Source organism: Paramormyrops kingsleyae, chromosome 19 (genome assembly GCF_048594095.1).
Source record: "Paramormyrops kingsleyae isolate MSU_618 chromosome 19, PKINGS_0.4, whole genome shotgun sequence".
NCBI classification, from domain to species: domain Eukaryota; kingdom Metazoa; phylum Chordata; class Actinopteri; order Osteoglossiformes; family Mormyridae; genus Paramormyrops; species Paramormyrops kingsleyae.
The window spans coordinates 12004248-12076336 of record NC_132815.1 but is presented as its reverse complement, the minus strand read 5'-3'; the positions used below and the strand labels follow the sequence as shown (position 1 = coordinate 12076336).

General features: G+C 45.7%; 1 protein-coding gene and 1 long non-coding RNA gene across 4 annotated transcripts in view; both read right to left on the bottom strand.

Annotated features, from left to right (window-relative positions):
* LOC111841352 (uncharacterized) overlaps positions 1 to 7761 on the bottom strand; it is a 16329-nt gene extending 8568 nt beyond the window's left edge. For both annotated transcript variants that reach the window (XR_002837647.2, XR_002837648.2), the window contains exon 1: positions 7582 to 7761. This is a non-coding gene — a long non-coding RNA (uncharacterized lncRNA). The remainder of the gene's footprint in view (positions 1 to 7581) is intronic.
* A 32638-nt stretch (positions 7762 to 40399) lies between these two features.
* Positions 40400 to 49459, bottom strand: tbx18 (T-box transcription factor 18). 2 transcript variants are annotated; one of them, XM_023806861.2, is made up of 8 exons: positions 48998 to 49459; positions 48045 to 48225; positions 47381 to 47482; positions 46621 to 46792; positions 45840 to 46007; positions 44979 to 45043; positions 42790 to 42884; positions 40400 to 42397 (listed from the first exon to the last, which is right to left on the bottom strand). In XM_023806861.2, the coding sequence occupies exons 1-8, from the start codon at positions 49221 to 49223 to the stop codon at positions 41697 to 41699; spliced, it is 1710 nt and encodes a 569-aa protein (XP_023662629.1). In that variant the 5' UTR covers positions 49224 to 49459; the 3' UTR covers positions 40400 to 41696. The 2 variants fall into 2 exon arrangements, with proteins under 2 accessions (XP_023662629.1, XP_023662630.1); XM_023806862.2 differs by having other exon boundaries at positions 48045 to 48222.
* Between the last annotated feature and the right edge of the window lie 22630 nt (positions 49460 to 72089).

Sequence of the window (72089 nt, the reverse complement as noted above, 5' to 3'; positions counted from 1 at the left end):
CCAGCTTTGACGGGCAGCCAGGAGAAACCGACGCTGTCGTCACGGGACGCAGCGGCAATGTGACGCTCTTTCAACGCAGCGTGTGGTAACGGTGTGTGCCAAGGGCCCCATGCCCAATAAATGAGCCCAAGGGAGAGGCCGCCCAGGTTGGCTGGGGCCCATCAGGCCACGAGTCGGGCTGGCACCGTCACGAGTGTGTGTATGTGTGTGTGCGTGTGGGGGGGGTGAATTCACAGCAACCACGCCCAGACCGTTGGCCGCTTGGCAGGCCAGGCCTATGTCACAGTCCACTGAGCACACAAAATCCACAAGTGGTCAGGAGCATTTTACAGACGCTGGTTAAACGAGGACCACATATTGCCATGGGGCTCTGGAGGTACAGCTGGAAGACCACCCAGATCCCTGAATGCCATGCACCTTAACGCGAAAACCATTAAGCAGCTTAATACTTTCATATAATCGCATTTCCACCACAGATCACATCTTTTAGGAGGTAACTGAGGATGCCGATCCAATCCATGACGCCTCCTAATGACTGCTGTGTAGGCAGCAAGGCTAACACTTAGCTGATCCAGTCTAAAGATAACTGCTAGTTAAGGGCATTAGCAAGGAATAACAAACTCAATGGAGAAGGTAGTTTCTCCATAGCGTTGTCACACTTTGATTGGGTGATGATATGTTACTGGGTGCTTCCTGTCACGGTTGCATCATTCAGTACTAAGGAGCCAGTGAAGAGCATGAGAGATGGTGAGAAGGTTCCTCAACAACCACTGCTGATGCAATGATTTAGATACACTCACTTTCAGACATACACTGCCACCCTAAATTTTTCTAGACATTACCCGGAGGGGATGTGTGTCTGAATGCAAATGTCCGAATCCGTCGTACCGGATATTAAATGGACATTACCCTGCTAGCTCCCTAGTACAAAGTCCGGGTAATTTCCGATTGACCCCCATGTGTGAACAGAGCTGGGATAATTCTGGAAAATTCACAGAGAGTGAGTGGGCGTGTCAATGACATTTCTCTCATGTGATTGGCGCAAAAACGGAAGAATGCAAACATCTGAGGGCAGAGAAGAAGGGTCATTTACTCGAAGATGACCCCAACAAACATGGCTAGCTGGAGAGACGGAATGATTCAGAAACAACCGGCTGTAGTGCTGTGATTTCCACAGCGTACTTCATGTCCTGCCTCCTGCTTGCTTTACCGCTACTCCTCATCTACTCCAACTGGAGTATTTCTAGTAGGTGTGAAGCAATCTGACATGGATAATCTCCAGTTGTGTGCCACATGTGAGAAAGGACAACATGGGAAAATGTCCAGACCTGATTCTCCAAACAATGTCTGGAGCTCATGTGTGAAAAAGGCTTAAGACAAGACATCAAGGTCACACTCACACTGCCTGCAGATGAATTGAGTTTGAATGAATCGTGCTTTACTGACAACAAATAATGTTGTGTAGCTTTACATCTGGTCCTCAGCTGATGGTGATGACTCATTCATTAGTGACATACCTGAGCGTAGCATCAAGCAAGACAACCACTCTACTGGACTACTATTCTTTCAAAGATAAACAATTCATTATCGTTCATGAAGTGCCTCTTTACTTTATCATTGTGTAAAACACAACTGGCATCATCTGCAAATAGGAATAATGTCATGTATTTCCCGCTCTCCGGTGCATTAAAGTCTCATGTTTCATTCAGGCACGTTTAGTGATTCACTTTAATGATCCGCGCTCTAGCTCCTTTCCAGCCTTGCACCTGTCAGGGACTGACACAGCTGCTCAGAAAAAAAGATTTGCCCTGGCAAGCAGACTTTCCCCTCTGTGTTTTCAACAAAGGTGCTATAAAAAATCGACAACGACTCAATGCCAAAATCTGGCCAAATCAGATGGACAGGGGGATTATTTATGCCGGATATAAAACACCAGCCGTTTTTTGCAAGGCAGGAAGGCCTGTTGCAGAGGAACGTTAGCTATTGTTCGAGTTCTCTAAGCCCCTCCCTGGAGGTGTGGCGATTCCCACAGATGTTCCTGATTGGCAGGACTGCTCTTCAGCAGCTCTGGATTTGATGAGTTTGGTGAGGTGACATCTGATTGGTGTCTGAGCCACGTGTGCTCACCTTGACAAGAATTACCCATTATCATGTAGTGAGGGCGAAATGTAAAGGGCATACATTCACATTTAATGTTCTGTGTTGTTAATTGGATCCCCTTTTCTGGTGTTTGAGCTTCAGAAACATATAAGATCTTACCAATAACAGGTGGACAGAAGTCTAGCACCTCTGCTAATCCCAGATGATAATTTTAAAGTTACAAGTTACATCAAAAATTTAGGTTGTCTGCTGGGCACATTAAGGGCAATATTAATTTCTTGAAATAACATCAAGACCACGCAACAGAGGCACAGGGCAAGTAAATAAACATGAGAAACCCTAATGTGATAGCGGGTGAAATATGCATAACTCACAAGCATATGAGTCATCGAATGTCTCCGCGGTTACAGAAAATTAAACTTGCATGCACTGTGGACAGTTGGGTTTTCTGAAACCAAGGAAGCTTGTTTTGGAGCACGAGTCGGCGCTGGCTGTGGACTTGGTCCGGCTCAAAGTCGGCCGCGATCGGGTCACTTAGGTGAGCGGGCGGAGGAAGCGCTCCATTTCCGTGGAAACAGAAGGCCCCCTGCGTCCAAAGCCAATGGCATTTTCCCCCCAAAGCTTCACACAACTTTCATTTTGATGTGGTTTTACGAAAAACACTGAGATTATTTTATTGCCCCGGGATTCCAGGAAATGTTCCTCTTACTTCCTCGGATCAGTGGGATAAAAGTAGATCAGCCCGTGAAGAATCCCCTGTGCCGTCTTACGTTACACTTCCTGAGCAAAAATGTTTACCTAAAAATTCTCGGTTCCTGTGGCTTTATTTTTAGCTCTAGCAAAAGGGTTTATCTTTCACCGCTTTGAGGTTCCACGGCAAGTTAATTACAGATTCACACTTTGAATCTCCGCTGCGACACTCGATCGGATGCAAACATGACCGCACTCCACAGGGTCCGGGAGGCAGCTGTGTGGAAGCTGGACCTGGGTCGAGGTGATGGCCCCGCAGAAGACAAGATCTTTCATGGGACACATTCGGGCCTGTGCCTTTGAGTACCTGGTTATTGCATGTGGCAGGATCGCATCTTTCATGACTTGTCTACTGTATATACTGCAGCAGTCTGGGGAGACCAGCATGGCCTTGATTCATGACCTACATGCTGGAATGATTATGATGCCTTACACGGTGAATTGAAAGTTCTTAATATTTTAATGACTGTGATTTATGTTTGCACTGTAAAAATAACAGTTCATGTCTCTCACACTGTAATAACTGTGAATCACATCTTTCACAGAATTATAGTTGTGGCTCATGTCCTTGACACAGTAATGTCTGTGATTCATGTCCTTCACACTATAATGACTGTTACTCATGCCTTTCACACTGTTATGATTGTTCATGTCTTTCACAATATAACGACTGTGATCCACGTCCTTCACACTATAACGATTGTAATTCATGTCTTTCACAGTTGACTGTTCATGTTCTTCACACTACAATGACTGTGACTCATGCCTTTCCCACTATTACGTCTGTCCATGTCCTTCACCGTGTAATGCAGGGGTGGGGAACCTGATCCATGGAGGGCCGGTGCGGGTGCGTGTTTTTGGAATGACCTCTCAATCAGCCAATAATAAAGCAACTCCAGTCCTGGGGACCTACTATTATTGGCTGATTGACAGGTTGTCCCAAAAACCCGTACCCACAGCTGCCCTAAATGGATCAGGTTCCCCATCCCTGGTGTAATGGTTGTGACTGAAAAAAATGAAAGCTTCCTGTCAGACTGCAGTATATATGATAAACACAGACAGTACAGGAAGTGACTTCAGTCGTCCAACTGTACTGCATGTCACACAGCTCGTCTTCCCAAATTTTCATCGTCCTTCTTCCTAAGACACAACGCCACCCCAGAGCGTTCCAGAGACCCGCCGAGAGGAGTGCTGCACCATCTCCGAGGCCGCTGTTTGGGACACAGGTTCTCCCCGCGGTGCCTGTCCGCTGGGCCGACGTAGCAAGCCGCGCCACAGTAAATCAAGCGCCTCTCACAGCCACGATCAGAGTGACACATTGTAAAGTTTTACACTTGCGCTCATCCGGATAATTACACAATTCATTTTCACTTAGACCAGCTGAAGGGAGGGGGGTAATGAAATTTCCACTGGTGTACCGTTACATCCTCGGGGTCGGAGGTCAGTTTCCTGTTTGGATAAGGGGAGGTTTAAAGAGCCTTTTTTTTGGATGGTCTTTGACTTTCAGCTGGATGGAAGGCAAGCGAGGTGATGGAATTCTACTTTGCCACTAACCCCCGATGAAAGGAGCAGATGGCGGGCTGTGGGGGTGGGGTTTAGGGGCTCTCAGTGCAGGTGGAGACAGGCACCTCAGGGCTAGTTTAACATGGAGACATTATTTTCACTAGCCTCCACCCCCCCCCCCCCTCAACCCCTGACAGAAGAAGGGCCCCCGGACCTCAGGCCCTCACCAGACTGACCCCCCCACACCCAGCCACACCATCACCACCTCCTCCTTTCCACTCCAGGCCGGATCGGGACCCCCACCATAATTAATTGCAGAACTTATGAGGTCACAGAAGCGAGCCTTCAGTGCGTGCTGGGGGTGGGGGGAGGGGGGTGGGGCGCTCTCTCACTCCAATTCATGACACATGTGGCAGTTTTAATTGGGTTTCATTCCAACATATGGATCTTAGCATTGTCCAGAAGGAGACCAAGTTCCTGCCTGAGGAGATTAACAAAACACGTGTATTCAGCAGCTCCAGAACTGCTCCGATCTGACACACGCCCACTGCTAGGGTACTTACTTAAGCCACGTGCCGTATTTTTTTTACACTTTATTCATATATATATACACCCATATAAGCTTATCCATACACAAACAAAGCTAAGTGTAACAGTGCATATACTCAACGTATAACTACATTCTCCCCACTACCATGAAAGCAGAAAAGTAGTTGGAAAAATGGTTGGATGGCTTAATAACCTATATTTTGTGTGTTCTCTTATCATCACATTACAGTCATTTGTCATGTGAATCGTACTTTGAAAACTGGTGACTATTTCAATATTAGTCTAAATACTAGAACTCGTGGCCATAAGTGGAAATTAGCGGGAGAACATTTTAAAACAAATTTGAGGAAGCACTTCTTTACACAGCGTGTAGTCAGAGTATGGAATAGTCTTCCTGCTATTGTAGTGGAAGCTAAAACCATGGGTTCCTTTAAATCAGAGCTAGATAAGATTTTAACAACTCTGAGATATTAGCTAAGTTCTCCCCAAACGAGCTTGATGGGCCGAATGGCCTCCTCTCGTTTGTAAATTTCTTATGTTCTTATTATAAGATTCTAACGGGTCTGGATGCTGTTCAGCCAAATTTACATCATCGTAATAAACTTGACCTGTAACGCTCGTTCCCGTTAAGTCACATGACAGCGAAATGTTCCCGCGCCGTCTCACTACCGCAGTGTCCTGCAAAAGAAATTCTGCTTCTAATACCTCAGCATTTGGACTTGGCTTATAAAGGCGTGTGGGAGGTGCCGTCACGTTCTCTTACGGACAGCCTGTGAGGCCCGTGTCCCTGATCCTGACGACAGGACATTCCCCTGCTCGGCTCTGACGCAGCGCATGGAATGAGGTTCACTCCAGGGAGCTGACACAAACCTTGCTGCAAAGACATAACCAGCTGACCTTTAACCTTCATTCCAACTTAATGACTAGCCCCCGGGTAGGCTAAACTTCATCCGATTGGCAAATAATGTCATAGAAATACTTATCAATAAATAATGCATTTTTGAATAATTAGTGCGGCTTACCAGTACATTATGAAAATAAACAGGTAATAGGAACTAGATTTAGCCAAACTGGACCTGATAGTCCGTAATGATCACCAGCTGAAGACAGACTGCAAGGTCTTCTCGCTATTTAAATACCGTTTTTCTTACACCTTCTCTGTGCAAGCAGCCCTTTCTTGGGTGATGACACAAATAGTTACAGAATCCTTTTTCTGAGCAATGACAATTTTTCAGTGTAACCAACAAAAGTCCTTAATTGCAAAGGAGACCATTGTCTACTAAAATGAAGAGGAAATGATTTAAATGAAAAAAGCCTCGACTTATGTCATAACTTTAAAAGAAACTGATATGAAATTTGAAGAGAAACAAGAGTTCCATTTAGTGGGTATTTTGTGCTGATGGTGTTGACCACACACAGGGCCGAGATGCAGACCGTCAACGCAGACCAAGCGATTAAACGTTTCATGACTGAAGCTGAACAATGCAGCTGCCCCAGTTGCCGCCTTTCCAGGAAATAAAAGTCACGTACGCCTTATGATCACCGGCATAAAGGTAACAGACTTTTTGGGGAGTGTATTTGCCAAACTTCTGTCTGGAGTGAGGGTTGCCTTACTGTCACTCTCTCATTTGTTATCAAAGAAATGCATCCTTATTAAAATTTAAAATTTATCTAGTAATCTTACCAGTGCAATCGTGGCTGTCATAATCATGCACGTCATCATCATCAACACAGTGCAATCTATCTACTTTTAATTTCAAAACCTCTAAAAAAATGTAGCGGTATTTAAAAATGACCAATGAATTTAAATAATTATGTTACAACATATGCTACTACTGCTATTAGTCTCTTATCTTCCATGACTACCCATTTAGAACAGCAGGGTGGCGTTAATGTAAATAATAATGTCATGCATGTCACTGGTTTTGGGGGCACTGTGGGCCACTCTGGAGGCACGGAGACCCACTCCAGACCTCCTGCATCAGTGGGTTTGCCGGAGCCAAATCCCAGGGCCTGCTGCACTCATCAGCTCCTCCATCCATCAGCCGAAATGTGCTGCAGAAGCGTGAGGTCATTCTGCCCCCCCCCCCGCCCCCCCAGCACTGCATACAGGGGTCACTGGTTGCCAGTGTTTACACGTCCCCCCCATTTCCATGGCCACCCCAAAGCACCACTGCCTGTGGTCTAATTGTTTAAGGTCCTTCAGATCAGAGCTGGGAGCACCTCGCAAATGGTCCACGATCCCATTTATCTACATTGAGTGGAAACCCAACAAATGCCTCATCGCCCAAATGGCTAAATAGGAAAACCTGACCCAGGCTGGGGTTGGGGGGGGGGGAATTCTACACAATAACTTAGACACCCTGCCTGCTCTCTCAAAAGGCCTTCTACACTGGTGTGTTTCATCTGCGCTGATAATCAATCATTTTACAAGCAATGCATGCATTCGCGCGTTAATTCGGAGAGGTGTAAATCCCACGTGACACCTCCGTTGATATAAATTACATAGACGATAAAAATTAGGGCTTTTTCCAACTGTTATTGGATGTGTATCAACGGGGTTGGTGCAAGCGGCTCACGACGGGAATTTCATCCCGGGGATGAAGACTAAAGCAGATGTGCGCTTCTCGTCACGGCTACCCGGTCACCCGTGTGCAGCCGTCCGCCTCTGATACTCACCGCAGAAGGGCTATTTTAACTCGCTCCAGGTCGATCCTGCCGGGCCCGCAAAATACATTTCTGAGAAGGAAGCCATCAGAACAGCTGCACTCCGATAGGTACGCGCACCATTAATAGTTCAAACATCGTGAGGCAGTAATGGCCAAATGAAATTCAGAGCGATGCACTCTCTCCTTCGGCCTCTGGGGGGCGACCTGACTTCGACTTGAGGATTATACGCCCCGAGCGCGATTTTCTGCTTTAACGTCTTAATGAGTCTTGAGTTTTTCTCCGTCTGCGGTTCTGTCACTGAGCGCTTCACGCGTAAATTATAATGCGCATGTAATTATTATTGGAAAAATTTTATTTGATAATTTATTGAACAAATTTTACTTTTATTGTGACTATACTAAAACTGAAGTTGGTTCATATAAAATATCTTTTACATTTAAACAATAAAGGATGAAATTCTTTAATTAAAAACCTTATCCTAATAAACTTAATACAAAAGGCAATAAAATAATAAAATGTATCTCTGAATTATGTAGAAAACTATGAAGAACAGGTTGTTATGATAATCGTATTACTTATTTAGCAGTGTGTTACTTTTATGATGTCAGGATAATTATTATCACAATGGTTATTGTTGTGATTAACAACAATATTTTAAAATTACAAGTGATCCCTAAAGTCGATTGCAACAATGTGACGAAAGATTGTCAGAGTATCAGTCAGGCAAAATTTACTGAAAAGGTGTCTGAACTGTAGGTCCTCTGGTTTGAAACTGGAAATCACCTCTTTGGCCTTTCCAGTGAATTCTTGAAACAGCGAGTGCCAGTGAGTGCTTGAAACAAAGCAAGCAGTGCAGAAGACAGTATTCACAAATAACCATATACAAAGGAGAAATAACGTAACTTTGAACCACATTCCCACATTTAAAAACAAGCAAATACAATTGTTTCTTCCTTGTTTAATCCGATGACAAAAGCAACAAAACCCACCAATTTATTCAGTTCATGGTCAGGGGATGTAATTATACATTTGATATATTTTAAGCTGTATTTTATTTATGTCCCTTTTCATGTATAATTTCTGACCAGTGACTGTGGCTCTATCTCCAGGTGCTGTCTTCTGCTGCAGCCTTCCATGTATTTACTTTTATTTCTCTCCCAACCGGACGAGGCCACGCTTTTCCGAGGAAACCCTGTTTGCGTTCTTTTGTGGCTCTTTATTAAACTTCACTGGGCAGTTTGTGGCCCGCAGGAAATGGTGTGTGTGGGGGGGGTAGCTGGGAAGCTCAAAGCCCGAGTCCACGTTAAACAAACAGAACGCGTCTAAACGTTTGGAGAGTGTGTCGCACGGCAACTTGTGAAAACCCCAGTCTCCTCCGTGGGCCTCTCTCGCTGGCTGCCCCCCCCCCCGTCAGTGGCGGCCACGACGCTCCCGTGCCGACGCCCTTAATGAGGCCGTAACTCACCGGCAGGAAATCCGCCAGCTCTGTTTACCAAATAAATGACACCATGTGGGCGCCTTGTTCGCTCCGCCTCAGCCTCAGACGCTACAAAGGCGGCCTCTCACCCGCATCCCGGGGCCCGACGGCTGCCTTGTTTGGGTGCACGGATAAATATGTTTTTCACGAGACGAGTCATGGGGTAATTAGCCACGGGGTCCCTGGGCTTCTTCGGCAAATGTCCGGATTCTCCTAAAAGCATTTTCAACTGCTGACCTAATTCCTCTAATCCCGGGAAGCTTTCAATGACCAGCCATGCAGAGAAGGGCTGTGGAGGTTTAACGCTCCATCCGTTCCGTGCGTTTGTTATCGTAATTTAAACCACCGCCGGGATCGAGCAGTGAAGGAGGGGGGAGGGGGGGGGGGTCTGTCCGTTTAGTTCTTAATGCGCAGGGCAGGACTGTTCCATGCCGGATCTGACCACGCTTAGGTATCAGTGATATTACCCTTGCTTTGCTTACAGCCCCCAAAGTTGATGGAGGAGCAGCAAGCTGGCCTGAAGAGTCAGAGGGAAACTTAAACAACATTAAAAGTGTGAAAAAGGATCCCTTTCTGCGTCTGCTCAGGATGAGTTTATCTCTGGCTTGAGTCCGAGGCGTGGAGATGAAGCCACCATGCGCTTAACAGGAAGCGAGCCGAAGACCCGACACGTGTCTCTGCATTTCCGTGTTCGTGGGCTCGTTTTCCGGTGTGTTTTACTACTTACGCGAGAAAATCCACAAGAATGTGGCCTTTATCAGTGACAGACTCTAATAGGCCCATCCGGACTTGTAGACATCTTGTTCTGCTCCCTGGCTGATCTTTATATAGGAAAATGACAGTAATCCTGCTAGGAAAATATGAAAATCCACGTCAAGCTTTATTTGGTTCAGCAGTGGTGACTCTATGGTGAAACTATTAACCAGACAATGGTATATTTTATGTAGCAAATATTTGGAAATCTTCGAAGACAAGGTTTTGTTTAACCCTGTAACAGTCCATCGCTGTATTTCTGTTAAGTTTTAAAACATTTCATGATCACTCTTTATGTGGTATAGCACTGTATAGCACTGTATGCCATATTTGTATAGGTGCATGGGAATCATAAATCTCTGAAATTATAATGTCATTGTACAGATTCTATGTAAAATCCTGGATCATCCACCTCGGTTGCTTAAAATTATGATTTTTATATATCTCCATAAATTGTATTGATAATGCAAAATGTAATGGCAGCGTAATGGTAATTTCAGGTGTCATAAATTATTTAATATAGTTCAGTTGAGGAGGAGTTGCAGTGGTAGTGAAATCTTAAAAAGGAACGATCTGAGAACGATTAAAACAGCCCTAATCCCACAAACCTCTGGGTCTCCTGGCTCTGCTCTGATGTCATCCGGCAGGAGGTCGCCTGATTGGTTAAGGAAAACTGGCTCCTGGGGAGCCGTAAGGTTCTGAGGACATTATCTGGTTTGTAAATCTCGCCGGCCGCGTCGCCCTGCCGGTCCCCCTCGTTAATGTCTCCAGCAGGTCTCCGCACTGTGCTATCTTTGCTCCGCCCACCCATTGTGGCCTCATCTCCAGGCTAACAAATGGGTCTCACTTACCGTGTGGCGTGATGAGTTTATTTTGATAAATGTGCTCCGAGTCGTCTCTTGGTTGCTACGGAAGCGTCGCTAAGGATCACGCTTCAGTCCCAGCAATGTCCAAGGGGCTCTACTCACATCTCCTGTGTGTACAAGCATGTCACTTATGCGTGTTGTTGCACATCCCCCTATGTATGTGTGTGCCTGGATGTGTACATGTGTGTAATTGGATGTGTCGAATTCATATGTGTACACAGCACACCTGTGTAACACGGACCTGTGTCAGCAAACGGCTTATTTTAGGGGTAGTAAGTAGCAGGTAAGAACAGGATTGATGTCAGATGCAAAATGTATGCAAAGAGGATGGAACCATCTCCACAGAGATGGAAGGAGTGAAATACGTTGCGAAAAAAAAACACCCTCTGAAATGCAGAAAGCACTGAATGCTGGAATCAGGTATAACGGATAAAAAGAATCAATTCTGATCATATGATTTTAGGCTGCCTTGCCCACAGAGTCTGTGTGTCTGTGTGTGCGTGTGTGTGTAGTTCAGGTATACATTACATTGTGGGGACCGAATGTCTCAGCAAGGGGAAACTCAACTTTATAATAATCTCTGACAGCAATCAAAAAACTAAAAATGGCAAAACACTTGTATTTTGTTTGGTTACTCATGGTTAAGGTTAGGGCTGGGTAGGGGTTAAGGTTGTCATTGTTGGGATTAGGGTTTTGCCCATAGAAAAGAATGGACGGTCCCCACAAAGATATGAGTATAGGTCTGTGTGTGTGTGTGTGTGTGTGTGTCCAGTGCTTGTGTGTGCCAGTATATCCATATGTAAGTGCCTTGTATGTATGTATTCATGAATCTTAACCAGTCAAGTTTCCCCCTTGGGGGGCAGCGAAGGCCCCCAGCCTTGACTGGGAAATCCTTCTTTAAATGCCAGGACTTATCGGTGAAATGTATTCTATCGACTCATGCAAATTCCCAGTTTATCTCCACTCTGGGGAACCAAAGGAGGCTGGTGGAGCAGGGATGGGCCGCGTGCTGGAGCCCAGCAAGCATCCTGTTTTTCCCCTTTACGGCTCTTCGGGGAGATTCGCTTCAGGCGCACTTGGGGCTACGGGGGGGGGGGGGCGGGAGCCGAGTTGGCGTGCATAAGACTGCCGCCTTAATCAGCTCAATGCAATGACTGATAAAAAAAATTCCATTGGGGGGGGGGGAAGGAGATACATCAAATCTACTCATACCACATCCATAGATAGTGAAGGTGAGGAAATGCTGGATTCATTGAAGGAAACCCAACACCAGAGGAGGATCCAGCATCTCCATGAGCTAATGGAGGCTGCTACAGCTGTGTGGGTTTGGCAGTAGCTTGGGGGTGCAAAGTACAGGGCCCCCTTAATCTATTAATCTCTCATGGGGTCCGTGGCCCTCCAACACCCCTCGTCACCACTATCAGTGGAACAACCAGCAAGACCAGGCTGTTCCACATACGGGTGCATCTCTGATTCGCTGTCCATTCTTATGCTGTCACACTGGGGGCTGTGGCTTTGCAGGGGATGCTGAGGCTATTAAAATGAAGAGGCACAAAAACACCTTTCATACCAAGATTTAAACTATAAAATATTTATAGAACGTTCTACACTTTAATCCAAAGTTACTTTCACATTTTCTTCTTGAGTTCTAACAAAATTCCCACAGATCCATCAAGAATTTGTAATTTGGTTTTAGTGTGATGGTCAGGGTATCAAAGGGGCAATCAGGTATCATTTGTAAGTGTGCAGACTGAGGTATCAGGGGTAGCAGTGGGGTATTAGTGTGCTGACTGGGGTATCAGGGGTGGCAGTGGGGTATAAGTGTGTGACTGGGGTATCAGGGGTGGCAGTGGGGTATAAGTGTGTGACTGGGGTATCAGGGGTGGCAGAGGGGTATAAGTGTGTGACTGGGGTATCAGGGGTAGCAGAGGGGTATTAGTGTGCTGACTGGGGTATCAGGGGTGGCAGTGGGGTATAAGTGTGTGACTGGGGTATCAGGGGTGGCAGTGGGGTATAAGTGTGTGACTGGGGTATCAGGGGTAGCAGAGGGGTATTAGTGTGCTGACTGGGGTATCAGGGGTGGCAGTGGGGTATAAGTGTGTGACTGGGGTATCAGGGGTGGCAGAGGGGTATAAGTGTGTGACTGGGGTATCAGGGGTGGCAGAGGGGTATAAGTGTGTGACTGGGGTATCAGGGGTAGCATTGGGCTATAAATGTGGTGACTGGGGTATCAGGGGTGGCATTGGGCTATAAATGTGGTGACTGGGGTATCAGGGGTGGCAGTGGGCTATAAATGTGGTGACTGGGGTATCAGGGGTGGCAGTGGGGTATAAGTGTGTGACTGGGGTATCAGGGGTATCAGTGGGGTATAAGTGTGTGACTGGGGTATCAGGGGTGGCAGAGGGGTATAAGTGTGTGACTGGGGTATCAGGGGTATCAGTGGGGTATAAGTGTGCTGGCTGGGGTATCAGGGGTGGCAGTGGGCTATTATTGTGCTGGCTGGGGTATCAGGGGTGGCAGTTGGTACAGGCCAGGGAATCAGTTGCACCAGACAGTGAGTCACACTGCTAAAGTTGTCATGTGGCAGCCAAATGCACAGCAACGCATCCATGCTGCGGTGCAAGTGTACAGCTCACCTCCCACACAGCCCAGCGAGCCAAACAATGAGTTTCACATAGCAGACCTGTTGTTCACAGGCCTCTCAATGTCTGCATCAAGCTGCAGCAGTGTGTCAGGCAGGAGTCACACACATGCACAGAGTCAGGCAGCCCCAGAGACACAGCATCGACAGTCACACACATGCACAGAGTCAGGCAGCCCCAGAGACACAGCATCGACAGTCACAGACATGCACAGAGTCAGGCAGCCCCAGAGACACAGCATCGACAGTCACACACATGCACAGAGTCAGGCAGCCCCAGAGACACAGCATCGACAGTCACACACATGCACAGAGTCAGGCAGCCCCAGAGACACAGCATCGACAGTCACACACATGCACAGAGTCAGGCAGCCCCAGAGACACAGCATCGACAGTCACAGACATGCACAGAGTCAGGCAGCCCCAGAGACACAGCATCGACAGTCACACACATGCACAGAGTCAGGCAGCCCCAGAGACACAGCATCGACAGTCACAGACATGCACAGAGTCAGGCAGCCCCAGAGACACAGCATTGACAGTCACTCACGTACACAGGCAATCCATCTGACACACACTCACAAAGCTAATAAAAACTTTCCCGAAGTTACTGTAGCCATTTTGCATCTTTGTGTAAATTAAACCGTTTCAGTAAAAATTGTATTAAAATGTTTTGAAAAGTTTATGACACCCAAAATGAAATGGTTTGCCAAAGATGTATGTTTTACTAGACAGAAAAAGCTTTCATACGCTCTGTGCAGAGCCTCTAATTAAACAGGACATCTGAAAAATAGAAAACCAGCAGTAAAAACTAGACTGCCATTTTGTCTGAGAAGGGAATCCTGGGAAGGGGCCACTTCCCTCCTCGCAGAAAAGTGGGGTGGGGGGGGTGCAATGAAATGCACAATCACCCCAATTTACAGGTCTCTTCATGTGGCTTTCTGCTGCAGTTGACTGCGACCCTGATTATTTTCAAGCAAACGCCGAAACTCTGAACAGAAATCCACAAAAGGAATCCCAAAGCTGCTCCATTCGTTGAGTCGGGACCAAAAACTTTAAAGCTTTAAAAAAAAAATTCCCTACGGATGCAATTAAAAACCTTAAAGAGGAAGAGATGCGTGTTTTCCTTGCCTGGCCGGATAACAAGGAAATATGGAATTAAATGTGTGCATTTTTTATTGAGTATTTGTTTATTTTTGCAATGACCCGGCGCTGGGATTTTCTGTTCTGACACCAGAATATCATGGACTATTTGAAGACATGGGCTGAATTAATGAAAGTGAAATGAAGACATTCAAATTAATTATGGGATGTACTGCGTACGAGAAGTGGTCTGACCTTTTAGGTTGTTTTGTTCATCTGTCATTGTAGTCCTGCATATTCTGGTTTTATCTCATTTATTTCCATACAGTATATAATGTTTTTGGAAAAGCCTCTCCGGCCCCAAGGGGACCCCCCCCTACACTTTCAGGTATGGCCCTGTGGCAGCATTATTGCCCCCACCCTTGCAGCCCTCTCTTGGAGTCTTGCCCGCAAACCCCACCCAGCTGTTGGCCCCTCCCACTACTCCTCATTGGCAGGTTTCTTATCGGGCTGTATTTTTATTGAGGAGGGGTTCATCCAAGCATGCCCCATGGGACTGTCCTCTCCTCCCCCGGCCACTGTTATCTCCCAGCCCTGGCCTCGCCCTACGCCGCGACAGTTACCGGGGGCATCTGTTTCACTGTACCGTCACCGGCACTGGGAGTCACTCACTGGGGAGGTGAGGGCATGGGGCAGATAAAACTGCTCCAGATGAAGGAATCATAATGAAGGCTTTTTGGGCTGGTGCAGGACCATCGCTGCCAAGCCCCCGTGCAAGACGGGGGAGGGGCCCCGATCAGACGGCGTGGTTCAAAAGTCAAGCATGAGCCCATGGCCTTCGCGTGTCGGGCCCACATGCCCGCTGTCAGGCCCGTATCTCGAGCAGTTCCGTGAGTCCGGGGGAGTGACTCCAAGCCGGGTGAGGCGATAGGGGCTGAGCCGGGAAAAGGCTGATACCCCATACGTGGTGGTGCGAGGCCGTCAACCTGTACCACGTGAGCTAGGAGTTTGGCGGCCGTTTGTCATGCATGTCACATGTCATGTCACGTGTCATGTTAAGTGAGCGTAAGGTGGCTCCACAGTTGGTTTCCGGGGTGGGATCCTTCTGGAAATTTCCAAAAAGGTTAGAGAAGGTCATGCCTGGTGGACTGATATACTAGGGCAGCATGGTATTAGAAAGATTTTGGTGTAATAAATATGGGGTATTTATAAAGCAAGAAAGGAGCTCAACATAAATTTCTCACAAACCCGTCTAAGGGGGATTTAAACAGTAAGGATGATAATGATCAGGATTTTGAGGCAGGTAAGCTTTCAACTGATTTTTTTTAAACATATATTAGATGATCTTGAAAAGGAACAGATATTAAAATTGCAAAGCTTGAGAAGTTTTGTTTCATATGACAAAGTAAAAATGTTTCAGTGAAACTTAAACCCCTCCATGCTATAATGTCTTGACAGTATGAAGGTATGAAAAAGCCTGATCTCAACCCAGCTGACGATCGGGGGTCTTGCATGCGCGTGCATAACATCCAAAGTGCTGCAAGCTCAACACTGAGAAGAAGTTGAAGAGCTTTCAATAGGGTGTGAAAGTGACAAGCGTCACACTGAACGGGGACACTGTCTAACACAGTGTGACCCACGCTCAGCGTACCTCCCCCCTCCCAACCAAGGTCGACAGCATGAAGGAAACACTCCATAATGACACCCCCCCATCTTTAATCACTTACAGTTTTAAAGCCATTTCAACACGTGGATTATTACTGATAACACAAGAGCGATAAAGTTTAATTTCTAGACAAATGGAGATGTTTTTAGACATTGTAGGTTCAGAATTTTATAAATGGGATAGTGTTCATCACATGAGAGAGTACCTAAGACCCCCGATCAAAGGGGCACTCCTTGGACTGAGCTTGGCGCTTTCGTCGGGGCCGTTAAACCCCCATGTCGGTTACACTTGCGGCATTTTATCTGTCCGAGCCGGACCCTCCCCACCATTTCCCATGTCTCGCTAACATAGCGCGATACAGAGAGGCTCTAAATCAGGACGGCAGGGATGCGTGTCCCATCTAACACCGGCCAATGAATGAGGCGTTCCGGAGATTCCGCGAGGCATCACAAAAGGGCCGTGTCCCCCAGGCAGGCGGCCGAGCGATAATGGTGGGCGGGTCAGATTCGACCTATCAGGGAATGACAAGCCGTAAAGATGATGGATGCGGGTTTTAGGCCGCTTATCGAAGGCCGGCGATGTCTCTGTACCGGCTCTTCCTTTCTGCCCCCGTACGGGGGTCCTGAGAATTCACGAGAGCTGCCCCCCCCACAGCTGCCAGCCGCCTGCAGACTGCGGGCCTCGTTATATCATTAATTATTGCTGCGTCTTGCATGCGTTTATCTGCTGGTCCTGGGGGGGGGGAGGCCAAGAGGCTGAGATTAAGACGCGGTTCCCGGCCAGGGGCCCCCACCACGAGTAGGGTGAGCGGCATTTAGCCGCTGAGGTCTTTATTAATGGGCTTGAGTGAAAAACTCCCCCCTTCCTGACAGCGCAAGGTCTCTGTATTGTGTATGATTCATACCCCTGAGACCCAAGGGTAGGTACTTTCAAAAACGGGAGGGGGGGCAGATGAAATACTTACAAAGTGCTGCCAAATTACTGGACATAAGGTATCCCAGAAGGAGGAGATGCTGGGAGAGCGTAACCCACCAGAGGGGCACCTGAGTTTCACGTTCAGTTCATTGATGGCCGGACTTCTGGACTAAATCATCAGCCGAGATTAACATCAGCAGTGGGCTTAGTTTGTGACTGAGTGTCACTTTAGGACATGTTTTATGGGTTTAATATATATATATAAAAAAAAAAAAGTAATTGTTGGAACAAATAATATACGCTGACCGAGAGCGGTGATTGAGTGAAAAGCTTGTTTGATTTTATACTTCTGGGCGGAAGCAGGGAGAAAATGAGGGATTCCGGGTTGCATTGAGGCCCCAGACTCCGGCCCGGCACAGAGGCTCTCTCCACCTCTTGTCCGGGACGTGGCAGCCATTTGGGGCTTCCTGCTGCTGGCTGGTCTAAACCTCCACCAGTCATTTCAAGATGTGTAGCCCCCCCCGCCCCCCCGGACAACATAAACCTCCCATGGCAAGATCCTGAGGGGCAGGAGACGGGAACAGCGTCGATCCCTCGGTGATGTGTACGCAGATAATTTTGTGCTAATCCAAAAGGTGTTGCCAACATGCGGAGAGGCTGGAATCGCCTCGGCGGATCCGCGTCCATTATCCTTGGCTCTGGGAGGCCGCGCTCATTAGCCGGGGAGCGGCTCGCATGGGCTAACCGCAGCGCTGGCGACGGCCAAACCGCGGCCTGCACGCTCAGCGAGATGAGCGCACTTCAATCGGCCATGTCAGACCCCGTTCTGTAAGGCCGGGCAATTAGTCACACTCCCTGTGTTCAAATTAGGCGACCTTTCCAGCCTGAGAAAATGTGCTGTTGATTTAGCCACTTCCTGGGACAATGGCGAAATTGTTGCGTGTGAGATTCAATTAGCCCGTTCCTGTTGCCCGGGACCATCTGGTCCCCCTTAGCCAGAGAGTGATGAGGAGAGAAGGAGAAGCGAAAAGCCAGAACCAGCGCTGGCTCAAACGAGGGGTTGCCGTGGGGACGAGACCCCCTCTGCTAGCGCCTGACCCCGCGCACTGATGTGTGTGTTCAAGGGGGTGGGCGGGTTGGGCGTGAAGCTAGCAGCCCACCCCTACTTCCCAACCACTAATACCTCTTGTACTAGGGAACGAGGTAGCGGCGGGAATATGGTGACCGCTTTGAATCCGAGAAGGAGCTGAAGGCGGGAACGTGGGGCCTCTGTCAGGCCGTAAATCAGGCCTTTCTGGGGCTGGGGAGACGGTGGGAGACGATGCAGGCCGGTTTGGAAGCGGGGAGACCCTGTCACTGGAGAAACAGCAGCCATGGGGGGGGGGGGTGATGAAGACAAGGAGAAGGAGGATAGGAGGGAGAGGCAGACCAGTGAACAGGTGGAGCGGGTGCTGCCCAGGTGGGGGGGCAAGAACCTCACTCCTAAAAATCATCCCAGTCTGCAACTGTTCAGGCTATAAAATGGTCCCTCTGCCCACCTCTGTACTCCAAAGGCAACATGCTGTGGGGCTAAGAAGCTGTATTTGCTATCGTTCACCTAAAAACGACAACATTCCTAATAGGGCAACAGCTGTGAATTATGCCGACAGACAGGCAGTTTTTCAATAAACATTGTAATCGTTTATGTTTTTTTCTGTGAAATATGGCCTTCAAGTAAAGTCTTGCTCAGCTCTTTGTCAGGCTGAAAGGGGACTGAAGTGTTTTCAAGTGTGAAGAGATACGGGGTCCAGCAGAAAGAAAGAGCGAAACAGGAAGAGAGAAAGAGAGAGAGAGAGGGACAGAGAAAGAGAGGGAGAGGGACAGAGAATGAGAGGGAGAGAGATGTTTCCTCTCTGTAGTTTGTACTAATTTGAGTCACAGCTCACTCCGCCGCGGCCGGCCTCCCGAACCTGCAGCCAGCGTGTGCTGGCGTGCATCTGCCCAAGATGGGATCTATGGTGCAGATAGCGCCGTGCGGAGATCAGCTGCGATAGTGCAGTCGGAATGCAAGGATCATGCCTGTCAGCAGCATCAGTCCATGGCAGATCCAGCTACAGCAGAAACCAAAAATATTTTCATAAGTGATAGCATTATTTTGACTGGTAACATGCACCTCTGCCCAAAAAGGTCTTATTTTCTTTTCGGAGTGTGTGATACGAGGTGAGTCTGCTGAAAGGCAAAGATAAGGCATCTCCTAGAGGTTTGCAGGCAAAAGGGCCAAAATATGATTTCTCGCTGGAAGGCTGTGTTTTGATCCGAGTACCAGTTCACTATGTTTTATCGCATTGTTGTTATTTAGTCGTTTCTATGGGCTAACAGATTGTAACCCTACTTTCCACACCTTGACTTCCACATTAGCAATGGTGGTGCTCCCGTTAGTCATGAAAACGCTGGCGTATTGAGCCCGTCCTGGCGTTTTTGCGAGCTGACTGAACCGCCCTGATGTTTTATAACGACAGATGTGCACCATGGTACGACGATTCTGATTCCGGTTGTACTGCATTGTTGATGTAACACAACTCTCAATAGCCGTAAAATGGCATGTCACTGCCAGTCACATGTTTGTCTTTTGACATTTGTTCAGCAAATGTTACCTCTCTGACCAAACAGTTCATCATGTCTGACTATTAAACTATAATGGATGAGGACTTACTTCCTTGAAATCTAAACTGAAAATGCACATGAAATGCAGACGAATTTGAAGGAGACACACTTTTTCCAGAGCGTACTGTCGTTTCACTGGCTAAGTTTGTTTGTTTTTTTTTCAAGTGACGAACAACATGGCCTACTTTTGGTTTTCAGGCCCGGTTCAGAGGAGCAGGAATGCCCAGGCTTTGAGGAAGTTCGAGAGATATTGCCAAGAAGCCCAGCATCTTAATGTGACCACCGCTGGGCATATGGTCCCATTGATGTGTTCGGCTCTGGGATGGAGTTTGCTGCTCCGTTCGCCCCGAATCTGAAATTAGAAATCGTGACTGAAGTCGTAAAACTCTAAGTTTGGGAGATGGTGTCTAAAAACAGAAAGCTCGTAAAATTTTGATGGTTTCCACAACAGACGTTCCTTTTCATATCAAGTCCTAAGTGAATTCCTTTAATCCAATAATCACATAACAATCCCTCAACAAGAATCTGCCCATAAATCTCTGTGATCATTGCATTTGAAATGAACTTTTTTAGTGCCCCCAGTGGGGGGAATGCCCCTCCCTTTTTAGGGGCTATTGCTTGGTACAGAGTACCGGGGGTCCCCGGCCTGGATGGCACACAAGGCATAGCTGGGACCTACTGGACAGCATTGGCATCTGTGTGACATCAGTCATTACCCGGGAATCCCATGGTGATGATAGTTTGTACAAATGATTCAAAATAAAAGATAACGTTTCAGTCTTCGGCTCTGAACACAAAACTTTTTAACTAATCCACTCAACTCACCAAGCTAATTGCTAACTCACTTCATCAATTCCTCGACAGCCCAGCTGAACTGTAGCTAGCAAGTATGCATTTAGGAAGCAAATACTGAGTTTACTGAATTTGTGGTAGACTTCATGACAAGTTTGCTAATGTTCGGTCACAGACATCAATTCGCAGATTTTAAAAATAAGTATACTTAAGTATATAACAACATATATATACGCATAAGACTTTTCTTGTAGTAAGTTATATAAGGATATGTTTACTACATTCCATCCCTAAAAGAAGCTGGGAACATGACCAAAAATAGTTCAAGATAATTTCTTTGTTGGTTCTTTCATTTTGTTTTGCTGTGTTAACACAGCAGAATGTATCTAATTGGTAGTCAAGGTGACTGAGGTGTTCTGAGTGTCGGACGAGTCGTTCCCCCCTCAGCCGGAGGAACACGGCCTTTACGAGGCAGACATCAACACTCAGACTTACTGTGGCGCTCCTGTTTCAGTTTCCTGTCGTTAACGGCACCACTGTCTGGTGTTCAGTTGCATTCAAAGGGATTGTAGACTATATTTTTATTCCACAGCTGGTCAGGGCCTGATTGTCAAATGAAATACATGCATTAACCCGTAATCCATTAGGTTCTCATATTCGAGGACAGGGGGACTAGAATGGTTTGAATGCAAACTCCATGGTATCTCCAAAGGAGATTTGCTTTGTGAAAAGTGTGTAGGATGTTATGTGTCAAGTTCAGAAATTTCTGGAAACTTTTATAGTGGACTACCTATGGATCCTCCTTATGACAAGCTGAAAACACCAAACAACAATTCTAGCAGGTTTCCCTAACACATTTTCCGATTGGGTGTAAGTTGTGGTAACTTCACATGGCAATGGGATTTGCCCAATTGCATTCCGTCTTCTCTGTCACCCTCTATTAAGAGAAAGTACCTAGGTGACAGAAGGGTCATCCTTGTCTTGTCAATGAGCCTGTTCCCATCTTGTAAGATGCTGGCTACACCCCCTCAGTGAGCGACCTCAGTCTGAGGAGTCGAGATGCCCCCGCATGATTTGTTGGCGGCCGTAAACGGCACACATCCACATCTTGTTTTTTTAGACCGATAAAGCCACACTTCCCTTGGTTACACATGACTCTGTCTTCAAAGAATGCAGATTGGGCCTTTTATCACGGTGAAGGATTGCTTTTGTCAAGTTCAAATGATATGGAGAAGCGTGGATTTCAAGAGGCCCCCAAGGCGAACAGTCAGACTTCAGCGAGAGCTAAAGGTGCAGCTTTCTGGATGAATTCATCTGGTCGGGAGGCCATTTCATCTGTCGGGCAGAACGGGATTTTTATGCTCATCCATCTATCTTCCATACCTCTTCTCCTCAAAGGAGCCCGGAGCTTAGCCCAAGTAGCACAGGACACAAGACCAGGAATACCCAAGATGGAATACCTGTCCGTCAAAAGGCATATTCATATCAGCTCACACACTATGGGCAATTTAAAGACGTCAGTTCATCAAGGTTTCTGGAGCACCTGGAGGAGACTCAGGTGGGCACAAACTCCACACACGCACAGGGGATGAGGCTCAGACCCCCAGCCCTGGGGACTCAAGGGTCCCTGTGCCAGTCATGTCTTTATATCCAGTCAGAAATCATTTACGAACTTCATAACCTTTAAGACAACTAAGGACGTAATATTGCTTGTTTTATAATCTGCACATCATCATGGTGTAAGTGTAATCGAGGTTTCTTAGATGTAGAAGGACCATGTGAATTAATAACCAAATCATCGCTGTCCAAGAAAAACGCATATCTCCAAAAACCCATCATCACCAGAATGGGAAAAAATGCATCTTCACAGAAACCACTTTACAAAATAAATCTAAAAGAACCTAATGAGACGCCCTTAGAACCTCAGATCTTTACACAGTCATCAGTGAGTCTTTTAATGTTTTAAATGCACTTATGTAGACTGTACTCAATGAATCACATGTCAGTGTCAACGAGATACAAACTAATCTCACTTCATATTCACAATTAACGATGTTAGTTTGCTACCTATTTAGCTATCAACGTTAAGTTGTTAAAATGTGCAACATAAAACAATCCACACAAACGATCATTATGAATGCAAATCTAAATACTAGTTAAATAGATGACTTTATGAAACATCTTTTCATTAGTCAATTAGATGTCAAATGGTATCAGTAGTCAGAGGAGAATGGGTGTATTTCATCAAAAATGAGAATTTATGATCTTCGAGAAGTGGACACGTGGTTTTTTGTTGGAGAGTGACGAAATCTATCTTTGTTTGGATGTTTTCTTGAACTTTTTAATGTGAGACTGCGGAAGGCTAGCTTGGGTCCCCCCTCTGTTTCCCCCCTTAGCTACCAGCCCCCCCCCCCCCCCATCCCACAGGGGAGCTGATAGATCAGAAATAAATTGAATACTGGTCTCAGGGAAGGGGCAGGTGGGACAGAGTGCTTGGGGAGCCTCGCTGTCACTCCCCTGGACTGGGAAACTCAAGGGTGTCGCTCCTGTCTTGGTACACGCCCATCGGTACTCCCAGTGGCGATCTAGGCAGAGGCAAGATACTCAGATTTATTTTCTTTTTGCTGCGGTAACTCTGTGTGGGGTTTCTGGAACGTAAATAACACCAGTAAAGGTCAGGGGTCGACCAGGGAATTCCGAACGTTGGGACGGCGCGGGTCCACGAAGACCGCTTCGGCCGCAGCGGCGTCCACGGATCAGCGAGCTGGGCGAGGGAAGGCGTTGGGGAGGAATTTAGATTACTACGCAGAGAAAATAAACGGGGGAGGCCATGTGCGCCGAGCCGGGGGGTGGGGGGAGCAGGCGCGGAGTGAGACGCAGGCGTTTGCGGGCAGGGAGGTGGACCATGACGGAGCTGGGCCGGGGAATCAGAAAGAGAACAGAGGATCTGTCACGATTAATGACTTCCACGAAATCATCGCTTGCTGGCATCGCTACCAAGAGCCGCCCTCAGCGAACGCCGGTCTTCAAGCCGAGCTCAAGGCCACACGTGAGCTGTGCGTAAAATCTCAGCAGGTTTTCTTGAACTTGGCGGGGCGGGGCTGGGTGTGTGGGGGGGGGTGTGAATATCTTTGGGGGTTCCTGGGTCTCCGTTCGATCAGCAGATGACCAGATGTTGTGTGGGAGGTCTCTGCTGTCTTCTTACACAGTGTGAATATCTACTGAACCACTGAGGGGCGGGGCCTTATCGCCTCCATAGCCCGATCTGGATCGAGCCAGCTAATAAAGAGGCGTCTCAGATCCCCACGCGGTCTGGCCGTCATTCGTCTGATAGCAGAACAAATAACCCCCCCCCAGCGGAGGATCTCATTGGCATGGAGGCTAAAAGCGACACGGCTTCCTGTTCCAGAGAAACATGGAACGTCATTGGAGGGGCTGCGATATCGCCCGTTCGGGATACGCTACATTTATCTTGGAATGCTGGGTATCCATCCAACTCTGACACGGCTCCCAGAAACCAGGGCCTGCATGTGCCGGTCGTGGGAACGCAGACCGTGCAGGGGGGGCGGCGGGGGCGGGGGGGTCTGGGGTCTGGGCCGCAGCTTGGCAGAGGCCACGTCTGATGAGTCAGAAAAAGCCATCAGCAGAACCTCTGGGACTCACTCCTGTAAACAGCAATACGGGTCACAAAGCATCACTGTGTTTATGTTATAATTGCAAATAACTATATATTATACTATAAGACTCAGTAACAAATTATTCGAAGTAGTATATCAATTTATTATGCATTGCAGTACCTACCTACCAGATATCCCAGTGTTTAGCAATACATTCAGCTAGCACTGCCGATTATATATTTGAGTCAAACGGTATGCTGATGTGTATCCATGGGTCAGGTGGTATAGTCAGGTGATACGGTCAGGTGTATCCATGGGTCAGGTGGTATAGTCAGGTGATACGGTCAGGTGTATCCATGGGTCAGGTGGTATAGTCAGGTGATACGGTCAGGTGTATCCATGGGTCAGGTGGTATAGTCAGGTGATACGGTCAGGTGTATCCATGGGTCAGGTGGTATAGTCAGGTGATACGGTCAGGTGTATCCATGGGTCAGGTGGTATAGTCAGGTGTGCACCATGCAGCAATGTTTCCCATGCGGTAGAATGGTAAGTCCATGCTGGGATTGAGTTCACAGTAAAAACCGCACACTTGAGTTTCTCCTGCGAGGCTGAAAGGTTGCAAAATCAACAAAGCGACAGGCTGTCCCTGTCCCAAGCAAGGTCATGCAGATTACAGGGAGCGGCCGCAGATTATGACCCAGCGAAGCCCGGACTCAGATTTCAGTCTCTGTCAACGCCCCGACTCAACATCTACACAGAATCACATCTACACCAGCGATTGCTGCACCCAGCAGTAAATGGAGCGTGTTTACTAAGCGGCGGGAATGTTCGGGGAGCGGAAGGTAAACACACCCTTCCTATTTTAGGCCCTGCAGCTGTGTCATGGAGGCAGGTTCCAGCGGAGAGCCCCGCGAGACCTCGCGAGAAAACGGGAAGAAGGAAGCAGTCATTCCTGGCACTCTGCCGCACGGCCGCGTGACTGCGCTCCCCGGGAAAATAATCCCTATGAAGAGACACAAGACGTTTATTAAAGTGACGTAATTCAGGATGCATCGCAGAAGACTTTCATGGTGCCTGAGTTTAATTTCACTCCGCGGTGTCAGGGAGGACTGGGGACGTGAACTGCTGCTCTTTTGTGACGTGGCCGCATTTCCCAACTCTAAAGACAGCTCATAGCTACGTATTACCGTCTTTTGCCTATAGTGTATGACAGTGCATGTGCTGTGTCTTTAAATGGACTGCCGTCCCGTCCAGGGTGTCCCCTGTCTTGCATTTTGTCCATCCTGGGACGGTCAGATAAACAGTTATGGAATACGAAAGTATGGATTGACGTAAATAGGGATTGTTTCAGTTATTTGTAGGCATTCGTACAGTATTTTAGCAACGTTTATATTGTGCGGTGTTTGAAATTGCAAGACGTAGGCTGAACTGGAAGAAATGCTGGAGTCCAGTTCAAACAGCTCTGCTTACCCAGAATGCATTGTTCCAGGACCTTTGGAACAAAACAGCACTATCAGTACTTCTTTTCAACCAAGAGTCTGAGTGTGAGTATATATAATGAAAATATCCCTGTACCTGCATCCCAGTCTAAACAGGCTCCCCCCAGCCACCTAAAATCCCACCCCCCACAACCTGTAAGTCCTTCCCATGTCCACTCGCCTCCGTGCTGCTGAAGCTGCTCGCTTTGCCGTCCTCCCTTAAAACCTTTGGTGGGTGGGGCATCATCAGAATCTCAAAACTGAGCCGCAAATATTGACATGGAGGGGGGAAAAGTGGCTCAGTGTTTAATACTAGTGCCTCGCACCTCCTTGTTGGGGGGGTACTGTCTCTATGTGTGCGCCGGCATGTTCCCCGGGTCACATGGGCTTCCCCTCCCTGCAATCCAAAAACGTAATTAAGCCACTTGGTAGCTCTGAACTGGCCTTGGTGTATGAATGTGTATGTGTGTGAGCCCTGTGATGGACTGGCATTGCATCGGAGGTGACAGCAGATGAATAATGACATCCACCTTTTCATGTTCCTGTCGATAATTGCCAGAACGATGTGTGAAGATGAAGAGGACCAGGTTCTGTTACAGACCTTTGGAGATGTTCCTTCAGAGTCTGTGCTGGGGAAGGTCAAGCCAAAGCTGGGAGGTCTGTCTCTGCTGAAGACCCATCTGGGCTTTGATTCATTTGGAATCCCGTTCTCCTTAGGGCACGGGTGTCAAACTCCGGTCCTGGGGGGCCGGAGCCCTGCACAGTTTTTGGGTTTTCCCTCATTTAACACACCGGATTCAACTCCTTGTGCTAATTACCACACAGCTCTTGAGCTGAAACATTTGTGATGGAACAGGGAAAGAACTAAGCTACACAAGGGCTCCGGCCCCCCAGGACTGCAGTTTGACACCCCTGCCTTAGGGTGAGAGTGGCAGACCCCCACTTTCCCAGAATGCACGTGGAAACCGAGGCGAGCGCTATCCTGCCCGTTCTGAGCTGTACGCTCTGCCTGATTTAACCCCTATCGATGCTCTGAAAGGTTTCAACAGCACCCTACATACGGGAGAGAGGTCTTATCTTCTGCAGAGATCATTGCTTCAAATCTAATGGGAAATTGCATGTATTTGTACCTCTGAGCTGTGCTATCTAACGAGCAAGTGGGTCGTTAATGGCCTGAGGCAAGTATAATCAGTAACTCCAGCCCATGTGTGTTCTTCCCTGCACTTTTCTGTCTCCTGATCCAGCAATTTGATTAAATTAGCTGGAGAGTAATTTAAGGAATCGTAAGTCTTTGCTTTGTCAGTCTTGTAACTTTAAATACGCATCATATCTGTAACTTCAAAGCGATCAGGCATCACAGATCTCTTGCTGGGTCATTTATGGGGATTAAACAGCTGCTGATTGCGTACAGGTGAATGTCGAAAGAAAGATTTATGTTGTATATCATGGTAACTCTGGGTCTGTTTTACTTTCAAGAAAATTAAGATGTTTTGGAAAAATTTATGGCTTCAGAGATGGAGCTGGATGAACTTCTCGGCTCATTTGACGGCGGACAGGTGAAGACGACCCACCCTCAGCATGTGTTGCCAGAGCCTCTGAGCAGAATGGCAGGTGCAGCGATAAAACTCAATAACCACCTTGTTTGGATTTTATATACGCTGCCGTCAGGGGGAAAATGAGACCGATGGAGACTCCTTCAAAGTCGGGACGTTCTGAGACAGAGAGAGAAGATGTCTGCTTTGTCTGCTATGACTGGGCACCACACATCCTGAACTTCTGCATCTCCAAGGGATTAGCACTGTAATCTAGGAAACTGCATCTGCAATCTTGAGCACTGAGCTCTGGCCTCGGTGATGCGTCTCTGTTGGTCACATGACCAGCACATTTGGCTACAGAGATGCCCCCCCCCCCACATTGGCAATGCTGGCAAATGGTTCTGATGGCACACCTAGATGAAGAACCAAAAAAGATAGCATGAACCGCAGCCCATAAAAAACACAGCGAGTGAATTTTATTCAAATGAGTTTTCCATACATTTTAACTGGTTTGGATCTCAAACATGAGAGTTCAAAGACAGACAGATCATCAAATCACTTGATTGGATGGAAGGTCTGCGGTCAGGTTCAGGACATGGTATTAGCTTTGTCACACTCATCAAACGTAAAACATCTTAACGCCTTAACATACCTAAACAGCTTTAATATACATTAATAACATACAGTAGCATCACTTGATGTCTAGTCATGATAAGGTGCAGCTGGTAAACTGGCACTGTGCTCACATTTACCAGGACTTCGCTTCAGCAAACAAGGGATGAAAAGCACAGGTTTTGTCACAGACAGGCATGGTCACACGCAGACGTGCCGTAATAACCTACGGGGCTGCAGGGCTGCAGGGACCTCTCAGCCTCTGGGTAAGCAGTTTCCCAGAAGAGGGTCTAAGCTCCTGGGTCACTTGTCACTAATTCCTCTGTGGTACTGGGTAGCCCAAACTACTGGGTCAAGTCAGACATCAGCTCAAACTGTATCATTGTCTTAATAGCAAATACATACAGATAAATAAATCAGCCTTCAGTGATGGTACCCCCACTGCTACCCAAGCTGTTGTATATATATGACTTTGATCTTCTCCCTGCAGGTCTCCCCTCCCCAGCCCCCCACCCCCCCGGGCACATTCTCATAGGGGCTGTCATCGCCCCAAGACAACGCCTGCTGTCAGATAAGAGGCATGGACTGGGCTGTCCGGGGTGGAGCGAGAACGCTAGGCTCCAGTGGGGCATTGACACCTGAGAAACACCCCCAGCTCCCACCCCCTGCACTCCCCATAATTAAGTACGATGCCGGCTCAAAGGCTGCCACAGGCTTTGGCTCTCTGGCAGATCTGTGTTCCCGCATCTCAGCTTCCAGTAACCAGTGAAGGACAAGCCGGTGGGCCAGCCACCAAGCAGAAAGCCTGGCATCGCTAAAACGCTTCCACAGCACCATCACCAGCCTGCGCTGCCCACTGGCCAATAACAATTCAGCCTTCCCCAGTAGGGCGTGGCTAAATGGCCAGCTTGATCGCTATTGGTCTTCACTGTTTTAGGAAGATCCAACAGGATTAGCAACAGGATTAGCTTCCAATAAATGTTACCGGGGAAAAAGCTTGGGGTTTTGCAGGTTTTGGGTGTTCAGAAGTAGCACTACTTATCATTTATGAATGAGTGCATGTTTACTAGTTTAGTGGTTAGTTTAGCAGCTTTCTCTCTGTGTGAAACTAAATAATTTCAGGGAAATTGCCGCAGCATGTGTCATAGTGGAGCACGCAGTAGCAGCAGAAGCTGCCAGCCATGTTGCTTGTGCTCCAGGCTGCCTCCCTGTAGCTCCCAAAGTCACGTTTGCTAGCCAGTAAAACCCACAATGTCAAAGCTGATCAGGTGGCAAATATCAGCCAGCCCCAGAGCTCCTGATGTACCAGAAGAGATCTCACGTTGTCCTGATAACCGGAACACTCCCTAGGCAAAGCCAGGTATTAGGAGATCGCAGGTGTAAATGGGCCGACGCTGGATCGCTTCACCATGTGTCGCGTTCAGCCCCGGTGAGCCTCAACAAGTCCTCTGGAGCTCCACAAGAAGAAGCAGATCATCTGCAAAGCTCTCCCCAAACATCCATGGCACCTTCATCTTAAAAAAAAAGTTTCAAGGGTCAAGTTTCAAGATTCTTTCATCGCCGCACAGCCAGGTTGGAATTTGGATTCGTTCCATGGCAGTGCGGAGGCAATGGGTGCAGAGGTGGGGGGGGGGGGGGGGGGGAGCATAAATAACGATAATAATCTTGGTGAAAAGCTCACAGTGCAACAAACTGTCTGCTCATCTAGATCAATGCCAGAGTAGAGAACTGATATGCACTACATGCTGTTAAAAGCTCCTGTTGCTCAGCAACCTAGAAAATAAAGATGCGTAGCTGTGCCGGCGAGGTCATGGCGTTAGTGCCCAGGGTGTCGAGTTCCTGCCTCAGTTCATGACATCCAGATAGTTTACATGCCGTACTGTTCCGTGGGGGGGGTGTAAAAATACCCGTAAAGTTTGCAATGGGCTGAGGGGGGCGCTACTTGGGCTGCATATGTCGCCACTTGGGTTTCAGGTTCCTTATTTTAAACGCGCCGTCCGTCGCGGTCCTGTGTGCCCGTCCTGTTAATGAGGTCAGAGATGGTCCCGAAATGTAGCCCCCCCACTCCCCCCAAGGCCGACTAAGGACACGCCTACACAACAAGATGACTGAAAGATATGCTGAGCAGTGTTTTCAGGCTACTTATAGCGATTTCCACTGGCATACAGGATCTGACACATACCTGAGGTGTATCGCTAATCGAGACCAGTTGCAGTGCGGTTCCACCTCGCTTCGGTCTCCCACTGCAGACACTGCAGAAGGGGCGGCTTGTTAAAGGTGGGCTTTGGAGAGTGACAGTGACGTAAAACCGAAGAGGACCATGTCAGTGCCGGTACTGCTCAGGTGTGGCTCGGGTACAGCTCAGATTAATCACAATGGAAAACTGTCAGTTCATGGTATGACTCAGTTCTTGGTGGCAGTGTAAGGCACCATTAGATGCTTCTATCCAAAGCATTTCTATGCATGTTCCCTGGGATTCAGACCCAAGGCCTTTGCATTGCGAGTACCATGTTCCCTGGGATTCAGACCCCAGGCCTTTGCATTGCGAGTACCATGTTCCCTGGGATTCAGACCCCAGGCCTTTGCATTGCGAGTATCATGCTCCCTGGGATTCAGACCCCAGGCCTTTGCATTGCGAGTATCATGCTCCCTGGGATTCAGACCCCAGGCCTTTGCATTGCGAGTACCATGTTCCCTGGGATTCAGACCCCAGACCTTTGCATTGCGAGTACCATGCTCCCTGGGATTCAGACCCCAGGCCTTTGCATTGCGAGTACCATGCTCCCTGGGATTCAGACCCCAGGTCTTTGCATTGCGAGTACCATGTTCCCTGGGATTCAGACCCCAGACCTTTGCATTGCGAGTACCATGTTCCCTGGGATTCAGACCCCAGACCTTTGCATTGCGAGTACCATGTTCCCTGGGATTCAGACCAAAGGCCTTTGCATTGCGAGTACCATGTTCCCTGGGGTTCAGACCAAAGGCCTTTGCATTGCGAGTACCATGCTCCCTGGGATTCAGACCCCAGGCCTTTGCATTGCGAGTACCATGCTCCACTTTCTCACTTACAAGTGCTGCTATAACCCAACAGTCTGTCATTTGGCCCACAACTCTATGCGACAGTGTCTTACCATGTGCAGTTAGGGTTTCTCATCCAAAATCAGGCTAATTCCATCTCAGCGCCCCTTTACTCCAGTCAGCAGTTGAGATGGGGGCAGGTACTCAGACCCCACTGATGCCGCTGCAGTTGGACACCATCAGATGTGCAGTTCTTAGGGCGCCTGCAGGGGGCAAGCTGGCCATCAGCCAAGGTGCCCTCATCTTTGTACGGACTGTGATACGGCATCACAAGAGGCGTGATATAGGGTCTCCCTTTGGTTTACGGCATCACAAGAGGCGTGATATAGGGTCTCCCTTTGGTTTACGGCATCACAAGAGGCGTGATATAGGGTCTCCCTTTGGTTTACGGCATCACAAGAGGCGTGATATAGGGTCTCCCTTTGGTTTATACACTCCAGCACGTGGCAGCGGCAGAGACCCCACAGGACTGCACGACGCGGCCCCCGGGATTCCCGCCCCACCCACGTTCGGCCGCTCGCACCGCATGGAGCTGGAACTCTAAGCAGCTGCGTCGCCAACTTCTCAAAATAAACTAATTTGAGCGTTTGACAGGGAGGAGGAATTAGACTCTAATCCTGCCACCGCGGTGACCCTGGTGACCTCCAACCAGAGGCGAAAGTTGGGGAGGATGGTGGGTTTAGGTATGTTTGCCGCGTGGCACAGTGCACGGCACATGGCGGGGTGGAGGGGGGGTGGGGGTGAGGTGCTGTCTTTCAAACAGGTTCCTGGGAGTGCAAACAGTCTGTTCAATTAGACACGAGCTGTTGGACATCCTGGATGCTATATACCTTAATCTAGACATAAGATGTGTGTGTGTGTATGTGTGTGCGTGTGTGTCTGTGTGCACATGTGTGTGTGCGTGTACTTTTGAAAATATTACATTGTGGGGAACAGCACAATGTAATTAAAACCTATAACTTTCTATTTTGTGGGGACATTTTTTCCAGTCCCCACAAGGATAACCTCAATTTTATAAGAAATCTGTGAATGCACCCAAAAAACTAAAAATTCCAAAAGTCTTGTATTTTGTTTGGTTACTTATGGTTAAGGTTATGGCTGGGTAGGGGTTAAGGGCGTCGTAGTTGCGATTAAGGTTATGCCCATAGAGATGAATGAGAGCCCCCACATTGGTAGGAATATGTGACCTGTATGTGTTTGTATGTACACGCACATCTGGGTCCTGTTCACACTAAACCCTGGAGCATATGGACACATATTGATCGTATTTCCCAAAGAACTTAACTGCACACGCTCTGTACTGTACTGACCAAACAACACGCTACTGTAATCCCTCTCAGTCCCCCCCTCCCCCCCCCCACAACACAGGGGGCTGCGTTTGCATTCTAATGGCCTGTGACCGCGGTTCCCTCATTTGGGATTAGGGAGGAATTGAAATGCAAAAGAATGACAGGTGCACTAGGAACTAATCTGGGGTTTAAAGTGAAAACGAAACGGCGTATGAATGGAACACCAGTCGTCTTCAGGCTTTTGGGATTCGACTGAATGGGACAAGATCAATATAAACTAATTCACGGAATTCTCTTCACGGGAGACCAGATAAATCATAAACCTGATGGCACTAAGCACTGAGGCAAAATGTCTATTTCCACACGTACAATTCTGTCTGTTTGTTCACTGTCCGTTATTCCGTACTGAGCGATAACTAGCCAATAGCAACATCGACATGACAAGCAGAGGACTAGAAAGGAGAGGAGGTGTCTGAAAATAAGATAATCCTGGGGGAGGAAGTGTCCCCCTTCGTTATCTGCTTGCAGGTATACTGTACCTTTCCTTCACGCTGGCCAGTCTGTGCAGATTCTGCCATTAGTAATAGGCTAACAGTGCGGGAATACTAAACGGCAGGAGGGGTGGTAATCTCCTTTTCCGAAGAACGATCCCCCTCACAGCGTCCCAAGCGTTGTTGGCCGGGTGTCTGTGCAGATGCGGCCTATGAAGGGGGGGGGGGGTTGGGCAGCTGAAGCCTTGCCAACCGTGTCTCCAGGGTTAAAATTAGGGTCCAGCAAAAAGGCCCCCACAGCTGCTGGGGCCCCAAACGATAACAGACAGCTTAATCCGTTAGTTTGGACAAGGAGACTTGAAGTCAGCAAACAGACACCAGAATCACTAATCAAGTCAGGGAACAACCTTCAAAGGACTGACAATCACCCACAATCTGCCTTAATGTCACATGACTTGAATAATCACCACAGTTCTTTTTAATATCACTATTATGGGTTTTCAGATTCCACCAGAATTTCATCACCTCATCCTGAACGGCACAAGCTGTCTCTGTAGGTAAAATGAGAATTCAGTGAACATTTTTTCCCTCCTCATCCAAAATGCCCTGTTTCACAACACTAAACTGGGAAGCCAGAAATCGGTATTGAGTATAACAACAGAGGAATGCTGTTTTGAAGAGTTAAACACGTCGACGGACTGAAAGCAGTTGGGAATACACACAGCAGATGTTGACACCGCAGTCGAGAAAACTTGCAGAGGGCTTGGATTTTTGCTCCCTGTGCAAAGTGGAACAGAAAACGTCTTCGAATGAAGTCAGGGGGTCACATGACTCCCTCTCTAAAGAGCACAAGGCATCATTTTCGTTTGAATTTATATGATTTGTCAGACACGTCTGGCAATGAAGGGGATTAATTTCGGGGTAATTTGAAGCGGAAATTCCTCTTTCTGCAGCAGTAGCAGGAGGCGGTGGAGTTTAAATCATTTCACTAAGCGAGTCGACTCTGCCATTTCCTACATATATATATATATATATATATATATATTTGCGAGTAATTATAATTCAGATCTGTCAGGATGCCGGCCCGCGCGATGCCAAACTGGCCACAAAGATGACACAGCCGCTGCATTTTAATCCATCCCGTTCCCTAAATTATAGCCCGCTTTCCGGGGGCCTGTGCATTTCCCGTGTACGCCAAAGCACATGTGTAATTTCGAGCTGCATCCTGATTCCTATGAAAACTATTTCGGTTTTCTGCAGGCTTCCAAAGCCCGTCGTGCAAGTAGGAGCGCCCGGCGTTGATAAATCACGCAGATTTCCGATGACAGGATTCAGAACGCCGAGCTCACGTTCAGCACCCAGTGGTAATAAATCACCATGAAAAGGACAGAAAACTGATTCTACAGCGCAGCTACCCTGTGCATCACGTTTTGTTGTTCCTCAAATGTGAACTCTTGCTCATAAGCCTCTCTGATATCTGTGGAACTGGGTCCAGCAGTCTGAGATGGGAGGGGTTCACGGCGCCCCCTGTTCGATAGCTGCAGGGTGTCTGCGGTTTTGGGGATGGGACGGCTTGATATCCGAGGTCTGTTTGCACGGGTGTGGGACACGTGTGAGCACCAGCGTGGGGGTGAGCTGTGACTGGAGGAATTGGGTGACTTTGCTGTGGTGCTTCGGTCGAGGTGGTGAATGCGGGGTTACGGGCCTCGAACGATGCGGTCGCTGCAGAATTTTCCGGGTCATCGGCTGAGCGGTCATGGGAGAGTTACCGTCTGAGCTGTATGCCTTGTGAAACAGGGGGGCCATCGTTACCCCTCGTTAAAAACAGCATTCTCCAACCGCCACCCAGTGATATGAGTGATGACCAGAGTGGGAATTCAAATCATTTTACATCGCAGAAGGTGGTTTAGCTAATGCCAGTTATGCAACGTTACTTAAATGTTAACATTGTCCTAAATAAACTTCTCTGTTGGAACTGAGAATATTCTACTCCTCTTGGATAAGCATTTAAGTTTTTCTGGAAGAAAGCCTGATAGCATTCAGATATTACATCGTAAACAAAAAGTTTACAGTTTACATTAAATGAATTAATCTGTGTCTTCAAAGCTTAGTAAAATGTAGAAAAAGATTCCGCTACTGAATTTCTGGTTTTCAGAATAGAAAATGGGTAAAGGCATGGCCAGTTGGAAAGATGGATGGATGGATAATACAAAAAATCTGCAATTCATATTATTACATGACTTATCTTACAACTGAACAAATCTATTTTTAGAGCTTAGTCCTTTTTAAAGACCCGTTAAAGACACAACGTTGAACTTTTGTTTATTAGTTTTTCGTTTCTGGCCTTGGTTATTCAATTCTCACAGTCATGATCTTGAAGGTGTAGAAACTCTCCCTCCACCCAATGTTGACACACACACACACGTTTGTATTCATATCTTTGTGGGGACTCTCCATTCATTTAATTTCTATGGCCATAACCCTAATCTCAGTTATGACGACCTTAACCCATACCCAGCCCAAACCTTAACCATAAGTAACCAAACAAAATATTAGTATTTTGACATTTAAAAATTCTTGATCGCATTCACAGATGTTTTAAAAAACTGAATTTCCCTTGTAAGGACTGAAAAAATGGTCCCCACAACATCAAAATAACAGGATTTTTGGTCCCCACAATGTAATGTATATCTGACCCACACACATACACACTGAAAAGCAGGAATAAGAAGACCATGGTTAGGGAAGCATAACCCTCATACATTCACTGAAACCTTCTCCCCTCCGAACATCACAAAACATCGGCCAGCTTTTAAGAAGGACCTCTCACATTGCTGCCCCATCCGACTGCCCGCTCGCACGGATTCACATCGCCAGCTTTCTGTTTGCAGCTCCTGCTTGCGCTGTTGACATCTGACCCGGGATATTTTTACTTCGGCATCGGGCTGATCTCTCAGTCCCGGTGGTTCCCAAACCCCGTTCTGGGTGGTCAGTGTGTGTTCTGCCATCTTTCATCCAGCGAAGCTCTTTGTCACTCAAGGAGATCATACTGTCAAATTAATTCTGACAGTTCTTTCGCTTGACATGTATTAATTCTCACTTATACAGTGTTTCTGCTGTAAAGGTAAGAGAAAATATTTAAGTTTTCCCTTGAAAAAATCTTTCATCCATGATGTTTGCTTAGACTACTTAATAGTTTATTGCCTCTTAAAAAATGACATACAGATATTGTATGAGGTCCTCAAGTAAACCAGACAAAGTCCCATAACAAATTTTTGATCTGTCTTCCACATCCAATCAAATTCTGCTGCAGGTGCCACAAACGGGTTGATTGCAACTTCAGTGCAGCAACACGGCCAGCTGTGCAGATGCTGGGACCCGCGCCTGCAGTGCAGCAACACGGCCAGCTGTGCAGATGCTGGGACCCGCGCCTGCAGTGCAGCAACACGGCCAGCTGTGCAGATGCTGGGACCCGCGCCTGCAGTGCAGCAACACGGCCAGCTGTGCAGATGCTGGGACCCGCGCCTGCAGTGCAGCAACACGGCCAGCTGTGCAGACGCTGGGACCCGCGCCTGCAGTGCAGCAACACGGCCAGCTGTGCAGACGCTGGGACCCGCGCCTGCAGTGCAGCAACACGGCCAGCTGTGCAGACGCTGGGACCCGCGCCTGCAGTGCAGCCCCGCTGCATTTCTCTAGACCTGAGTCCCCAAACCCTGACCAGCTTCTCATAGTGAAGTCGCACATCACAAACTCAGCGCTCATAACGCTGATGACGTGCGTGTTTTTTAAAATTAGAATTTCAAAGCAGACATATTGAGCCCTCTTTGACATTTCATCGTCAACTGAGTTTCAGACAGCGCTGACTTAAATTAATAACCCTACTATCTGGGGGGGGGGGTGGGGGGGCACGTTAAAGTGATTCCAAATTTTGGAACATAATTGAATTGGTCTGGGTTGGGGGCCCATTATTAAATGCTTTCATGGGGCCCAAAGGCTCTAGCAGCTTCACACCCCACCGCTCTGCTCCTCACTTTCCTTTTCATTTCCTTGCATCCAGCTTGTTTCCAATCACGGTGTCCTGTTCTCAAATCCATACAAACACAACAACCTTATTCCAACCTTTAGCTGACCTTGTGGCTCCTGGGGTGTCCCTGCCTGATTATCTCCCTAACTCTGTATCCCCCCCCCCCCCCCCACTATACCCCATCCTGTTTAGCCACACTGTCCTCAGCTGTACGGCATCTTCGCAGCAACAGGCAACAGCCCCCCCCCCCCACCTCACTTCTGTAAGTGTGCCCGCATGGGTGCTGACACTCCACCGTTCTGAAAGCTCTCCCCCCCCCCCCCCCCACCACCACATCTCTACCCTGGGGAGCTCAGATTCCCTCCCCAGGCAGGAATAGCAAACGTGTCTGCCATTTTGTAAGCTTTTTACACTTCGAGGCCCTATTAAGATTGATAGACCAGCTTGTGCTATAAATGACGAGCCCTGGTCTCCCCAGTCCAGATCCAAGGCTATCCTGTGTTAACCCCCTTCCTCCCCCAAACAGATATGGGTGCTAATGACTGTGACAACTCAGCTGCGTGTGTAAGAAAATAACCACCCCCCCCTCCCAGAATATGACCTGAAAGCTGGAACGTTCACAAGTGTATCCTGTGACATTCTTCTTGCCGACATTGTGCACATGGGCGTGTATTAAGTACCATCAAGCTGGTGGCTTGCGAAGGGGGGGGGGGGGGGCATCTTGCACATTAAACTATTTAAAGATTAACTGTCCAGCTCTGATCTGATCCTATTTGTTAGCGCACGTCAAGCTGAACGTGTTACTGCACTGTCCTCAGGCCCAGAAAAGCGTTTGTTTATTAAAGGGCAGCGATAAATCAGGACGGCATGCTCAGGCAATCGGCTGGCACAGCGCCTGGCTTCCTGTCATGTATTGGGGGTGTGGGGGCGGGGGTAAGGGTTTACGCTAACTCCAGCCAGTGACAAATGGCCACCCTTCGGCGTGTATGCAAACACGGTTCGGTTCGGTGACAAAATATTGTGTCACACCATCATTTTTAAGGCAAAATCTCCGCTCAGGCTTCAGCTGCCAAATATAAATCTTAAGAACAACCTCTGTCAGGCTCATTAATCAACGGAGGTGAGGGGGATGACAAAGACCAGGATGACTCCACCAGTAAGCATCAGATTCCTGCCACTGTCATCAAATACCCCCCAAGGACATTAACAGGTCATAGGAGTCTGTCAGGGTCCCTCCTACCCCCATCACCAACTGGGGGGTTGTTCTAGCCTGCGCTATTCATAAAGGGACAGCAGTATCTTCAAAGGTCTCTACCCAGTGTCAATGACACACGTAAATTGGGGATACCCCACTAAATCCACATCAGCACATCACATTCCTCATCTGATCTTCCTCTCAGGTCAACAAGCAGTTTGTACACATCTAGAGAATTTACTCTGCAGATTCAGACTGGATACCCACCACAAGGTCCAACAGCAGGAGACCTCTTAGGAACGACCAACGACATTCAGGTTAAGGTCATAACTGTTGAGGCCCCAGTACAGTACTTATAAAACACAGCTGCATGTCCAGGGACAAAGCACGGCAAATTTGCTTCAGATTTTATGTAATTTAAAGTGCAGAGTCGTGTCATTCATCAATTTATTGCCCGATATACTGGAATTTTTCACAACACCGAAAACCAGGAGCAAAAGGAGGCTAACGAGAAATATTTTTTTTTCAGTAGATGTTCATTTCTTAATACTGCTGGGATCAATAAATCATATAAAGTGGATCCAACTTTTATTTGTGTTTAGGCTGTACTTTTGCTTATGATGTAGTGTTTTGCATAATGACTGTTACTTTTATATTAAAGCAATATTTGTCGTAAAGAAGCAGAAATTATGAGCCACGGAAGGTGGTTTGATGTTCCCGCTGGCGATCTCTGCCCCTTTTCCATGCACATCTCTGCACGGACTGACCTCTAGACCGCCTGACGTCCCGCTTACATCGTGGTCACGGCGACTCACGACAGAAAACGACACAAAAACCACATAAAAACCGGTCTAATTCCAGACCGAAAAGACGGACGTTCGTTTAACCTTCAAGTAGCTCCTACAATATAAGTTTGCATGGTAGTTTAGTGCAATTAGGGGAGTTTTCAGTCCAATAAGTGCCTGTATGTCTAAAACGACCGCAGGAGATGCTGAGCCGAATAAATCAAATCCATCCCAGAGCGGCGATCCTTAGATGTGGACTGAATATAAAAATGTAAATCGGCTTAAAAACTAACATTCATGACCATCACAGGATTTGGCAACGCGTTCGCCGACCATAATAACTGTGTTTTTTTCCAATGCTATAAAAATTTAAATACATTATTTATCATATAAATTCATTTTAGCGACCGGACCGGAGTTATGATTTGCTCTGTTGTTGTTTAGTCTCCGTTAGTTGTTTGCTGGTTATTATGATTTATTGCTAAAAACTCCTTATTAAAGTACATTTCAGCGAACGCTTGTCCTAAATTGATTACTAACAATGAGCAGGCGTGTCTCTTCCTTCAGCCTCAGCAAAAATCTTTAATGTTTTACAGATCTCTTATAGTTATGATGGGAGATGTAGCCAGGATAATCACTGTATGGCTATACTCCCCATTACATCGAAACTGTATTATAAATCCTTAATTTCACATTTTCCTTATTAGCGTTGTCGCCTCAGTGTCCCGGCTTATAATTGGACCGTCGTTTAAACAATCGCTTTTGTTTTTTAACATTTTTTTTCTTTTCTCTGATCTCTCTTGTCGGCGGTTTGACTCTGTGTTTCCCTCTGCACTACAGATATCTTCCACGATGTAAAATCGTTATATTCAGGCAAATTAATTAATGACTTCAACGTGTGTTTGTTTGCCTGAAAGCCCTGTCTGGGAGCCTGACCCTGACCTAGTGATCAGTGACTAAAAATATAAGCGGTAAGGACTTCATTTTATTTCTGTTATGTAGGCCTGTGTAATCCTGACCAGCTGAAAGGGCAGCACATAATTCATTGTTAATTAATAACTGTTTCCTTATGGATTTTGATTGATTTGTCAGTGTTCTGGTAAAACTTGCCTTTGTAGATGCCCAGGGCCTTGTTGGGTGGGGGCGAGTGCAGGTGGGGCTGGTGGGGCTTCCCCCAAAGGACACGCGTGTGGTGAATCTGCCCCAAGCTTGGAAGGCATTTCTAAGCTGCCAAGCCATCCGGCCCCCCCGCCCCCGCCCCAAGACCCTCTACAATTCATCAGGCTATAAGGAGTGACAACCACCCCTCCCCCCCCCCCACCGCCTCCCCATGCCAAAAGTGTCACCTCACCACCTGCTTGCAGGCTAGTGTTAATTTCTCAGATTTGCTGATAATGACTGGCACATCATCCATGCACCAGGTCCCGACCTGCCCCCCCTCCCCTGTCGGCATACCAGGAGCCCCCGACACCTGTCAGTTAGGGACTGCGGGCTGGCTGTTCCAAAATAAAAATAAGAAACCCCTCCATTGCCCTGAATGTGCATGTGCTTGGCATTTGTCACAGCCCTCACCTTGTCATGACAGGACGGAATTAGGGGTCGCCGGGGTAGGGGGTCAGGGTACAGCCCTGTTTGCTTACCGCGCTTACTGCCACCATCGGACAAGCCTGCTCTCCAACCACAGTGCAGTGCTTGTTCCCTGGAATCGCATTTTACACCCCATTAAACTCCGCCCCTTAAAGTCACGCCCACCAGTGTTGCAGAGTGCATCCTTAGCTCTTCTAGGCCATGCTTGGGGGGGGGGGGGGGGGGGGTCACAGAATGGTACAATTCGCAATCATTACACACGGCCGCTCTCTCGCAAGACAGGAAATATGCTGCATTGCATTAGATTTACACTTTTATTGCAAGTTAAACTTTGCAGGGACAATAATTCCATTGTTTATTACTGAGGGAAGAACATCTTTAACATTTACTTACAAAAAGCTACATTATACCTTCGACATTCAAACAAAAAGAAGAACAACAGTCACTTGTAGAAACAACGATAAAAAAATTAAGAATGAAAGCTGTTGTCCAACTGAATAATAGTTTACATTGTTTTTAATAAAAAAAAATATTAGAGATGCTTTTTCCACACGGCAGGCAATGTGAGTCATGTTAAGAGTACTTTCCCTGGGTGCCCCCCCCATATCGGCAGGACCGGGGGGGTGGGGGCAGCACTCACACCCAGGGCTCTCCTGTAGGCTAAGCCAGCTGTAAAACAGGACCCCCCCCCCCCCCTCCACCTCCGTTTTCTGCAGGCTCGGCTGAGGCAAGGGGACAGGGTTTGCAGACAGCAAAAACGTCGCTAAAATTTGGGGGGGGGGGGCAGAATGGAAGCCACCCCCCGCCCCTTACAGGCCGACCTCTCATTCATTGAAAGTGCACAGGTGGCAGCTGCTGCAGGCGTTTTTATTTCCCGTCCCGCAGGCAGCGCGGTTCGGTTTCTGTTCGCATCGTCGCAAAAAACACAAGAAGGATTAAAAAAAAACATGCATGCTAATGCTTAAATTATACGTCAGTTGTTTTCTCCGTCAGTCCCACCGATATCATTTCAGCAAATAAAAACTGCGAAACCCACCAAACAGCTGTGTGACATCTGGGGGATTTTTCCTCGCGATTCCAAAAACGTGCCTCTTAACGCAGTTTATTTATTGCCCTGCGGCGCCGTTGGGCTTACGTCTGCCCGGCGAGTCGGCCGTTTGATCACCATTTAGCCAAGTGCTTCCTCTATGCGATGTTGGGGTGTCAGTCTACCAGCACGATGTCTCTACACGGCTCTGTCGCACGTTGGGCCTTTGCAGCAGAGCTTGCATGTGCGGAAATGCAGCTTGTCCGTCACCACGGAAACTTATGGTGCTGGTACAGAGGGGTCTCATGTGACACTCGAACCATTTTAGCCATAGGAAATCTTTTTTGTGAATAGCCGTCAGATCGGTCCCACCCACAGCTGGGAATATAAGAGAGAAGGACCGGCCAGTTGTCCCACGCAGAGCCGTGAACGGGCCGCTCTCAGGCCTCCTGTGGGCCGCTACCCATCCACGGGCTCAAGCCAGAACTCAAAAAGTCATGGCCCTGGTCCTTGGATGCCACCCCCCTCACCCCACCCCGGAGTATGGGGGCTGTTGCAGGGACGCTGAGGTCAGACCATGTGTGCCGACACCTGAGAAGAGCTGCTCGTCAGGCCCCCCAGGCCCAAAGTCCGAGAGTCGAACAGGTTCTGCTGGCCGCTACTGAGCATGTGCAGCCCTTCCATGGGCGACAACATCTGCCTGTCCGTCATGGTGCCACTGGGGGCGGAGCCGAGGAAGGTACCCTGGGAGGAGATCTTCTCTGGGCTGGCTGCCAGGCGTGGGGACGTGGGGAAGTTATATCCGTACAAGCCATAGGGGCTGTGGAGTCTGAAGCTGTTGTAGGTTCCCTGGTGGCTCTGATTTGCTGAAAAGGCGTTTCCTGAGGGGGTGGGCATGATGTACTGGAGCTGGGGAGACGGCATGCCTGGGATCTGGATGGGCAAGCTGGTCTGTCCACAGCCGAAGCCGTCAGTGTCGCCGGTGGACATTGTCATGTTGGCGCCGCTCACCCCGACATAGGAGGCCGCGCGGGGGGTGGAGAAGGCCTCGCCGGCGGGGCTGGCCAGTCGTCCGTATGTCTCCGCCAGTGGGTTGCTGTAGCGGTTGAGGGCCAGGCCCGAGCGGCTGCAAGCCGTGTACTCCCCAGGGCTCATGCCTGCCCCCAGGTGGAAGGCCGGAGCTGAGCACGAGGATGAGGAGAGCAGGTGGGCGTGAGCAGGTGACGCCCCATTCCCATTGGTCGCCAGAAGGCCATGTGACCCCGGGCCTCCTGGACGGACGGACAGATGGGAAATTGTTGCGTTACTGCATTGGCCAAAAATGAACTGAAGATACAATATTTTAACGTAATGTTTGACACTTTTGGCTTGCAGGGAAAATAGCCATGAGCTAAGTCAATACGCACATTTGACAAATGAACAAGCAGTGTAATTCTTCGTCACTCTATAAAGTTACTTTATTTCGAATCTACAGCATGCAAACTCTGCAATTTCGTCTCTTGTCTGCTCATTTATAGTATCCTTGTGTGCCTCAAAAATGGAAACTGATATCTTCAGGCTTTGGCTATATCTACTTGTCAGAAGGAGCACGTCCTCCGACACATCAGCGCTAAAACCGCGCACTCTCGGCACGACGTGATGTTCATCGACAGGGCGGCCGCACCTTGCTTTGCCATTCCAGGGATATCCTCAAAGGTCAATGTTCGGAGGGAGGGTCTCCAGAATGCGTATGACTCCACCAGAGCCTCCAGCCCCATCCTAGGGAAAGAACGGATTATGGTTTGTATTCTTAGCAAACACATGTAGGGTATTTTGTACTGAATTCGACAAAAGGATATAGTATATTATAGGGCTTGGTGGTGTGCAATGTTAATACAAACATCACATGTTATGCACATACAATTTTTACATCCCTAGTCAGATTAAGATCGGGCTTTTTCTTACTTTCAATTCTGTACAGACAGTTTAGTGGGGGGAGGGGTTAAAGTTTCGCTATAATATTTTTACTCTCTTACCCTGTTGAAGGAAACTTAGCTTTAATTATAATTCCTTTTATAGATTGTTATATGTTTAAAAATCAGTTTAAAGTTTTACTTCCACTGCTTTTGCATGAGAGCTGCATACGTTCCTGAGACAATTGTAATCATTTTCATCCTTGCCATTTAAATCACTTAAAGACAGGTTTAAGAGAAATTTCTGAACTCCGTTTTTGTTCTATAAATACCCAAATATTTATTACATTTTCACATTGCTGTATTAGTATCTTCAACAAAATACTTTTTCTCATCCTTTTTTTTTCTTGTCATGCCATCCGTATATTTTTGTTGTGTATGATCTTATGAGCAAATCACATTTTTTTTTTTACTTCGTTTAACATTATTTTCTGATTTCAAAACTGTTTTCAAGGCACCGTTTGTATTGTGTTTCAGCGGCAGGCTATTTGCATATCCAATCAACAAAGAAACCATTTCAAGTCCCACCCCAAAGTACCGAAGTACCAAAGAAACACCCCAGCTGGTTTGACACTTTCGGTACTGGTACTCGACCAGAAGTCAATGGAAAAGCGAAAGGACTGAAAGTACCGTACCAAAAGCACTTGGTGCAGTGGAAAAGCACCTTATGTGGCATTTCACCAGTACGACCAGTGTTGTAAATGGGCAATAGTCAGTCGTTGTGTATTTGTCATGTGTCAGAGGGGTATTAATCTGTCCTATAAGGAGGCAAGTTGCTACATGTGCTTGATCTGGGTGTCCCACGCCGGGTAACTGCCTGACCACTGCCTCGGTCAGCTAGACAGGGCCGGCCCCAAGAAGGGGAGCTAATGAAAAACATGAAGCGGACCCCATCCACCACTGGCCTCGCTCAGTTCTGATATAATTGATTTCACACTGCTTTTATGAAGGGATCATAGGCATTTTGCAGGAAGCTATAATAAAATATTTATTAGGTGGACGCAGGGGGAAAAAAATCACCTTCATTTTCTCCAGTAATAGGAGCTTTTTTGCGTCTAGTTAGGGTGGAGATAAAAGCGGCCTTCTGCAGAGGTGAAGGCAAGGCGATAATTTATACAAGATGCCTGAATGTTTCCGTCCTATTTTATCACCCAGCTCACTAGTGCTATCAAACGGTTTAGTTTATTTAGCAAACCGGTTAACTTTTCCTGTAATATTTTAAGGGGAATTTTTGTACTTTCCTGAGTTAAATGTTTATAGGGTCAAACCCGAGGGTCTTTCTTAGGTATGAAACCCTATTCTACACCACATAAATTCTCTAGTGTCCCATATTTTAAACGAACCCTAATGATATACGTAAACCCTCCGAAGGGAGTTGCAGTTTTAGGACAGTAATGAATTTATTGTGTGCTGTGTTTTATTTCCTTTTCTTGCTATTTATTTTCTCTGGGTCCATGGGAATCTGCCTGCATGTGCGACAGCAAAATGCCAGAAAGTGACCTCGGCCCGGTCGCTCCTTTCCTTCTCCTCAAAAACAAATGACTTGTGCTCACTGTGGGTCACATGTCCGCCGTCTTTGTGCAAAAGCGGCCGGCTGTTTTAACTGACGGACGCGCACAAATAATCCTTGAAGTACAACGAAAAAAAAAAAAAAAATTCCTGTATTGATAATAAGTGGAGCTGATAGGAAAACCTGGAGGCCATATTTGTCTTGTTGTGCATACGCCCAAAAACACAGCACGCAGCCAGAAACACACTATGTATAAAATGTGTGCTGTAAAATCACAATGCCACGTATGAAGAATTATTCATGAGGCCCATCATTTAATGCAGCTACCATAAATTTCATTTTTTAGAAGTCCTTAGATCTACTAAGAACAAAAAACATTTTCTGCCTTACCTGTTCCTTCCTGAATCCCGAAAGCCTTTGGCAAATGGATTCCGGTCTATTTTTAATCTTGTAATCTGTATGGATAAAAAAGTCACATGTTTAAAGGGACTATATAGCTGATCATATTTTAACTCACTGTACTTACAGTCCAACCGTTGGGTCATTTTGCCAGGTTGTGTTGCCTGGTCCATTATGAGTAATGCATACTTTCTTGTTATTGGGATTTTAAAGCTACTTTTATATGTATTCTGGGAAATTTATTTGGGCCAAGATCGCTGAATGGGACAAGTAGCTCTCACTGATTCCACTGTGTTTATTTGGTTTTGGTAAAATAATTTTCAGCGATGGCCTGATTACTAGGAGCCACCATTGAAAAGAGGCAGAAGAGAATTTACTGTTTTGGCTCAATAAGGTCTGATGTCTGATGCAAATGAATCAAGCCGAGAGATTCATTAGCCTAACGGCTTCAGAAACGGAGCACCGGGCTCTGGATTTCACACATGGCCGCCGACCCTCTGTTACCGAGGCGACGGAAGTAGCATGAGGCACGGAGGTGGTGTGAACGGCCACGCGGCCCCTGACGGGGCAGCCCTGGCAGGGCCCCGCTTACAATCAGCCGTGTGACCCCAGCAGGTCAGGGGGTCTGTCAGCCCCACGAAAACCTAGCACTCCATCCCAAATGCGCCGCGTTGGCCGAAAGGGTGCGACCAACACGACCAACAACACTGTGGCGAGCAGGAAGAGCAGGTCCTGCCCCAAAACCTGCCTCAGTATAAACCAGAGCTTTGGCGGGGGAGGGGGGGGGGGTCACAACGTCCCCCCCATTTATATCACTCTATTTTCAAACCATCAGAAGTTCAGAGCTCATACCTGCTGGTTCTGGTAGGCTGTGACGGTGGTGAAGACGGTCTCAGTGAAAGAAAAGGCCTTAACCCCATCTCCAGCCGGGATGCCCTTCACAGGCGACAGCTCCTCCCCGCACTCCTTCCGGATCACATGGACCCTGGGCTGGTACTTGTGCATGGAATGGAGTATTATCTGGAGGAGCACAGTTTGGTTAAGATAATAAAATCAGAAAACACTTCCTAGTGCAGTAACTTTACAGAACTATATTAAGCCTGTACTTTATTCAGTCAAATAACTCTTAGCAGTTATGTTGTCCTTAATGTGGTTTGTCCTTACCTCAAGTAATAAATTAAGCCATTATGGTTAGTAGTGTTTTAACAGTTTAGCATTTACCATATATCTACGCTAATATTTAAAATGATATTAAAAACACTGTAAATTAGTGATCAGTGGTCATTGTTGACACACCACAGCACTCAGTGCACAACAACGAAATGCGATGTTTAGCGATGATAATGACGTTCGATAACAATTTACTTTTTATTCCACTTTCCAAGTGTTAGCTGTTTTGCAATACATTTTTATACTTTCACGCAGTTGTCCCTCAAGATTAAATTATTTTTTAGCGGGATCTTATATTATTATAAAACTGCCATCTAGTAGTTCGTTGTTTAAAAATCAAGTTTGAGTTATTTCTTTTATTTTGTCTTTCACCGAGTCCCCACAATTTCGCGTGTTGTCGGCTATGGCATAATAGTAAATCTAACAATATGAAAGTGTATATAAAGTATAATAAAAGGCTTACGTGTCCCTGATCGTCTAGCTCGTTGTTGGTGAGTTTCAGCTTGTCGAAGCTCACGACCTGTCGCATCCATGTCTCCCCGGAGGCTGGCGAATCCGGATGTATGTACACCCTCGGCGGTACCGGCGAGTCCGCATTCCCGGCCACCATCCACTTCGAGCTGTGGTACACGTACCTGCACGCACGCAGCCAGAGGAGACGGTTCACAAACAATACAATTATAAAATAAACCATCCTAAACTTGCGCGAGCCATACCGAGATAGCACACATACGTTGAAATGACATTGATTCCATATCAGACAAAAAGGTTGAAACAACGTTGATCTTCAGTCTTTCGCTTTATATCAACATTGGATCAAGGTTTTGCCACCATCAATTTTTCAATATTGAAAATTTGAACAAAAATCAATTCAGTTTCAACGTTGATAATTTAACACTGACAATAATTCAACGCATTTAACTATAATTCAACGTTGAAACAAAAACATGATGCTGTCTGGGTATCAAGACAAATAAATTTCGTAGTTCTCAAACACTCAAATGTTACAGATCGGATTATTGTTGTAGATCAGCAATAGATATTGCTTTTTACTATTTAAAATAATGCATTTAGTTATATTTTATAATATTTAGTCTTGCACACAGAGCGCCCGTAGAAAACAAATCTCTGCTTGTTTATACCTTTGATATATAAAAACTACAATAGAAAATTCCCTCCGCTTTGGCATCGAATATAATATTTTATGCACATGGTCGGCTCACCTGTAACGTTTGTTGTCCACGGGAATGATGTCCATGGCGATGTAGTACTGCTGGTGAGGGTCTAAGCCGGAAACCTTAACGCGCATGGCCGGAAACATCCGCCTGACCAAGAAAAACGCAGGGTGCATTATTATTATTATTATTATTATTATTATTATTACTGATCCAAATGATCGCTACCGAGACGTCAGTAAATCACAGTGACGACGTATTCAAAACAACGCCAGACAGCCTAGAGATTTCACCTGAATTTGCGCACAAGGTAAAGTCTTTATAATTTTATATTCAACGAAAAACAAAATGCATATACGTCTTAATACTATCATACATTTTAGCAGTAATTCTAAGAAATGTTTGCTGCAATAGAATTTGAAATAAAAAGAATAAAAACGCGAAAACGATAACAAGAGTTCCAAAGATAGGCCTATGCTTCGACTTCACACGAAAAGTTATATACATATTTTTGTCTTTAGTTCTGACGTTCCACATGCTATCTGTTTGCTGTACGAGTTACTACAATACCATCTAAAATGAGGTGGCGTAACATTTAAAAAAAAAACTTTTTTTTAATTAAATGGCAGTTCAAACATTAGCCTAAGGTACGTCTATCCAAATAGTATTTAAAACTTTTGGCGGATTTCCAAAAGACACAATATGGACCAACCTTCCAGCTTTGGTGATGATCATCTCCGTCCCAATCTCATGGAAGCGCTTCCATAGGTCTGATCCCTGCAGATCCACGCGCATCTCTTCTGCAGGCCCCGAGCCCGCCTGCGCAGCAGCGATGGAAACGGTGGTTTGGGACGTGGGCCGGGGACTTTCCAGCAATACCTCGCCGCAGTCTGCTGCGCAGTGCAAATATTATTATTATTATTATTATTATTATTATTATTATTATTATTCAGGTAGGCCTAGTAATATAGCAGTAGGCTACTGATACATAACAGCAACGGTACTAATAATGAATTCTCTTTTTAACTAAAATACAATCCGATAATTTCGTTATCTACGTGCATTAACATATTTCGATCTCTTCAATTAATTCCATAATTTCTGAAAACGTTTTTAACCAAGGTCAAAGGGGGAAAGAGCAAATTAACGCATCGAAAGATGGCATCCAGTTAAAACACATCACAGCTTTTGGATACGCTTATTACCCAAATGTGTGTCCGCCGCAACTGACAGCAGAAATTATAGGCGGCATGCCAACATTAGCTTTATTTATATAATCTTTGAACAAGATGTTTATAAAAGAATTAAACCTAAATACTAAAATCTAATCTATTTTTTTAAATAAAATATGACCAGTGTTGGATTTTATGGTAAATACCAGTAATAAGAAAATGTATAGACTGATTAAAACGATTCTGTGAACAGAAAGTTTCTTACCATATCTGTCAATCATCGCTCTAATTGTTATTAAGAAAAATAGTAACACTCTTTTATAGCTATATTGAATAATACTATAAAATTATGATTGCTTTCATTGTTTCTGTTAATACGAATGCGTAATAAATTGTTATAGTGTATATAATATCGGTGTCACTGTTTCTGTGTTATTTTTATTATTACAGTAAAAGTGCGTTTTAAAAAAGAAACATATAGCGTGGCACTTACGGGACCCCTCACTCGGACACTCTATCTCACAGCTTCGGTCGCTGGCGCACGTCCTGTGTGCTCCGTGCTGTGGGCTCGCATTTGGATTCGACCCGTCGCTCGTCTCTTCAAGACTTTCGCTATCTTCTTCCAACTTTCTTTTCTTTTCCGCTCCAATAAGGGCCTCCACAGAAAACGCATGAGCCTTCAAACTCATCGTGCACGGCGATCGTCTTTTTTCTGCCATACCACAATCCAGAAAATGCAGGAAGGCGTCAGGTTTTAGAACTTCTCCCAAATTGCATCTGCGGCCGTTGTTTGTCCTTCACTTCTCCTGTTGAGAGACCCCACTTTGCTAGCTATTAGTCACCGAAGACTGGCATGGATTGCTAGCAGTCTGTGGGTGAAAAGAAGAGATCGACTATTTAAAATTGTTGCCTTGATCTGTCAGCACTTGCAGACGGCGGAGCAGTGGATGGGATTTGTTAAAAGTGTCAATAACCAGGAATCCAGAGGGTGGGCAGTGGGATGCCAATCACCGCGCGATCCTGCCAATAGGATCGCTTGATCCCGCCCCTTCGGGTGACCGCGATGCCTAATATGGCTAACTGGGCTTGGTGAATGAATCATTGCCGAACGCTGAGCTCCACTCATTCTTAAACATTGCGATCATTTTCACACCACGGCTACAGATGCTTAACATATTTACTCATTACCTCCCCGATAATCAAAACCAATGGTGGATTATACAGTTTGATTATCAAATTATATGCCAGTATGTATATGAAATTAAACAAAAACACCGCGTATTTTAATATAATTTAATAGCAAACGTCAGCAGCCCACCGTCCTTTTGCTAATATGTAGCGTATTTCGATATAGCAATTATTTTAAATTTGTTAAACTCCTTTACTACAGCGGACCTTTGCATTTGAAATTTAAAATCTAATGTTATTTTAACTATCAAATCATATTATTCTTTGGTGTTTCATACTAAAATCAAGATATGGCCTAAATTAGATAAAGTGGTTCGCTTTTACATAGGCTATGTATTTCATGCAACATGCAATTTGTCAGAATTTTTAATTGCGAACTGTAATTACACGAACCCTAATCTGCTACCGCACGGGACACGTATTATTTATTTGTATTACACGTATAGTTTCATCCTTTATGTGCGAAAATGTGAATATCAGGTTCGACAGGATAACAAACCAATCTAATTTAAAAACGTGCTGTACAAATTTTTAAAATAAGAATATATACATTATTCATTAGATTTGTAAATGAATTATGGATTTTATATTAGGCTACTTAAGTACATTGAACTGAGAAGGTCGATGCAACTTTGCTATATATATATCTTCCGGACGATGTAAATATGTATAATTGAAATGGGCAATATTGCTGAACACAAGGGAAACGCGACTGTGCAAAGAACCCAATGAAGGCGCTTTATTCCGGTTCACCTTGATCTCAGGGGTGCTGATGAAATTAGTCTTCAAAACGGTTTTGCAAACAGATACATTCCTGAGACGCCCAGTATTGCATGTAATACATTTACAAATACAATTACAATTACAATTAGAAATATATGTAGCCTATCATGTGCATTATAGCTTTTTGACATTTGCATATAATTATATATAGCTGGTATATATAGTTTATTTATGTATATATGTCTATACACACAAACATCTAAATATCCTAATCCCGATTTATTACTACACTGGAACTTACTTTTCGTATTTATTCACAAAATTTCAACGTTTTAACAATTAACGAAAATTGATGCAAAGTTTGAACAACAAAAACAATCATTGTATCTACTGGCAATGAAAATGGGAGAGAGAAATCATTATTAGTTATTCGTTTTTTTTTCTCTAAAATCCTTTAGTGACTGTTATTCATATGCTATATATACAGATACGAAAAAAAAACATTGCTATATTTCCATTTCTCCGAGCTGGAGACTTGCCACGTGCGCGCTCTTCTACTTTCGCTGTCCGGTTCGGGTACAATATGCGGACAGCAGTTCAGCATATTGCATTTCAACAAGTTCTCATTTCAACCATTTTTATTTTTACATGTGGTTTTTAAAATGTAAACAGAGGCGACCGCCTTCCCATTCACATTTCTTAATATATGTGTATGTATATATCTGAATACATATAAATTGTATCTAAGAAATCATATAAAAATAACGTATTAAAATGTTTAACCTTTACCTATAGCTTAAAATCGTCATTACACCCCAAACCTCTATTAAACGTTACCTATCTGTTTTTACAGATAGGTAAATGCAAAAAAATGAGAATTTATATTCTGCACTATAAAATAACGGCTAATACTATATAGGAATTTTAAAATAAGTGTTACCCACAAATGCGTTATTTAGTATGAAATTACGGCCGCTGAATCACTTCAAGGCGGCATTATTTCTTAATGTTGTCTGGGTCATCCTATTTGATTATCACACACTTAAATTATTGCGAAAGTAAAACAGTCTAATACAGCCTCAAATGTTTCTTTTTAAAGACTGAAGTGCTAAAATTCAATATTTTCTTAATATAGCTATGACTTGTGTTGTGATGAAAGAAAAATGCGTATAGCGGCGAGGAGTACGGATAACGGACCAAGCTACATAGTGATACTGTACCTTGTGAGGTACGTGTGTTAGCTCGAAAAAACACAGCCATGTAACTGACATTTGGTCTACAGCTGTCAGCTCTTATGGACATCCTACAATTCGAGCACCTTGCTCACGGTTTGTTTCGTTAATCCGAAGACTAGCGCTCACGTAGACCCCACGAACACGGCGGGGCAACGAACTGGTGACCGAATTGGTCGCCCGCGGCTCGCAGTTGCTCCAAGGACGTTAGCCATCGGTCCCGTTATATGTTCAGTGGCCGTAGGTATCGCGGATAGACTGAAGTTGCCAGTTTACGAAGGATCGCTGTGCCATCTGCTGTTGGTCACGGTATAGTTTCAGTAGAAATGTTCGAAAAAAAAACAAACGTACTGAGCGGCATGCAGATATGGCAAAGATTAACACACACAGGCACCTATGCTATCTTTAAATTCCATTAAATTATTTTTATCGACGGAAAGAATAAGTCATGGTAGTATCAATAAGTATACACATATGATGGGTGTATACTCATTGTTTGGTTATTTATTTGTTTGTTTAATTTTCGTCTATAGGCCTATATTTAATAATAATAGTAATTTATTATTATTATGTTACAATCATTCGGTAAAATTAAAATACATTTCATGCAGTTATTCCCATACAGAAACGCCGGTTTTATTTGCGAAGAAACGCGATCCTTTTACGCACTCATTGTAAAGATTTCGGTACTGGTTTGTTCCTGGGGTGGCAATCATATGACAGCGTGTCTGTCGTCCGTGTTTGTTCCTGTCTCCGTGTTTGATGAGAGAATAAGGCCTCGTGCTGTTACATACTGGGTCTATTCTGATTTTCTTTATTGTATTTTAATATTCCTGAATTTTCGGGCCTGCACTCAACGAAAAATGCGATGTTGTATTACTATTGCGCTCTGGGGAAGAAAAAACAACATTTGAAGAGCAGTTGCGGAACACACACACACACAGACACATATAAACACACAGACCTATATACATACATACATACATACATACACACACACACACACCACTACTTCATTTAAAACATACATATGCCGCGAACGTATAGGCCTAGTATATATCAAAAGTTAATTAAGCAGTTTAATCATTTTACATTTTAAATGGCCTTTGAATTTGAAAATCTCATCCCTCAATGATGACTTAGCGGTAGATGATATTTGTTTGGTTTCCTTGAAGGCAAAGGGCACCTGGAACATGGGACATATTACCCAGGCCGTGATAAAACGTAATTGCATTTGTCATTAATTTCCCGCCCCAAATACGTCGTTCAGGTACTTCCCCGCATTATTAAAATTAGCTTACGAGTGTCCAAGAATTTTTTAATTAAAGTTAATGCTTGTAATCATCGAAAGATGTTTCATAAATCACAGTCGGTCAAGATCATGTCAGTTATTTACTGCAATTTTTTAGCGCTGAGAGAAAGTGCTAAGGGACGAAATATCTGTGGAATACTATTTTAAAAAGAGAAAGACAGAAAAAGGAAAAGCCAAGTGAAAATAATTGTCTTCATTACGTTCCGCAGTATAGTGCCCGACCCTCGAAAACTCATTTAACATTAATTACAAAGTATGTGAGCCTGGATGCCACGTTGTTAACAGTTATTTTGTAAGTGCTAATGGCAACATGGAACTTCTCCAATGGTTTTATTGAGGAAGTGGCGGCCCAGGGAACTAGAATATATAAGTAAACGGGTCTGAAAATAATTCACTTTGAACGCATAAAGAAATTCAAACCAGCCAAAACGCGTCTCCACTCCCTGACCACCACGTTACCAGCTCAGAGAGACGTTTAAAGTTGACTACGTTTGTGTTATAGAAGGAATAGTAATGGATAAGAGAAAAACAGACAGTTGATGGCTACCATGTCTGCATTTTAACGACCAAAACGTCAAAAACACATTCACGCGATTTAAACTATGACACCGATGTATGTAAAATCGGCCTTGACCATAAATATGGCAATGAAATTAACCGTATAGCCTACGGAGGTTACATGATACAAAACAATGCTGTAAATGTCCACTGTGCAGATTTTTTTAACGTGTTAATATAAATCCAGAGGTATAAATCCTGGTTTTACTTTCTAACACGCACCGGCGCTCTCCAATGCACCGTTTTATTGCGGCCTGGTTATGGACTGGGCACCACAAAAGACGACCGCGTTACTCGTTTTACTTGGACACGTGATGGCTTGTCATTTAAGAATAACACATATAGGCTATACAACAAAAGCAGGCTCTGCCGTCGTCAACGCGTTAAAGCCACAGCCTTCTATGCTACTCGTAATCTAAAAGACCTATGGAGCCTATAATTATATTATCTTTCACGCGAGATATTAAGTATACGTGCAGAAAGTCTGGGCAACTTAAGCGCCTATTATACATTTAGTTTGTTTTGAAACACATTAAAGTCGGTTTGCATAGGTTTTTACAGCATAGCTATAGAATGCAACAATTCATCATCAATACAGCTGTAACCTCACAAAAAAGAGAAACAACTTATTGTAAATAAATTAATCGAAACGAAATGTGGACGATATACAAGACGTAGACCTCTTATTGTTAGGTTGTTAGCTTAATAACAATATTATTATTTATGCAATGTTTACATTTTTCCATAAATACATACATTTAAACGTATTATATATTTTTTAGCTTTTATGTTTTTCCTATGACGAAGGATAACAGCGTGCGGTATGGTGACACAGTGTTGTCAAAGTGTAGCATGGCGACACATTCTATGCGAGCTCGCGGCGGCTGAGGCGCCTGCTGTATCAATGGCGTTGAGGAAATCGCCCTGGATAGTATGCGGCTCTCAGGCCAAGATCCTGCGAAGTACCAGGAGAAACCATAATAAACTGCATTCGTCTTTCATTTTCCTACACACCATAAGATATTGTTCTTTGAAATGCAGAGCCGTGTGTACCCTCCCCACACACACACCCTTCCCCCGCTCTGCACAAGTATTTCGTTACAGTTGCACTTGTAACATTGAATCGAATAAGGGAATACATCTTTAGTCAAGTTTTCATCTAATATGTTCATGTTTTACTGTGTGGGTGAAGGAAGGAAGCGGTCTGTGCATTTGGAGGGGGGTGCGAGGCCTCCCCCCGCCCCCTGGGCGCTGCACAGTACTGGGGTTGTGTTGAAGTCCCGTAACACCTGCCAAAACACCCACTTTAATTTGCCGCGAGGACAGCAGTGCGCTTAACTCAGTTCCTCAAGTACCCTACAGGTATACATACATACACATTAGTAGTACTACAGAAAGTGTTCGGCGCGTTCCATTTTGCATTAATATTTTAAAACAAAAGGTAAATTATTGTAATTTTAGGTAATAAATCTGAAATTACCTTTCTTTCACTGCGCGCGGCACATTGTGTACGATTGGCCTGGATTTTATGCACAATGTGCTGAACCTCTTTTGTTGATGTTTTGGTGCTAATTTGAATTATTTGTATATTTAATACGTTGGCATTCGATTATTTATTAAATAACACATAATTCAGTAATGTAAAAATGAAGTGAGAGCAGTTGTCGCCCAATATAAGCAGTCATATAAAATATTAAATGAGTTTAAGTGGGAGTTTAATTGGGAGTTCTGTTGGGATACCAAAACCACGACATAAAAACACTATTTGAAAAGAACAACAACAACAACAATAATAATAATAATAATAAAAGATGCAAAAACATAAAAAATATACGTACGTAAAACTAGAAGCGTGAAGACTTAAATTAATTGGATTCGCAATATAATGGAAAATATCGTAATGCCTATTACAATTTATAAATGTTTATGCAACTTTAAAATTAATTGTATGCAAGAAAATCCCTAAAAACAGTAAACTGATATAGTTACATTCATGGGCATCGTTAGGTCCAATCACTCAGAGCTATAATCCCGAGTAATTTAATCTTAGCCCTGAGTATTTCAGCCCTGATGCCAATCTTCCTTCAAAAACAAAAAAGTCAAACCTCACTTCACTCAGCCTCTGATATTTTCAGTAGCTAAAACCTCCTGATTACATGAATGTATTATACAGTCGAATGAACTTACTGTCAGCGCTTTTTATTGTCCAACAAAATACAATTTGAATGGATTTTAATTCATTTTTTCCCTAATGTATTTTGTTTTGTAACCAACGGAAATGCTTGATGTGAACATATTTTGCTTTGTCAATTCGTGTTGATCAGATGGATTTTGTTTTGTTATATTTTGACCATACTAGAATATTTAATTTTATATTGTAGAGACTCGTCAAATAAGATTTGAGAATTGAAATATAATAAAATCATCAAGCATGCAACAATAAAATAGAATGTAGTGAAAGCTAATTGCGTAAGTAAGCGCTCTCCATACACCTCCGGTGGCCTCTTTGATAGTGCTGACAAGTGATGCATGATGTTTGTTTGAGAGCGTGCTTCTTGTGTTGGGGATTCAGCGTATCACGCAGCATCTATCTAACGCATAACCGGGGTAACGTGACGTCATCACACCTCCCCACTTCCTACTAGTGAATGAACGTTAGACAAGCAGTCCTAGGCTGACACGGAGGCATTAGCGCGAAAATGGACAAAAATGACTCACGCGGAGTGTTTGCTAACAAAGACTCGACTTCCATTCATGGCACAGGCAAGCGATCTAATTAACTGGTGTCTTGCTAAATAATTAAATGAATTAGTGAAGCTGTTACCCAGCTTCACTAATTCTTCTGGACTCATTTAAAGTGAATTTCTTTTTTCTTATCACCAATCAATGATGTGCAGATTCGACTGCTGTCGTTTAAAAACCTCTCCCTGATTTTTCATGTTTTCTTGACAGCCTGCAGAGATCAGTCAGGGTTTCTGATGTCGTGTTTATCAGCGTTTTCACAAAATAATATGGATACATATATTTTTGCGTATTTTAGTTAAAAGACATGAACTTTTGGACTCTTTCTTAATTTTTGATTCTCAGTATTCTTTCAGACTATGAAAATGCATAATTGCTATTAAAAAGGTATAGATGATGATAAATTTCTCAATAGAAAATATATGGAACTGCAAGGTAAAAAGATTTGATCCACATAGAAGAAAGCAAAGAATATACTACTTTTATTGCCTATGACCGGAATTTCTGTATATACATGTTACCTTTAATAATAAAGAATGATTTGAAATGAACATATTTTCAGAGGAATTAGAATTCAGAAAGAGCATTAACATAAACCGCAGGATATAGTTTCAATTATAAGATTAGGTATATTTGTAGCTTTACATTAAACCTTAATTATGAATGACATCAATCAACAGCTGAATGATTAGCATCATAGTCTGAGTTTCCCAACATGAATACTTAACTCACCTTTTCCTGATTACAGACTGAAGATCTCTGCAGTCAGTTTTTTGTTCTGTAGCCCATAACAATTTTAGAAGAAACTATATAGAACACAAAAACATTTTACTTTTCAGTATGTCTCCAAAAAATCTGAAGCCAGTGATATTAAACAACTGAAATGTGTATTGTGTACTTATATATTTAAATTGGAATTGGCAATTAAATGTCACATGGAAATAATATACATAACAACAGTCCATATGCAGGGAAGGAAGTTTAATTTAACTGCCCATGTGGAGATTTTCTAAAAAACCTCCTATTTAATGTGAAACATGTCAAAATCAGTGAGATCGGCTGTGACACCTGAACATCGGGCAGTAAAATACCATCAATGTCATGGAAAAAGTCACAGAAGTTGGACGGCAATCAAGCTAAATTTCCGGGGGCCGGAAGCTGAAGAGAACAACACAGTGGATTTGGATATAAATACATAACGAAAGTTTGATGTCGGGTGAGCTTCCTGAAGCCTTCTTAGCAATACGTCGTTCGTAAGTCCTACGTTAAAAGATAGGACTTAGGAACGACGTAGCGTTAAGGAGGCTTCGGGAAACTCACCCATCATGCTTAGCATCGACGCCCCAAACCCTAGGTGCGGACGTGGAGGTGGTACCGTTGTCTGCGTGGGAAAGCCGTGCTTCTGGCGATCTGATAAAATCAACCCCCTGAGTTTCATATTTCAGTTTCTTTCGGAGGGCAGCAGAGCAGGACTGGCGTCTGCCATTTACCGATGCTAACATTAGCTCGCACCTGGAGACTGCGGCCTGCCCCTACGGTAACCGCGATAGGTGCCTCACCCCCAAAACGCTGGATACAGAACAATCATTACTGTGCTATTTCCAGACAGTCTAAATTACCAATACATTTTACGGGGTCTTTGTTATTTGGCAACAGTAAAACAGCTGTTTTCATTCAGCTCTTTTTTTTTCTGAAGGGGAGGGGGGAACAGGTGTTGCTTTTATTAGTTTTCTCCATAGGAGAAAACGTGAAAACATACCCTCCGCCCAGTGCCAGTAAAAGTAAAAGTATATCTCGCTTAATAAAAATGATCTGCATGGACGATGTAATGCTTGGATCTGATTTGCATCACTTTACACGGTCGCATTAATGTTCCTCGGTGCTGACTGTTGGGAAATTCTCAGCCGTGCTCCGGTGTCACACGCCGTCTTGTGAACGAAATGAAAAAACCAGATAAATTAATTAACCATGCCGCAAGTTCTGTTCAAGCCATTCCACAGGATTTTGGTTTTAATCCCCATCTAGTCGGATTTAAGATGTGTTTTTCAAAGCATACTTTGTGTTTTGATCCTCAGTGGGTTCGACCTCCAGTACATTATTTTACTCTAAGCCCAGAACTGTTGTCTTGTCGACTGGCAGCAAATTTCTGTCCGTGGTATTACAGCATAAATATTTCCCTTGAATTTGACATCTGACATTAGTATAGTCCGTCACAGGGATTGGACTGGTGCCAGTTTATTCACGATCTCCTTCATTTCCACGGTGACGTGCCGATCTGACCTGCAGCTGGGGGAGGGGGGGGGGGATGTCAGCACGATATTGCTCTTAACAGACACACACAAAGGGGGGAGTGTTTATTATGGTCATATGAGCCATTGCTTCACGTGAGCAACGGCTGAACTCTCAGGGAACTCTAGTGGCGGTCATTTAATTTAAGTAATTCATGGGGTGTGGCATTGCGTGTTGGACGGAGGCATAAGCGATGGCAGTGGGAGACTCATTACAGCCAACCTATCACTGGAAATTTATGCTAAGGTCAAAATACCCACAATGCACTGCATGACTCTTTCCCAGGACATCCAACTGCATGTGCAAGGCTTTTGTGTGTGGATGCATGTGAGTGCACGTGTGTCCTTGCAGCTCAGGATTGTTACATAGGCTGAACTGCATCCCACATGAACATCTTGTTTGCATTGTTGTGTAACCGTTAAGTCCATTACTGCGATTGCTAGTTAAAGCAGGGACGGGAAATGCAACACCGTGAAAAACATGGTGCCTATTTATGAAATCATAATTATATCTGAAATAATGAGATTTCTTCTTGTGCATGCATGTTGCCTCGAAAAACAACTTAACATCTGCAAATCATAAGAAGTGCTTCATGCCAGTCCTACCACACAAGCCCTTTAAAGAGAATAGCACTTATTTTGAACTCCAGAATCCCTTAGAGAATGTCGAAACTGTTCTCTTTCTCTTGCTCCTCTCTTCGTTCACCTGGAATCGTTTTCATTTCTTAATCAAAGGCGAAGTCGTGGAAGCCATAGCGGCACTGGTGAGAATCACGCCTGGAAGTCTTCGCTTCCTTTCCAAGCCATCCGAGCAAAATGAGCCGATTTGCAAACTACTATTTAGGACTTATTTAAGGAATGTGTATTTTATTACCAGGACCAATTACTATTTTAAACATTTTAGAGCATATAATTGGCCATAATGATATGTCGCAGACCTCAAAGGGACTCAGTGTTCCTATTAAGGCCAAGAAGCGGAGAGGACCTGTGGCTTTCAGATTGCAGGACACTGCAGCCCTCAAACTCAGCCCATATTCTGCCATGCTTTTCAGTGTCAGAAGAGCCAAGCCAATCAAATTAGAGCAGTGTTTCCCACTCCGGTCCTCAAAAGACCAACGGTAGGTCCATGGTTTTGCTCCCACCGAGCTCCCTAAAACGTGGACTGTCTGCGGGTCCCTGAGGGCCGGATTGGGAAACGATGGATTAGGGCTCTGTGTCTGGCTATGCTGTGTATAAAATCCACAGGTTCGCAGATTTTACGAGTTTGCCCACATGCAAAGCCCCTCAGCAGTTGGTCTCGCTGGCAGCTGTAAGCAAGAGAAAGAGATGGTACAGGGAATCCGAAAAGTGGACCTGTAGAGAGTCCATGGGGCATTAGCAATGGGTAGAGATGGGCTGCCTTTCACGGTGCGTCCCTGTCCACCCGCTGCATAGTGTCTAAGGGAGTAGCTGCTCCCTGATCCCTCCAGTGTCGCCGGCCCGGGAACACCTAGAAGCCTCCGGGAGGTCAACCTTGAAACGTCCAAACTTCTCAAGCATCTGACTGGAGCGACATGAAGGCAAAAACACAATGGGAGGCTGATGAGACCAAAAAAAGTGAGAGGTGTGTGGCTCGGCAAGTCAGTGGGCTGTGTCTATGATCGGGAAGTTGTTGGTTCGAATCCCTCCTTGTTAGAATAGTCATATGCCCGTTAGGCCCTTGAGTGATGCTCATAACCCTCTGAAATGGGGGACTGGGTACGTGGGTAACCTTGGGCCCCAACCTTTACTCTCATATATATATAAATGTGTGTCTTAAAGCAGAGGAAGAAGGAATATGCAAAAACTAAAACATTCCAACGAATGTTTTAAATAAAGCATCATTTTAAAAGCAAAAATAAAGCAGCTGATTTCATAGTCACATAAAACCACAAACTAGTTTTCATCAATGTATTTTTGGTTCTTCTTGTATACCCGCTTAACGGGGCCCAAAAGTGAGGAGATACCAAACACAACAGGTGTGTTGACAGAGGACGTCTCTCAATGCAACATCTTTCACTGTGTTCAGGTCCTCTTCTCGAGAATCCAGTCTATCCCACAGTAAACCAGCTGTGGGGATACATGACTGAGAGTGGAAATAAAGGCAGGAGGTCATTGTATTTAATGCCTCACGAGATGGAGCCAAGTGCCGGTATCGTGTTTGATCTTGGCTGGCTGTTGTCTTCGGAGAGCCCAGGTGTTTTGTCCCGGAACGTTTCAGCACCTCTGATATACACGTAATCCCTCAGAGCCGGCTGTGATTCACAGCAGGACTAAACACAACACATGATTTCTCATCTTTGATTACAAATAAGGGTTTAAGCTGTTAACAAACAGAGAATAGCAAAAAAAGCTCTTGTAAAATGATCTTGCACATAGTTGGATAGTACCAGGCTTCACTGACTGATGTTTTGGGGAATAGCATTTTTTTACCGTCTGGTTGAGGCATTAGGTCTCAAATGAACTCATTGAACAAAGTAACTAAAAAACGATCAACAGACTGCGTGGCATTCAAGCACTAGGGGTGACCACCTCTGCTTTAGAGATCCCCAATATGACAGCATACCGTATATATATATAATGTCTTCATTACACACTGTGCTCTCCACACAGAGCAACATTATGGTTTTCATAAGCTATTGGTTTCAGGCGAAAAGGAAATTATTCTTGTCATTTAGCCATCATACAAGGCGATGAAATCCTCGATTGTTATCCTGGCCTTCAAATATTTAGCTATTCTGTTGCAAACACCCTGAGGGTGGAAGGCCTCAGTAAGAACTAGGCCTGACTCAGCTCCTACAGTCTAAGGCTCTGACGATGTCTTTGATGGTTTTGCTTGTTACGGTCATATCCGTAGTCTGTGTGTTTCACCCCTTTCTGTAAACTCCAGTGCCCGCTTTTTGCTCCCTGTCGGGGATCTGCTGACGGAGGTCCCAGCTCACTGCCAAGGCCTTTCATCAAACCCAAGCAGGCTCTACTCTGTTCCCTCTATTGACTTGGTCCTCTGATAGACTTCAACTTCCCTCTTCTCAAACTTTATTAAAGGTGATGCCCTCTGCTGCCAAAAATATGTATCAACAACCGAATACAGGGTAAAATATCCGTTTCAAGTTCACTGCCCCAAAAATAATTTAAGTGAATTAGTAAGGCTTTATTTGGAAATCATGTTCTCGGTTAAGAAGGCATGTAGCGGTAGCCCCAAGGATATGAACGCCCAGACCTTGTTTACTATCATCTCACCCAGCCAGAGAAAAGCACAACGCTTCATTCCTGTCTCACATTTGAAAAAGACTGAACTGCAATAGCCTCCAGACACATATAGCATCACCCCCAACCTTTAGATTCATCTTACGCTGAAACTGGAGCTATCCTAACACATGCCAGCAGCAAATATGTTTTTAATATTTATATTGCAGTTCGTCGATAATGGAATTAGGGGTTTGTCTGATCTGTTCTCAAGCTACAGCGAAGCTTCGAGCGCGACCACCTGGAATAACACACGGCCATAACTCAAGTCGGGGCCTAGCAAACACCACCGGAGCCTTATCCACAGAAAAATTATTATTATTTTTTTTTTTAATAACGAGAGGAAGGAATAATCTAAACGCTGTACCGGGGATTCCTGGATGTGTGGCCCCTCTTTCCACGACTGATGGTGGCTGGCAGAGTGGTCAGATCAAAACCTACCCCTAGGCTCAGAGCGAATTCCAGGCTTCCGCTTCAAAGCGACCTCCCCGGGGCCCCAGACCCACACAGAGACGAGCCCACTAGGCTGTCATCAGATGGTCAGCGGCACAATCCGGCTCTGCTCTTTAAAGCAGGCAATAACAGGGGGGCCCATATGAAACACTTAGGAACCCGTAGTGCGCCAGTTCCGTTCCCCTTTTTAGCCATTTCAGAGGTTGGCAGCGAAACGCACATCAAAATAAACCAGTCAGCGCTGCATTATTCCTGCCTCTGTTGTAGACCTTGTCATATTAATGTGAGCCTGAGACACAAAAAGAGAGGCATTCTCCCTGCCTCTCACTTTCAGCTGCCTCGGAGAGGCCGTTCCATCTCGAGGGGTCCAGTCCCTGCCGTGTTGGAAGTGCTGAAACTGGAAAACAAACACACGCGGGGTTGGATAAGGATGTGATTAATGAGACAAGCATCTCCATTCATCCCGGGACCCTGCTGGCCCGGCCGGCAGCCCCCGTACGCAGCCCCCCCCTCCCTCACCCCCCACCCATAAAGGCTCAGAGTGCCACGGTCAAAAGAAACTCTAGATATCTCCCTACATCTGTCAGACCCTGGGGGGCTGAACTGCGGACAGTCTGATTAATAAAAGGCCGAGGAAGTTATGCACAAAATGACAGAATAAAAATAAAGTCAGCTTCCTCGCTGTTCCGACAGACGTGTTATTCACCCTGCAATTTTGCGTCACTGAATTTATCCTTCTGCCTATAAAAATAAGGAAGAATTAGTTTGCGAAGAAGAGTGGGGAGAACTTGTGTGGAAAGACTTAGGGGCCACTCTGTTAACCAAAATCCGACCACAGTCTGGTGACTTTGCGATCGCTCAATCCTCTCATGTCCTACTGCTATAGTTTGGACCTAATCCCCAGTTAGACTGCGGCCACACTTAGGACAGAGAGTGTTCCGGAAAGCGGCTGCGTCGGCTCCATGCCACTCAGGCCACACCCTCTGGCGCCCTCCGCGCTCTGATACAGTGACCCCCAAAGCACCCGGCGCACATTTGGAAAACAGGCCGGGCCATTTTGCGACATATACTACGGCCCGGAGAAGTCCGCTCCTCTTCGGCCTCTGTGTAAGCTTCTTATAAACACAGACTCATCGTCCGCAGCTGAGTACACAGCCCGCGAGCGGCGCTGAGGGGCCTGTCATAACTACGTCCCAACAAAAACGTGAGCTGTCTTACGAGCCGACCGCCACAACTTTTTAACAAAGTGTTTTTTTTTTTATTATTTATAGTCTTAAGAGCCAGGCAATACTGAAATAAATAAAAAATATAAATATATAAAAGTAACTCTAAATATTGTAGTATATTTATGTATGTAAGTAACTGTTAAAATATGTCAGAAAACTGCTGACTGAACTGGACCAGGGCTAATAACAATAACGACGTCGATAAATCATACGTAAATACACGCTTAAGATCCATGCTTCAGTACAGATCTACGATCCAAGCATGTTGTTTACCGAAAGACAAACCCGACCCAAACCATCCCGTTTAATTAGTTTCATGACGAAGGCCTCAAATTCGGAACAACGGGCCGGGCGTTGCGAGACGTATCAAAATTCCTGAGCACTGACAGCGGTGAGCGGTGAAGGACAGGCGAGGCCGATAGGTTCCTGGGCCATATGGGCCTCCCCGCACGGCCCCGTCGCCGGGTGCAGGACGTCGTTAAGGCGGGCACGGCTTCGCGGTGACTCACGCCACGCATCTGTACGGTGCCTCGGAGCCCGAAAGCAGGTGCTGCGATTAATCGACTCGCCCCCGAGTCTCAGTGTGACCACAGTCATTAATAACCTTATCATCTGGATCCAACAGCACGTTCTAATTTACATCAAGGGCTGACCATCTTGAAGGGTGTACGTCATGCTCTGTGTTTACAGGCCTGCTTCCTGCGGCCCCATCTGGCCGGACAGCGCCTTGTTTTCGGCTTAAGCTTGTTTCCTTATTTCCTCGCTTGTCACTCCTCGCTATTTAGATCGCAGACTAACTGAAACAGAGGGATTCATATTGGGGCGAGGAAGATGAGCATTCCACAATCAAGGACCCTTTATCTCTGTGGTCAATTTCAATGATGATCACTCTTTTGGCTCACATCGGCTGATGGTCTCGTCAGTCGTTGCCAGGGCGATTCTAGGATTTTTTAAGGTGGGGGAGATCTTTAAGAGGGGCCATAATTCATAATTCATACAGAGTAGTCAACCTTATTATTAGCCAATGAAATGTTTCAAATCGGAGAGTAACGGGGCAGAGGGTACTCTAAGAGCCAATCAGCTTTCAGCTAGGGCCAGTGCCCCTGTGGCCCCACCCCTGTATAGCCCCCTGGCCTTTAACTATCCAACTTCCTTAACTGCTTACCAAATGTAGGAGGACGGCAGGTCTGGATCCCATCCCGGGAAGCAGACGTGAGGGGACACCTTAGGTGGGAACCACCACAAACACAGAGCAGGAACTGAACCCCGGTGGGGTGAGGACAACATGCCACCCATCACCCCCCAGCTATTTAATGAAGAACAGATCATCACTCTATTAATCATTATAAAAAAAGGCACCTTCGTGTACATGACCGTGAAATCCAATGCATAAACCCTGCACTGTTTTTTAAATTAGAGGAAACAGAGATTTCAACCCCCCCCCCACAGTTCATACACATGTAGTTAGGGGACCTGGCATCTCCAAATTGCCCATAGTGAGTGTGGCCAGTGATGCAGTAGTCTGCTTCTAGTATTGGGAGTACCGTGAAAGCCTATTGGCTGCCTTAGGGCTGTCATCTGTTTGTGATTGGTAGGCCTGTGTTCCAGATTTGCATTGGCCAATGCTGTATGTCACAACAGATGCTGCATGTCAACAAATGCATTACACAGTTAAACAGATAAAAAGCGCTGTTATTGAAGCGGGATCAATTTACATGTTGCTTGTCAAACACAATTTCCCTTACAACCTGGAGGCAGTGACCACATTTTGCTGGTTGCCAAATATTTATAGTTTAAAAATTTCCACAGGTAACGCTGATTATGAAGCCATAAAGAATGTTTATTATATAATAAAACAATGTAGTTTTTATATTTTGACAGAATTTTATTAATTGTATCTTGACTTAAGTACATAAACATGCATACGTAGAATATAATAAGATGAATATAGAATGATTGCTTTGCTTTATTTTGCAATTATTTATTTAGTATTTCTACAGATTCATTACTTCAGTTCATTTCAATTTAAATGCACATGAACAGCATAGCCCTGCCCTGTGCCATGCATCTCCTCATATAGGCTGCAGGCTCACAGCAGCGTTTGGCTCAAAAGCTCAAACTGAGCTTAAAGCATCCTTTAGTGTAAACCATATATGGACCTAAGTGTCAGTCACTGCCCCCCACGAGGCATAACATGTGAAATCCATATCTAAGTATTTCTGTAAGCACATTTTTAAGTGACGAGAAATTTGAATCTTGTGAGGGGTGGGAATATGACGCACTCTCAATCATAAACTGGTTGCCTTCCATAAATGTGTACACATCCCTGCAAATACACCTGCAAATGTACTGTGCATAAATATGCACACATCCCTGTAAATAAACTTGCAAATGTACTGCACTTAAATGTGCACACATTCCAGTAAATGCACCTGCAAATGTACCTGTACATAAATGTGTACACATCCTTTTAAATACACCTGCAAATGTACTGTGCATAAATATGCACACATCCCTGTAAATAAACTTGTAAATGTACTGCACTTAAATGTGCACACATTCCAGTAAATGCACCTACAATACAATAATTAATTACTAATTAATTATTCCAGCTCACTTTGACAAAATTTACTTTTTTTAGTAAAATTAATTTAGCTATAGCTAATACCTGTTTTACAGCTTAACCTAAATATTAAAAATAAAGGCATATTCTTATTCTTTTATTTCTAAGCAGAAACTTAAAGACAGACAGTCTGCATTTGTAAATTAAGTGTGATCAACTGGTATTGATAACATGCAGGACTTGGGCTTGCAAACAAATAGGCCCAATGTGCCAGGCCTGGGAAGAGGTGGGACTGTGATCACATGACTCTAGGTGACTGGCAGCCTGTGATCACATGACCCTCAGGAATGCGCCTCAGTGACAGACTCCCTGTGATCACATGACCCTCAGTGATAGGCTCCCTGTGATCACATGGGCCTGCCAGAGAGGTGGGGAGGCTTGAGAGAGCATAGTGCCTCAGCTGAATCAGCCTCCCACCACCTAGCCAGGGAAAGGGGCATGGACACAACTGATGGCCAGGTGGAGATGCCGATGGACCCCTCCTCTTCTTCACAATGCATTGGTCACATGCATTCTCAAGGCCTACAGACTCCATAGCGCCCCACGCAGGGAGCACTGAGGACAGCAGCCTGACAGAGATCCTAAAGTCAGCAAGAAATAAAGACTCAAACAGGAACAAGAAGTGAAAAACAAAGGCAGAGCCACAGCTGGGAGTATGGCGGGCTTCATTCTCAGCACCGTGTGCAGCTTGTGCGATGTCACACAGCACCATGGTAACACATCTGAATCAAATAACACGTGGCAGCTTTTCTAATAATTACGGCCTTGGGGCGCGGGGGCCCACGGCTGCCAGGACGCCTCGTGCTCATAGCGAGACGCCGTCGTTAGGCGCTCTGTCAGCTAGCGGACACGCCTCCAGACACACACCTGACCGTGTCAGAGCAGAGCAGATGATGGGGGGGGGGGGGGGGGCGACCTCCCCCACGGTTTGTGGAAATGCGTTACTGTGTGAATCGAAGCCGCTCAGACGGCACAGCTAGTGGTTCATATCTGAGCCGAAGTCACCTTTCAGGCTCAGCGACCCCCCCCCCCCACAAACCAAGCCTGATTCCCATCAAAATCATTCACAAAAATTCCCTATAGTCATAAAAGTCATTGCCAAGTGATTTCTGTGGGAATTTAGTAGTACTTGCTTGCCCCTCCTCTCGAATTTTTTACTTAATTGCGACACCTCGAATTCTTTGCTCTGTTCAGTTTGCCAAAAGAAAAAACCGCACCTGCAAAACTTTTTTAAATACATGTAAACCTGGCTGGCACAGCGGCTCGGGGGGGGGGTGCGTTTGCCTCACAGATCCATGGCTGAGGGCTGAATCTTGCCCTTGTTGTATGTGTGTGTGAGTGTGTACAGGTCAGATATACATTACATTGTGGGGACCAAATGTCCCCACGATGTGATAAAAATCCTGTTATTTTGACGTCGTAGAGCCCAATTTTTCAGCCCCCACAAGGGGAAATTTAATTTTAGCAAAACCTGTGACTGCAATCAGAAAACAAAAAATGCCAAAAGATTTGTATTTTGTTTGGTTACTTATGTATTTGGTTTTATGGTTAAGGTTTGGATTGGGTAGGGGTTAAGGTTGTCATTGTTGGGATTAGGGTTTTACCCAGAGAAATATGAGAGACCTGTCTGTGTGTGTCTCTGTGTGTGTGTGTGTGTGTGTGTCCGTCCGTGTGTCTGTCTGTGTGTGTGTGTCTGTCTGTGTGTGTCTCTGTGTGTGTGTGTGTCCGTGTGTCTGTGTCTGTGTGTGTCTGTGTGTGTGTGTGTCTGTCTGTGTGTGTCTGTCTGTGTGTGTGTGTCTGTGTGTGTGTGTGTGTGTGTGTCTGTGTGTGTGTGTGTGTGTCTGTGTGTGTGTGTATTTCTCTCTGACTGTCTTCTTCCTACAGTCCAAACACTTAAAGTTAGGTGAGCTGGTGCTGCTGATTTCCCCGCACCGTCCAGGGTCACCCCTAACCCTAACCCCTGCCCTGGGATGGGTTCCCCCTACACCCATGTACCGGACACTAAGGGGGGGGGGGCTCAGTAGGCTACAATAGCGCCTTTGTGATCAAAAGGTCACAGGTTTGAATCCTAGAGTCAGTAAAGTGATTTTTCACTATGGGACCCTTAACCCAAATGCCCCAGAGACGGGTTGGTCCCAGATTCTTAATTGTAGCATAAAAGCATCTGCTAAGTAAAATAATAATAAATAAAATTAAATTCTAGTGTTTTTCACAAATGACACACAGTACTACAGGGACAATTACTGTTATCCTAACAAAGAATAATGAAAAAAATGTAGACTCCAGAATACGACACCATGAATTACAGCTGTTTGCTGAAAGAGGACAACAGAATCGCATTGTAACATACTCGAGTACTTGTTGCCTGTTTATCAAAAAATCATCTTAAAGAATTATGGGCTGTTGAAGAGCGAGGCGGTGATGTCACGCCTAATAATACATAACAGATACTGGACATAAATCAATCTAAATTTAGACCCAGCTCTGCGTTATGATATGGAAGGTTTGGAGGGAACTCGAAATTATATTCCGCAAAGTTTCCATCATAAAAGTTTCCTCGGAATGACTCCTGGCTTTCAACATCACACGTATTTCTGTCGATAGGATTCTGAAAGAAGGGGGCAATAAAATACAAAAGAATTTTAATCAGCTCTTAAAACGTCCTTTTACATTTGCATTCCATGGGAAATATCCACGCCCTCTGCGTCTCCCCGCGTCGGAGGAGGGCGGGGCGGCTTGGCTCCCGGGCGAGGGGCTGTGTGTGGTCTGCACACCTGAGATGGTCCTGCCCACCTACATCGGACATGTTTAGTTTGAATGCTTTGAAACAACTTCATTTGTACAGATGGTAACCTACCCCCCCTTGGGTTATGGCCCAAAATTGAAATCATTCCTCACTATTAAAAGGGGGCTGGTGGGGGGAAGGGGGGGCACTTCAAAAGAGTTTTCATATCAGCTGGTGTTTTTGGACAGTACGTTTCATGTTGGGTGATTCAGATGGAGGTGTTGAACCCACATCCACCGGCGCCTTCTGGGGATTTGACCCCATCCGTCACAGCTCTTTGGATCACGGTACCCCTCTGCCTCACACCTCTTTTTCCCTGCTTTTTCCGCACAGCAAAGCGTGGCTCGTGCTTTTTTACACTTAGCTGTTTATAAACCTCTTCTTTACAGAAGGGTCTCCATGCTTAAAGCGACACGATCGGGAAAAACACGCAACAGCCTGCTAATAGAGCCAAGGAACCTTGTGGTCACATGTCCAGATCTCTTGGCCGCTGACTGCAGCTGCTCCAGTTAATCCCAAACCCCTGACTCATATCATACTGTTATCATATCGCCGTATAACATTTTTGCGATCAGAAATGCGTGTCTAAGTCCATGAAAGTCCACTATTGGCCAAGAATACCAGCTCTGTGTCACTGCTTATTTGGATAGGAGAGTTTATGTCTCCACTTTGAAAAGGAGGCAGTGAAAGCCAGCAACATATATTTTTTTTAAACAAACCTGCACCTCCCCAGTGCTCACATGCTATCCCGCGTTAGCATCTCATGCTTCCCTGTCTCCGAGTCGACTTTTCCTGTCATTGGGGTCCTTAACGTCTTCGTTGATGGAGATCCCACTGCAGCACCCTGTGGAGCAGGTAGGGGTCACTCTCACTGAGTGTCCCTGACGTGCAGAACAAGGCTGTCGGTGAACCTGGTGAACCTGGTGAACCTTGTGATGTTAGTGGTGTCAGCTTACTTGTCGGAGTTTTACTCACACAAAAATGTTCAATGGGCAGAACGAAAAATGACTGGTTCAGAGAGATAACCAATCAGATTGTAGAGGAGGTGGGTCTGAGCAACTAGAGGAGGAGGGACCAAACAATCAGATGTCTTGGTCCCGCCTCCTCTAGTTGCTCGGACCCACCTCCTCTGCAATCTAATTGGTTATCTCATTTTTCGTTCTGCCCTCATTAAATTTTTGCTGTGAGTAAAACTCCCATCAGCTGTCAGCTTCCTGCTGATGTCTGTGAAGAACAGATGACACGTTTTGAAAGAAAAATGGATCTCAGTATTTGAAAATAACCTGTAAAAAGCAAAGGAGCATAAAAGCGAGTGGATTAGCATATGAGCAAAGAAGAAAGTTCAGTCAAAGTCCTTACGCTATACCAGAGAGCCTATCCCCGGCAGCACAGAGTACAAGGCTGGGGTACAATTATACACAATATATTATATTTTCCACAGTTAATTTCTGGAACTTTCCTTTGACAGCCGAGTAGCTACCGTCACCCTGTCTGTTTGCTCCAGTGAGTAGTTAACACCCCCCCCCAAAAAGTGACAGCCCTGGGAGGATGGGTTGTGTGCAGCTGTCATAGTTGCCACGGCAATTTTTGCACAGATGAACTTGGATTAATGTCATGTTAACACAGAACTACATGAACAAACTAAGCTCCCTTTTTTGGGGGAGTGGTTGACTATATAAACAGCAGAGGGCATCACCCATGTCTGTCAGCAGTCTGAGGCTGGAAGGTGATTCATTCCAAAGAGCTGCACTGGAGTGAGACCCCTACCCTGCACACACACTAGACGAGTGATATAGGGGAGAGGAGAGAGTGCATCACTCTTGAGGATAAAAACCAAATTCAGGATCCACACTAAAATGCAGCAGGATGCCCTGCATCGGAGTACCTGCCCACTCAGGTATTAAACATGCCAGTTAAAGGTCATGCTGGTGGCAGGACCTGCACTGACTCGACCCAGGCATGGCGTTTAAAGCCGGTCAGCCCCGCAGGTGGCCCTCCTCCAACTCCGGGTCTGGATCTAGGAGGCACGGATGCCCAGCGTCATACATCTGGATGGCGTAAGCAGCAGATTAGCACATTAGCACTCGTGAAAATGTGCATGCAATCTTCTCCAAATGTGGTCGTCGCAGTCATGCTGTCTGAGGCCCGGACCGGCTTCCATGCCCACGTCCCACTGTCGCGTGGGCACCCCCTGGGCCAGGCGGGTATTGGGGCGTCAGCGGATTGGTCCGTGTGCGGGACTCCGCCGTTAACCGGACACCCCCGTCACCCTCCCGCCAACCCCTCCCCGTGGGCCAGGAACTACAAAGAGCCAAAAGAGGCATGGTTCTTTCTGGAAGTTTCCCCCATTATATTAACACTGCAACAGTAAACTTCACTGCTGTTGCATCTGGACCGAATTATAACCTATTAAAATGGCCACATCTAAGTCCTCAAATAATAAATCTGTTGGAAAGGCAGTAGAGCCCCTGGCGACTGATGGGGGAGGGGGGGGGCGGCAGGCAGCAGTGCCCATGGTAACTTCAGATGTTCCTACCTGCCTGCGAACATAATGAGTTTACCAAACCAAACAGGCATCGAAACTCCACTCTCATGTTTCTGTTCCGCCGGGGCACTGGGCAGACATTAACCCTGATTTATTTCCATTCCTAATGGCTCCGCGTAATTAGTTCAACTTGACGTTGCGCAGTCTGCAAGCCGAACCCCCCCTTGGACGTAGCCTATGGAATCTGGCACGGGAGATACCACGATGGACCTCCCCGGGGGGGAGAAGGATGGCTCAACCACACCTGTTCTCTGGCTACACGTGGTCCTTCCTTGACCTCGACCGCAGGTCTCCAGAGAGGAACGCTCAAGAGATCCCCCTCTCTGGCGCTGACGACCCACGTCAAGCAGAAGCAATGAAGAACTCAAGCCCAGGGCTCACAGATCCCCCGCGCCAACTTCCTGTGGACCGCACCCGGGAGCCTCAGGCCAGACGCCATCAGGCCGGCGTCACTGGTGGCTTGGGCCACGGATGGCAAGCAGTCACAAAACAGTCCAGTCTCCTCGCATATTCACTAAATGTGCTTTCCACTGCTCCTGGAAAGACTCTAAATCAGTCGGACTCTTCCTGTGCTGAAATCTAGGGTTTCCTGCGCCCTCCACCGCTTGCTATTCACAGGCCGCGTCAAGAGAACCTGCACCTTGCC

Excerpts from the sequence above, each read along its gene's own strand:
- tbx18 (XM_023806861.2), bottom strand. The coding sequence starts at position 49,223 with ATGGCAGAAAAAAGACGATCGCCGTGCACGATGAGTTTGAAGGCTCAT. Across the intron at positions 47,483-48,044 it reads ATCATCACCAAAGCTGGAAG|GCGGATGTTTCCGGCCATGC; the intron begins GTTGGTCCATAT and ends TTTCTTGGTCAG. Across the intron at positions 42,885-44,978 it reads CGGGATTCAGGAAGGAACAG|GATGGGGCTGGAGGCTCTGG; the intron begins GTAAGGCAGAAA and ends TTCTTTCCCTAG.